The sequence below is a fragment of the Abrus precatorius genome, unplaced genomic scaffold, assembly GCF_003935025.1.
Source record: "Abrus precatorius isolate BTA unplaced genomic scaffold, Abrus_2018 Scaffold11, whole genome shotgun sequence".
NCBI classification, from domain to species: Eukaryota; Viridiplantae; Streptophyta; class Magnoliopsida; order Fabales; family Fabaceae; genus Abrus; species Abrus precatorius.
In genome coordinates, this window is record NW_020874303.1 from 11,811,411 (window position 1) to 11,872,172 (window position 60,762).

General features: G+C 33.1%; 3 protein-coding genes, 2 non-coding genes and 1 pseudogene across 5 annotated transcripts; 5 read left to right on the plus strand and 1 right to left on the minus strand.

The window, feature by feature from the left end:
* Positions 1-269: 269 nt before the first annotated feature.
* Positions 270-376, plus strand: LOC113856694. Its single transcript, XR_003502924.1, has one exon. It is a non-coding gene; the product is annotated as a small nucleolar RNA R71 (small nucleolar RNA).
* Positions 377-13,347: 12,971 nt separating this feature from the next.
* LOC113854541 lies at positions 13,348-22,141 on the plus strand. Its single transcript, XM_027485573.1, has 5 exons — positions 13,348-13,772; positions 15,129-15,206; positions 15,627-15,726; positions 16,138-16,280; positions 21,799-22,141. Exons 1-5 carry the CDS (start codon positions 13,470-13,472, stop codon positions 22,006-22,008), a joined length of 834 nt encoding a protein of 277 aa, XP_027341374.1. The 5' UTR covers positions 13,348-13,469; the 3' UTR covers positions 22,009-22,141.
* A 3,669-nt stretch (positions 22,142-25,810) lies between these two features.
* Positions 25,811-26,661, minus strand: LOC113855628. Its single transcript, XM_027487260.1, has 2 exons — positions 26,360-26,661; positions 25,811-26,096 (listed from the first exon to the last, which is right to left on the minus strand). Exons 1-2 carry the CDS (start codon positions 26,659-26,661, stop codon positions 25,811-25,813), a joined length of 588 nt encoding a protein of 195 aa, XP_027343061.1.
* Positions 26,662-33,532: 6,871 nt separating this feature from the next.
* Positions 33,533-37,864, plus strand: LOC113855629 (annotated as a pseudogene).
* A 7,525-nt stretch (positions 37,865-45,389) lies between these two features.
* Positions 45,390-45,495, plus strand: LOC113856709. Its single transcript, XR_003502942.1, has one exon. It is a non-coding gene; the product is annotated as a small nucleolar RNA R71 (small nucleolar RNA).
* Positions 45,496-50,811: 5,316 nt separating this feature from the next.
* On the plus strand, positions 50,812-60,424 carry LOC113856222 (MICOS complex subunit Mic10). The gene is made up of 3 exons (XM_027487954.1): positions 50,812-51,015; positions 55,255-55,394; positions 59,977-60,424. The coding sequence occupies exons 1-3, from the start codon at positions 50,883-50,885 to the stop codon at positions 59,995-59,997; spliced, it is 294 nt and encodes a 97-aa protein (XP_027343755.1). The 5' UTR covers positions 50,812-50,882; the 3' UTR covers positions 59,998-60,424.
* The last annotated feature ends 338 nt before the right edge of the window (positions 60,425-60,762 follow it).

Sequence of the window (60,762 nt, forward strand, 5' to 3'; positions counted from 1 at the left end):
CCTTGTTCTTAGTTTTATAATTGGTTTTATAAATTCTTGTTTTAATTAATCTCATATGTTTGAAGCTCAAACAATCAAAGTAGGAAATTCTTAGTAATTAGAAAACAATTCTCGTGGGACAATAGTTTAAAAACTTAATTTAAGAACCCTTTATTACTTCTCGACAAGTACATTTTCCCCCGAACACTCCTCCAGCTGCTGCATCAACTGTAGCCCTATTAGAGACTTATAGGTCATTGTAAAATATTTATATTTGTCTATACATAGGAAAATTATGGTGAGGACACTTCCTTGGATGTCCTCCAAATTTTTTCCATGCTTTAAATAGGGATTCTGACTTATACTACTAAAAACTAAAAATTTCTGTCATAAGCTTAGTAGATTTGGATAGGGGAAATATTTTTCCAGAAATAACTGAATCAAATCTTTCCATGTTGTGATAGACCTTTTGGTAGCATGTCAAACCATGCATTCACCTTTTTCGTGACAAAGAATGAGAAAAGGCGAAGCCTAATAACATCAGTAGTGACCTTGTTGTACTTTATAGTGCTTGTGAGCCAGTTAAATATTGTCAGATGGAGGTTGGGTTGTGGTCTTCGTTAGGCATTTCTCTAAATTGTGTAGTATTTTGTACCATAGTAATTAATGCCAACTTCAACTCAAAATTGTTGGCCTCCATATTAGGGGTCATGATGCTTCCAAAAGCACCTTTAGTAGCGGGTGTGATGTAATCTTGAATTGATCTCCTTCCCTTAGCCATATTTTTCTTTCTTAACTCTTTTCTTTGTCTTCACATAGTTCTTTCAAGTTTTAGATCAAATGAGTGGGTAGTAAAAGACTTAGAACAAGTGAGCATACACTAAAGAAAATTTATAAAATAAAAAATAAAATAGAATAAATAAAATAGACAATAATGAAAATAAACAAAACAAAATTAAATTAAAAATGAGATTTTTTTAATATTGGAAAAATAATCCCTGGCAATGAAACCTGACGATATCCTCCATCGAGAACATCATACTCCTCCCTTAAATCTCTAGGAAAGCTCGGTTTAAGAAACTCATTTCCAGGTAAGGGGAGCTGATCCTAATGTGTAATTTAACTTAAAAAACTTAAGTACTTGATTCTAAATAACAAAACTATAAGGTATTTCCTTAAAATCATGATGTATAAAACATATTTTTGGGGTAGAAAACCCCATTTTGAACCCAGCCTCCAATATTCTCATTTTGGGTAATAGACCCTAATGATTTTTAAGATTTTAGCATTAAAAATGGAATTCTGAGTATAAGAAACCGATAATTTATTTTAGATATTATTTTGACAAAATTATATGTTAAAAACTATTAGTAATTAAGTTTTTGAGGAATTTTTAAGATTTTACTATTATTTAGGTATGTACAAGTAATATTGAATTATTATTTTATATGATACATGTATTAGAAGATACTGAACTTTAGGATAGGCAACTTAATTAATACCGAGAAAGTGTGTATATTGAATTGTATGATTGGTCTGAGTCTGGAAGTGTCTGACCTTTAGCATATTGTATTGATCTATGTGGTGGGAAATTGATTGATGATCTTTCTATATTAGATAATATACTAAATATGGATGTTGTATGATAGCTGAGGTATGTTGAAATTGGTAGATTTATATTATTGATGAAAAATGTTTGACTGTTCTTGAATGAAGAAAGAGTATTATATATAAAAGTGAATAATGTAACATGATCGTGGAATTAAGAGATTTGTGATTATAATACATGAGTCATAACCAATTGATAGGTGTAATTATGATATAGGTCAATCAATACATTGAAAGGTGTACTTATGATACATGTATTATAATATATTGATTTACATAATCATAACTCATGTATTATGACATGCTAATCTATGAAAAGGATGTGAAAATGAAATAAGAAATGTTGCGAAAGAGAATGATATGAGAAATGCTGAGAATAACTATAAATAGTCACAGAGATACACTGAGAGTGTGGAAGATGAGAGCGCGTTTGAAAATTTGAGATAAATGAGGGTGGTGGATGTTTTTCTTTAAATGCTCATAATTGATGAAAATAGAGGGAAAAGACACCACAAACGTCACACTCATTTCCTGACCTAAACCTCTAACCACACATTTCCTAAAAGAGGTCAAGTTGGCACAAGTTAGCACACGTTGTATCCATGTACAGCAGCTAACCAGCAACTATCTATACTATGAAGATCTTAAGAGATCTCAAGAGCAATGATTATAGAAGTGTGACGAATGTGAAGTAGTATAGAAATTGTGTGATTATAATATATGCATTGTAACATATTGATTGGTATTGTTATGATATATGTGTTGTAATACATCAACGGGTGTGATTAAGACATATGTATTGTGACATATTGATATAATATATGTACTATGACATAAAATCAGTGTAGAAATATGATTGACTTAATATATGTGCTCTGCTATGATAATTGTTGATATAATATGTGTGTTATTTATAATTAGTATATATTAAAATGTGTTAGATAATACTTTCAGTTTCATTTAAATTATTATATCAAATAAAAGATTTAGTGGGGCAGAGAATACTAACTCTTACTAATTATTTTTGGGAGATGAAATTGAAGAGAATAAAAGGAAGATTAGTTCGCTCTAGGATCATAGCCCAGTGACATTGAGAGAAAAGGATGCTCTGTAGAATTGAAATTATTTGAAATTGTAATATTTTAATAAGCTTCTAGTTTAATTTGACAAAGTTATGTAATCGTTCTAGGATCATAGTCCAGTGACATTGAGAGGAAAGACTGCTCTGTAAAATTTAAATTATTTGAAATTTTAATATTTTAATAAGCTTCTAGTTTAAGTTAATAAAGTTATGAATCATTCTATGATCATAGCCCAGTGACATTGAGTGGAAAGACTGCTCTGTAAAATTTAAATTATTTGAAATTATAATATTTTAATAACCTTCTAGTTTAAGTTGACAAAGTTATGTAATCGTTCTAAATATCAACTTTTGAATTTATAGTAATTTGATAAGTTTAGTTGTTAAAATTAATTTGAAGTATATTTGTAATATTTGTTACTTTCCAGAATGCAACTCAAAAAAAGTCAACTAGCAAGTATACTAGTGAGGTTGTAGCAAGTTATAAAATATAGATTCATTTTTGAGTCCCAAATATGTCCTAAAGAATTGGTTTTTTCAAGTATCAATTCATAAATTAACATTTAATTGAGTCATACGAATGTTGAAAGGATTTGCATTATCTGAAAATTAGGAATAACAAGTGCAAAAAAGTATGAACTTGCAATATGACAAAGCTACAAATTTTGTATTGGAATGAAATCAATAGAGTGTAGTTAGGGAATTACTTCACCAAATTCTCAATGACAATTTAATCAAGTTCTAAACTCTTAAGTGTTCTGGTCAGTTGATAATCAATTTCACTTAGTTTTAACCGAAGGTCAATCCATTGACAATGATTTTAATGTTCAACTTAATCACCCTAATTCCTTAGGTGTAATTCAATTAAGTATTGCATTAAGAGTTAGAAATCATAGGATTACAAGATTATCAGCACTTATCCCTAAGATACCATTAATCTTGGCAATTAACTCAAATATGAGAAATTAATTCAATTTCCATTGATAAAAGTTATCTAAGTTCAATTAATTGAATGGTTCATCCAATAAATGCATTAACACCAAAATTAATTGCTCAATTCAACCAGAAACTCAAGGTTCAGATCCAAATCAAATCAACATCTCAAATTCAGATCTATAGATCCCTAACAAAAGAGTTTAGAATAACATCACAAGTGGAGAAAAGAAAGAAAGGGAAAAAAGATGAACAACATAAATTCATCTTCAAATCCAATCCCCAATCTGACTCCTCAGAAATTTAAGCTTGTAAGTTGCCCCTGATCTTTCTCCCTAACTCTCCTAAGAAGTAAAAATAAAATGAAAATAAAAAAATGACCAAAAGATCCCAAATCTTTGAGCTTAATTCATATTTATAGTTTTCCCACCTTTTTAGCATGGTTACTGTATATGGATAAAGTAACCACGCAGAATGCTTCATGTGAGTTTTCAAGGCTAGAGTAGTCATTATTATTGAAGAAAGTAGTCACGTAGAGGTGTTTTTCCAAAGTTGGCTTGCACGTGTTCACTATATATGCATAAAAGTGTAACATGCAAGCTCTATCCCTATTACTCTTCTCTATAGTGTTCACTATTTTCAACAATAGTGATAATGCCAGGTATGTTTGGATCCGCGTGTTTACTCTTGGCGCAGATAGGAGTCACGTGCAGCTTCAGTCCTTCAATCAGGCTTGCGCATAGTTACTCTACGTGTAGAAAGCATTTACACGCAAACTTGTTCCTAGATAAAGGCTCTGTAGTGTTCACTTTATACAAAAATATTGAACACTTTTATTCTTGCTTCTAGACAAAGGCTCTGTAGTGTTCACTTTATATGAAAATAATGAACACGCCCATCATTCTCTTGCTAGATTAACCTCAAAGTAGTCACTTTATGCACCAATAGTGATTACACCCAACATTCAACTTTGGATTCTTCATTCTTTATGTCCAGATTTCCCACTTTTTTCTATTTTCTCTTCTTGAATCCTTAGCTTCATGACTCTCAGCTCAGAATTTCCTACAAAATTTTATTCTAATGAGCAATTTATACCAGAAATGCATAAAATCTAAAATAACTGGACTATTTAAAATAATTGAATATTTTAACATTTTTATGAGATTTTAAGTTTTCTCATTCAACTTTTCTATAAAAAACTGCTAGAACTAAAATATTAGTAAAATATAGATTTATCAAATAGAAAAATTTAGTATTTTTCAAACCAAAATACCAAAAGGAGTTAGGGTTTGTGATCAACTCTCCTTACTTGGAAATGAGTTTCTTGAATTGAGTTTTTCTAAAGATCAAAGGGAGAGGTACAACGGTCCCTAAATATTTCAAAGTAGACTTCCTTTGAGAAAGAGAAAATCGAAGAAAAGGAATGAAACTAGAGATCTGAGCTCTGAGCAACTTACTTGAGTACAAATTGAATAGATGTTCGAGCTCGGATTTGGAAGAGGTTCAGGATTCGGGAGAGTTTTCTCTAAGAAGAGAATGTGAGAGAAGAAAGAGAAACGAGGAAGGAAAGTTATTTGATGAGAAAAATAAAAATTTCAACATTGAGGTCCGTTAAATACCCCTCTAAATCCGCGTGTTCTTGCTTGAGCAAACCCTACTCTCGCTTAGGCGAGACCTACCTCGCTTGGGTGAGAAAACCATATAGCAGAGCTACTTAATTTTTTGCTATTCTTGCTTGAGCGAGAGACATTCTTACTTAAGCGAGCAGCATCTAGCCTGGGTGAAAGGCATTATCACTTGAGCTAGAATGGGTCCAGAGAGCTCCTGTTTTTCCTACGACTCCTTGTCTGGACAAGTTCCGTCTCGCCTAGGCGATAGGACAGTTGGGCAATCTTATCCTTTTTCACTAAAGTGAGATTCATCTTGTTTGATCGAGAAAGCTCCAAAACACTTTCTTTTAAAAAATACTATCTCGCTTGAGCGAGAAACCCTACACCAAAATTCTCATTTTTCCCATTTAAAGACAACAAAATTGAGGGTGTTACAAATGGTGTGTGTGTGTGAATATATATATATATTGTTCTTCATTAAAAATAATGATGTCGTATTATCTATGTAAGTAATCTCACCTAATAAGATAAGACTTATTTATTTTTATATTTTGTTACTAGTTATTTTTATTAAAAGTTGGGAATAAGTAAAAAAAGTATATCATTGGTGATTAATGAATATAAGTTAGTTAAGTTGAATAATTTTATTTTTTAGTGATGTTTTGATATATTACTATTTGTATTTAAAAATAGTATTGATTGCAAGATGTTGGCTTTGAAGAGAATGTTTAACATTTTTGTTATCCTATTTGATTTAGTTAAGCTTTAAATTATATTTTTTTTTATTTTTACAATTATTTTATTCAAATTTTTTATTAATATTTTGTAGATTTTTTTATATATATAGTATTTGAAAGTAATATATATCAAAATATAATTTTTTTAAAAAAATATAAAAATGATTTAAAAATTGTCAATAGCACATGTACCGATATTCAAAGATGAAACATAAATAATTATAAAGTTTCAAAAATCCTTAATGAGAATTTTTAAAAAAATATCAATAATAATTTTTAATTTTTTTTCAAATTTTTAAATTTGTCTAAAATACTATATTTTGATTTTTTTTCATATAAAAAAAGTCATCATCTATCGCATTTTTTTTATTTATTTTTATAACTTTATTCCTAACCCTTTTGCTCACTGCCCACAACTATCAAAATTTTTGCAAAAAAATTATTAAAAAAAAAATACTACCCAAATAGACTCAAACACTATAGCAATAATTTGACCACACAGAATTCGGTTGTTAGGAATCGAATTTTGATTTGACTTTTTTTTTATATTTTGTTTTATGTTTTTATATAATAAAATAAATTATATTATTTAAATTATATTTATATTTTTTTAAAATAAATATTTATAATATGTTATTCTAATAAATATTTATAAATATTTTGTTATTTATATATAATAAAATAAATTTTATTATTTGAATTATGTTTATATTTTTTATTATTTGAAAATGAATAAAAATAATAATATTAGTAATTTTAAATGTTTATTAAAATTTATTTTACATATTTAAGATAATAAATAATATTTTTATTTTTCTTATTATATTATTTAATATAATTTTGATTTTTTTAAAATATTAATATTATATTCTAAAATTATATTTTTGGTTATTTAATATTATATTTTTTAAAAATAAAAATTACAATAATAATTTATTTAATTTTAAATTTGTATAAAATAAAAATTATAATAATAATTTATGTAATTTTATATATTTATAAAATAAATAAAAGTATTAAATAATAACCAATTTATTTATTTATTTTGAGATATTCATTAAAATTTATACATAATTATTTATTTAAAAAATATGTTATTAATATTAATAAACATAATTAAATAATATTATGTAGATATATTATATATATATATATATAATTATATATTTAATATAAATTACAAATACTAAAAATCTAAAAGTTGTAATGACATTTATAAAATTAAAAATGACATTAAGAAAATTTTAAAATAATAATAACAACATAAATCAATGGTGGGAATTAGAAGCTCGAGCGATGTTTGGACATGTCTTCTTGCTGTGATCAAGAGTGTGACAATAAGAATAATTTTTTACTCGACTTTGTTGTTCTTTAATGTCCATCTTTGTTTTTATCCTACTGGACTTGAGTCGACCTTTGAAGTTCTTTTCAATTCTAAATTTGGACACAAAGTTGGGTCATGTAAATTGGTCAATAGTCTTCGTGTCTGAGTTCTCCAAACTGACCTTCGTATACCTTAGAAACTTGTTGTAAGGTATACACAGGAGATTTGTAGATGCCAAAGTTGTGGTGTGTGTGTGTAAGCATGAAACAAGTACATGCGAGCATGAGATGTGAACTTTTTGGAACTTGTCATAATCACACCATATTTCATCTAACCGTACTGTAAATCTTCTTACGGGTCAAATTCTATCAAATGTTGCGTTTCTTCGACTAAAAATCCAGTGCTTGTTCTGTCAAAGGTAATCACTCAATGAGTGTTCGCTTTTGCCTGTGCAATTTGAATTACTTTAGTTGCAACCTCCAAGTACATATATCTAGCATTAATCATTGTATCTATTTCCCTGCCTCTGTCAATGAAGAACTTATTGCAACGGATGTATGTTGCAATGACCATGGAGCAAATTAGTAGGTTTCTGGTTTTCTTCAAGACCAAATTGATTAACTCTGCTAGGTTTGTTTTCATGTGTCCCCAGCGTCGTCTGTTGTCCCATGCTAGTGTCCATTTTTTCCTTGGGATGTTGTCCAATCATTGTGCAGTTTCAGGATTATTATCTTTTACTATGTTGTAATAGTAAAAGAATCTCAGTTCAGTCATTCCATATGCTGAAAACAAGATTACAAATTAAATTAATATAATTACTTAAGCAATTGTATAAAATATTAATGATAATATAAAGTACGTAAAAAATTAAAATTACCCATATTGACGACATCTTTCTTCAGTGCAGCATTTTTGAATTGTCGCATGAAGTTTTGTGCAAGTGTCTAATGCAATAGACATGGATATAATTGTTTTATGTCCAACTACTTCCATTTTTGGAGTATGCACTTCTTATGGCCTCGTGACGATTTGAAATGAAGCACAACTCCTCTTGCGGGGTTACGTACCTCCTTAAGTTTTTCAAAAAAAAGAATCATGAATCGCTAGTTTCACCTTCAACCACAACAAAGGCAATGAGAATTATGTTGTTGCGATTGTCTTGCGCAACTGCCACTAATAAAGTCCCTTTGTATTTGCCATACAAAAATGCTCCATCCACTTGAACAATTGGTTTGCATAAGGCAAAATCATCAATGCATGGCTTAAAGGTCCAAAACAACCTCTTGAAGAACACATTCCCCTCGTCAAATAAGCCACCCTTGTATGCCAGTTATGTACTCAATTTTCAGATGAAGCTAGGAACATATAGTTGCATTGCAAACAACTGTCTAAATAACTTATGGTATGACCCCTACCAATTTCTGAAGATATTTTCAATGGCATGTTGTTTCTCCAACCATCCCTTTCTATAGCTGATTGTGTAACCCATTGTGGACTTTATGTGGGCTAAGATGGTTGCGATGGGTGTGGATGAATCAGTCTCAATAATTTCACGAATGGTTTGAGAAATCATTCGTGATCCCAACTTGTTATAATCTTGTGAAATGAGTGGAAAAACACGTGTGGCACCCTTCAAGCTTCATTATTTTCTAGTGTTGCTCTTTGGTGCGCAATATAGTGCGACATATCCAGGCACAATCGTTGTGAATGCACTCCACGACAAGCCTAGTTGTGCTTGATATCTTCACCTTGTAAGTGCAATGATTGACAATGTGAAATCTATTTATGACGTCTTGCACTTGTTCTTTTGTTAGGAAGCGTTGGCCAACAAATAGTGTTTCAGGCGGATACACCACCATTTCACGATCAAGGACATGGCCAAACTCAAAGTCATGTTCTTGTATTTGACTGGGAAAGTCTAGAAAATGTGGAGGTGAGTTGTATAATGGTAATGATTGTGATGGTGAAATATTTGGAAGTGAGAATGAGTCTTCTTTATTATCTTGCTGTTGAGATAGGATTTCATCTTCGTCCTCGCTAAAACGATCAAATACTTCGACTGGAAGACCCACAACAACATGTTCTTCAATGGCAGGTTTCTTCAAGAGGTTGAGAGAGTAGGGTTTGCTCAAATGGTTAGGAGGGTATTTCATTGAGGTCCATGAATGGACCAGTTAAAAGTTATGTGTAGGACTGAAGGTCAGAATTCATATCATATGTTGGAAAAGATGGATTTATAGTTTCATAAGTTTGGTATGGTGAAGGTGAAGGTAAACATTGTGGTGGCTGGGTTACTTTTGTAGCAAATGTAACATATAACTCTATACCTGATTGAAGTTAATTTGAATCGTGGACGACGTCTTCATCATCGTTCAATTCAACACATGTGTAGTTGCTAACTCCCTGGCCAAGTCTAATTGGGCAGCAAAAATGTATGGTTGTCACCCTTTCATTTTCGTCTTAGTTGAGTTTTGTGTGGATGACTTTCTTGAGCCTTTGTAGAGTCACTCCTCTCTTTAGATGTACCAATTTGGCTAATGATGAGGTGAACGTGACTCCTTCATTCGGACATTAGTTAATGGCACCATTAGAGTGACCAATGACATAGATTAAAGACATTTTTAGGTTAAAGAAAATGAATAATGCACAAGTTTAGAAGGAGAAGGTTCACAAGAACAAGGAACAAGCTTAGAAGGTTGAATGAAGAAAATGAACATGAATATGACTATTTATAATAGTAACATTGGATTCTCAGTCATTCAATGTTTCTCTTCTCATTCAAGTCATCCCATATACTTCCAAACAAAGATGCCTTTTGACATTCACGTAAACCAAGAGACAGTGACTTCTTAGTCATGCCTAGCATTGGATTCTCTTCTCATTCAAGTCATCCCATATACTTCCAAACAAAGATGCCTTTTGACATTCACGTAAACCAAGAGACAGTGACTTCTTAGTCATGCCTAGCATTGGATTCTCTTCTCATTCAAGTCATCTCATATACTTCCAAACAAGCTTTCTCTCCTCCCAAACAAAGATGCTTTCTGACATTCACGTAGACCAAGAGATAGTGACTTCTCAAGATTCCAAAGTTACTCTCTCGTACCAAAGTTTATCTATAAATATGTTCATCCAATGCCACATGTTTTTATTCAAATTTGCATCCATCTTTATTCTTTGTTTCTCTCTGTCTTTGCTCTCATTACTAAAAATATTGTTCTGGAAGCAAAACAAACACAGGTCCGCTTTCATTGGAAGAACAATTGTTCTGGAAGCAAAACAAACACAGGTCCGCTTTCATTGGAAGAACAGTAAGTTTTACACATTACTAATATTAACTGAATATGTAAATTAATATTTTACATATAATATTACTAATTTATTAATAACTGCAGGTAACTGAAAATATGATTTTATCTTTCTGTCATTCAATGTCAGAACCCAGTCCTCTAATTGTTTCTATACTTGAACATCTTAATTTTGCTGAGGTAGCAAAACTAAGGCATCTTAAGGTGGATCACACATTGATAACAGCTTTGGTCAAGAGGTGGAGACCTGAAACTCACACATTCCATTTTCCAACAGGGCAGTGCACCATAACCCTGGAGGATGTTGTACTTCAACTCGGGCTAATAGTTGATGATTTACCATTCATTGCTCCAACAATGTTTGACTGGGAGAAAATGTGTGACACATATATCGGTATCATGTCAATCAAAGGAGAGTCACTTATTGGCTCTATGCAAAAACTGAAGTGGCTGAGAGACAACATGTTGCCATTACTAAAAGAACCATCTGAAGAAGTTCATGCTCATTGTAGGGCTTATATACTAGGTTTAATTAAAGGAGTTTTGATGCTTGACAAAACAGGCAACAAAGTACATCTTATGTATTTAGCTTTATTAACTAATCTTAGAAGAACAAGATGATATAGTTAGGGTTCTGCTTGTTTAGCTATGTTATACAGGGAAATGTGCAAAGTCACGGAAGTTGGTAGTAAAATAATGGGTGGTTGCTTATCATTGTTAATGTCTTGGGTATGGTATCGCATGTCATATATTGCGCCAATTTCTAGTAATCCACCAACATACCCTCTCGTGTGCATATGGAGTGGGGGTAGAGTACTAAACTTTCGAAATAAACCTCACAATGATGTTGTGGAGTACAGATCAATGTTGATCAAATTCAAGCTAATCAAGTAACTCTTCATATTTATTTTCTTATCTTTTACACATCATCTTAAGTAACAAAGTTAAATTTGTTTGTAGTTTTTATGGGCACCATATCAAGACTTGCATACATCAATATCCATGGAAGCATATAGAGATGTCCAACTGTGGACTTCATGTACCGCCATATTTTGTTTTGCAATTGTTGAATGACACAAAATAGATAGAGTCAAATTACAGTTTTGTCTCTTCCAAGAAGTCCCTTCTCCACCAAATAGTTTGAATGACCTCCACAAAATTGACATGAGAGGAAGACAGGATAAAAATTGGGTTACAAGACATGCTCAATAGATCAAGATATGGAACAACAGACATGAGCTGACAATAATGGGTCATCCAAAGCAAGGCCTATTGTGTCACACACAAGAATACATAGAATGGTACATTGTCAATTCCATTTATTTCCTATCTGTGCCACCACTAGTACAAGATCAAAGGAGGAGTGACTAACAACTAAGGACTACAAACACATTTGAAATTGGTACGAGTTCCATACCATCGTACCACGAGACTGCATCAATTCCTCCGACCATTACGCTAGAAGCAAACATAAGTAACACAAGACATTCGTTTACAACAACATCAGAGGATTTTTTTTACAAACTTATTTGAAATTGATTTTACAACTCCATCTTCAGCATAAACTTACATGCAGTCTCTTTACCAACTGAATTTTGCTAATAAACCTGGTAATTCATCAAATGCATTACAACAACTATACCTTCATAATGATTCAAATCCTCCGCAAGTTCATCCTGAAATCTCAAAGCAACAACCACAACGACGAAACTCACTACGTTACAGACGTCGCCTTCATTGTAAAACTGACCACCATTACGAAGATAGTTAATTATTAACATTGTTATCAATTTATTATTATCTTTATTAATGCACTTTGTCTTCATCAATGTTACTTTAGTAATATGAAAATGTTAATTTTAAAATATTTGTCTCAAGTATAAATAATTAACTTATGATTTAATATTTTATTTACTTTTTAAAAATAATTTTTTTATTCTAAAATAAAATTTATTAAAAATTATAATAGTAAAGTTTTAGGATTTAGGATATTAAAAATTATAATATTAAATAATATCATTTTAAAAAAAATTAATTTAATTAAAATAAAAATTTTATTCAAAATATCATTTTATCATACTAATATTTAAAAATGTTAAATCAAAATTATATATTTAAATAAATAAATAAACAGAATAATATTTAATATATTTATTTAATTTTTAAAATATAATTATTATTCTTTATGTATAAATAATTTAAGCATTAACATTATTATCTAAAATAATATACTTATTATTTAAATATTTTAATTAATTTTTAAAAATTATCTAAAATAATTTACTTATTATTTAATTATTTTAATTAGTTTTTAAAATATAATAATTATTTTTATTCATTTCAAGTAATATAAAAATATAAACATAATTCAAATAATAAAACTTATTTTACTATATATAATTAAAAAATATTTATAAATATTGATTAGAATACCATATTTTAAATATTTATTTTAATAAAATATGAATATATAAATATAATTTAAATAATAATATTTATTTTATTAAATAAAAACATAAAAGAAAATTTAAAATTGAAAAAAAAAAAAGCCAAATCAGAATTCAGTTTTCTGAGTAGCAAAATTATTGTTACAGTATTTAAATTTATTTGGATAAATAAATAGACCTGGATCTATTTCTATATTTTTTTCTAATAATTTTTCTGGAAAATTTCACAACTATCATTTCCGTTTTAACTATTTGGAAAAAAGGAAAAATAGTGATGAAATCACAACACGTTTAAAAAGATATTTTGATGGCGCAGCAGGAGACGAAAATGGTTGTTTCCCACGTGTGGATATCATCATCCTCTCCTCACTGAGATATAACAGGCAAAGTTGACAAGTACAATTGAATTATAGTCCAATCCTGCGCTCCTTCGTCGTATTCAATGGCTCTCTGCTGCACTTACTCCTTCATCTCTCCCTCACTTTTCCACCCTCCCTTACATTTTCCTCGTCGAATGTCCCATCCCAATGCTTTTGCTTCCTTAAGCTCTTCGTCCTCGTCCTCTGCTGAATCTAAATCATCACAAAGTGTTCCATCTACTGCTGCTGCTACTTCTAACACATCTTCATCCACTCCTTTCGTTGAGTCTAGGCCTCCTGATCCTGGCTTCAACTATGCACTCACCAACCCCAACGGCAACCCTATTGTTAGGATCGTTCGAGCTACTGAGTCTTCCATTGAAAGGGTATTTTGGTCACTCCATTCGTTTATCTCCAATTTATGTCTGAAATATTTCCATCGATGACAACGTTTTCCTTATATCTTTTTTTCTTAAGTAACTTGTGGTCTTAATCTTATTTTTACGTCACGAGGGTTCGGCTATCATATATATATATATATATATATATATATATATATATATATATATTATTATTATTATTCTGTTGACATGTAGAGCTGAGACATAGCTGAGGATAGTTTCCTTAACGGATCAAAATATACAAATTTCAAAATAAAAAATAAATCAGAGAGGAATAACTGTGGTTACAAGGCCTTAAATAATTGGAAACTGTGTACTTCATCTTCATTACTTCTTACGCTGTCAATCTTTGGTCAAGGGATGCTTTCTCTGTGAAAATAGTTTAATCAAATCGTATGCACTGCTACTGTGACCTAATAATGGATCTATTAAACTTTCCTGTCTATGTGTGTATAATATATTATAGCTACCAATACATTCATTTCAGTAGCTCCAGTTTATCTGAATTTTGATCAGAAACCTGTGGTAGTCTGATAAAAAAAAATAATTGTGTTTAATAAATAACAGATGTTATATGGCGCTGAGATTCTTTATGTGTTGATATTGAGATCATATATAACTTAATTATCAGAAACTTGTAGCTTGACTTGAATAAATCATTTATGATTAAATATATCAAATGAAATAATAATAATAATAATACTTCTTCCGTCTTTTTTATAAGAAACAAAAGACTAAATCACTAAGACTAAGAAAAGTAATTAATTTTGTTATTTTTTTTATAAATATAAATTTTATTCTCAAAATACCTATGATATTAAATGGTGTAGTTATTAATTTGTATATTTAATGACACTAATAAAAGAAGGGTATAAAAAATATTTAACAATTAATACATCTTGAATCTAAGGATTAAGAAAATGTTCCATTTTGTTTCTTATAGAAAGGATCGAAGGGAGTAATAATTAGGATTATTTAAAGAATATTATCATTAGACTTTAACTAGTGAAATACACTGAAGGACATAACTTTTATTAAATGGAAGATAAAGGTAAACATTCGATCAAAGTGTTTCGTTGAAGGTTACATTGGAGGTGCAAGCATGGGGAAGGGAATAGATGATCTGGTAGAGGATCCTTTAACATTTTCATCACATTGAAGTGACGATGCCAATTGAGCTACAAGCTGGCATTGATAAAAGTAGTTTGGAGCATGAAAAACTCCCATGCTTTTGTAATAATAACTATTTTTTTTATCCTTTGTTATTCTGTAGATAATAAAGGATATATTTTAACATGTATTCTCTTTTCTAATTGAAAGCTTTCACGTTCTGTTGAGCAGGTCATTTTTGACTTCCGCTTCTTGGCACTACTTGCTATTGGAGGTTCCTTGGCAGGGTCACTCTTGTGCTTTCTAAATGTATGGTCTCCCAACTTCCAATATCTTTTATAAAAAGAGCAGGCTAGTGCTATAAGGCTATTGAGTTGTTGAACCTACTGTGTCTATAGTGTGGAGCCTTAACTTGCATTTGCAAGTGGCTGATTCCACAACTTGAAACTCACCATTGTGTCATGTGACAACTCCAATGGTCTGACTGTTGCTACTAGGGTCACATTCTTTCAACACCTATAGAGTAGTCAATTTGTAGTTGTATGAGCTGTAAAATCATTTGTCTTATTTTTTTATTGATTCCGCTGATTATTTACAATCCTGTTTTCCTTCAGATGGTTTTCTTATCTGTATGGGTGGAAGTGTGAAACAGTAGCTGGGTTCATGTTAATATACTTCATCATGTCATGAATAAGCCTACATATATCTGACTATGCTGGATCATTTTAGGGTTGTATTTATATTATTGATGCATACAAAGTCTATTGGACAAGCTGTGTCAAAGGAGTCCACACTGGACAGATGGTTCTACGGCTAGTTGAAGCAATTGGTAATTTATCACTAATCAGGCATACTCTAGCTACAGTTTTCTTTTGTCAAGATTTTCTTTTTATTTAGTCTAACTTGGAATATGAAAGCACTGAAGTAAAATGAAAGTAACATTGCAAATCCTTAGTATTATATATATATATTGCTTTAAATTTTCAAACTTATATTGAAGACCATTCTCCATCAGTATAAGAAAGAACATTAAATCATCATTAACTGACATATTTCCAAACCCATAAAGGTGGTATCCATCATGCAAGTAGTATATTGATATTTACAGTTTCATTGGGAAGTACTTCTTTCTCTAGTTACATCCATTGTTGGTCTCAGTTTCTGATGAGATTATGTTTACTACTTGCATTTATCCTTTTTTTCTTTTCCACCCAATAAAATGTATGAATCTCCTGTGCAGATGTTTATCTTGCGGGTACGGTTATGTTGATTTTTGGTATGGGCTTATATGGATTGTTCATAAGCAATGTAACCCCTGATGTGCCACCTGCTGTAGACCGTGCCCTTAAAGGATCCTCACTGTTTGGAATGTTTGCTTTGAAGGTAATCATGAACACTCGGATCTAGAACAGTGATAATTACCTTGTTTTTCTTATATTTATTATGAGCAGTATAATGATATCTGATGAAACATTCAGAATTCAGTATTTAGAAAGTATAAAGGAAAAAAGGAATCTCAAGTGAAAATACCTCAGCTCCCAAACCTCAGGCTGCTACTCAATTGTTTTAACGCCCCTCCCTAGGACCATCAATTCCTTTTTCAATCCTCATTACAGCTGCAACAGAATCTTCCTTTTGCATAACTGCCTCCTCTGCCTGTTGGCTGCCTCATGTCCCTTTTTTGTTTCTAGTATTAACTTTCCTAATCCTTGGGCCCTTATTGAGCTTACCCAAAAGTTCATGTGGGAAATTGGCTTCTCATGGCAAAATCATCTTCCCAAGTAGCTCTTCAACTGATTTTCCTTTCTACTGTTTTAACCATTGAATGGTCTTTCCTGTGCCTACACTCTTTCCTTACTCCTAGTACCTGGTCTGGTTCAACCATCTCTCCCATTTCAGCATTCATGCCTTCAGGCAAGGTGGAAATGACAAGACTATTTCCCACTGCCTTTTTATTTGCGATACATGAATATTGGATGAATTTTAGAGGAATCTGGCACTTGTAATTTTTAAGAGACTACTCCTACCTTAGCTGTAATTTGTAATGGTATTGGTCCGTCAAACCGAGGTGCTAATTTCAGATCAATCATTCTTGCTAGTGTTTCTCCAACTTCAAAATTCACATCCCTCCAATGCTTATCAATTTCTCTCTTCATCTGGTACTGGGCTTTTATTTAAATGAAATTTAGCCTGTCTAAATGCCTCATCCCTGTTGTTTAACTCTCGAGATACTTCTTCCACTCTTGTTTCCCCTGGTATAAATTTATGAACTGTGGGTGGACTGCTGGTGGTTTCGTCCTACATACCATGTTATGTAAGCCCCATTAGTAGTTAGTTTAAATAGATTACTTAGTTATCCATAGTTGTATTAGTGGTTTACTTAGTTTGTTAGGTGAGGTAGTTTGAATATGGTATGTTGCCTATAAATACAAAAAGGGGTTGAGAGGAAGATTTTATCTGATGATTTGAGAGGAAATACAATTTGTTGTGGAGAGTCCAGGCCTCTAGAAAGTCTTGGGGAATCGTTTGCATTCTTTTTTCTATTAATAGAAACTTTTCTTTCTATAATTTAATCCAGTTCTATCTTACAACTTCAAATGTTGTTGTATTAATGAATGTGTAAAATGTGGCATTGTACCACAATTCAGCCCAAGTATGGTGATCTACGGCCATATGCAGATCAAAATAATAAAAATCTAATTACTATAGCATGAGGCAAGTAACTAGAGTCATCTCTCAAGGATCACCAAAACAATTTATTAAATTAGAGCGTAAGATGAGCCGGGGGAGAGGTACTAATCAATTAATGACAATACCTAATTCAAGAATCAAAAGAAAAACAACAACACTCAATCATTGAATCCAAAATTAATAATATTCTAATTTGGAGGTTAAAAACTTGAATTCGAATGAAACCTTAATCCAAACCTAAAAATCATATGAAAACTTTCACGCATTTGACTAACACAATATCATTCATAATTCAGAAACTTCTAAAATTCTATCAAAACATGTTAATTTTGTCATACCACCTAATTAACTTTAATTTCTTAAAATTGACTCATACACTTCAACTGAAAAATAATGAATCAACCACTTCTCAAATAAAGTTAGAACAAAAACTTTCACTTAATAAAATTAAATAGATTAGAGAAGAAAATAGAAAATCTGAATTGAAATAAACATTCCAAACCATTCTCAAGAATGTTGTGCTTGATCATTGAATTAGATAATGAAACTACTCCACCATAAGTGGAAGAGCACAAAAATCTTGAGTTGAGGGAATAAAGAAGAAGATGCAAAAGAAAAATGAAAATTCAAATTGAAATTAAATCTGTCAATGTGTCTCTCTATGTTCTCCCTATCTTCTTTTAATTGGTTCAAAATTTAAAATAGAAGATAATAAAAACCATAATCCTAATAATAAGTAATCTTATAAAAAATTCAAAAACAAGATTGCACTAAATTTAAAATTTGAAAGGTACCATAATCTAAAAAAAGAGATGTGCTAAATGGTAACTACCTAATCTTCTAGAACAAATTTGTAACTTGCTTCGTTATTTTGGTCCAAAGTTTGCGTTCGTTTGGCTTTGTGCTCTAAAGATGAATTAAAGCCTTGAATATTAGCTTTCAAATACCATTGGAACGAGTCCAATTGGATATTTGTAGACCAAGATATGCTCCAAACACTGCATGCTGGTCAGAATCTGCTTTTTCCTCCTTTTCTTCTTCTGGTTCAGGCCCAATTCTGACTCTGGACGTTAGGATTCAGCCTGCCTCTGACTTCTTCATGAGAGTTGTAGGCAATCTCTTAGCTTTCTTACGAAACAAGAATCACATTTAAACGAGGTCTAAAGCCCAAGTTATAACCCAAATACTATAATGTAAGAATATGCACTATGCTAAAATAATTGAATTTAGGCCTAACTAAGACTCATAAAGCAAAAGTGGTCCAATTCAATTCAATTAAACACAAAAGAAGGTTGATGTACCAACTGTGAATGAGATTATATATATATATATATCCTATGTCATATGGTCTAACTATGAGGTTACTTTGCTGTGAAACATCTCAAGTAAGCCTCCAAGCATATATTGATAACCTTGGTATGCCCATCAGTTTCAGGGTGATAAGCCGAACTCATCTTTAATTTTGTCCCACATAACCTGATAATTCCTTGCCAAAATCTACTCATAAAAATAAGATCTCCATCACTCGGTACTGATTTTGAAACTCCATGCAACCTCACTATCTTCCTTACAAAAATTTCTGCAATGTTCTTGGGTGTCTAAGGGTGTTTGAGTAAAGATAAAATGTGAGTACTTGGACTGCCTGTCAACCTCACTAAAATTGATTTTGGTAATCCTATGATGAAGTCCATTGAAATATCCTCCCATACAGTCTCAAGAATTTCCAATGGTTGCAAAAAGCTCTGGGTGATAAAGCTGAGTAATGTTGTTTCTGACATACATTGCAATTCTTCACAAATTCCTGCACCTGCCTTTTCATGCCGAGATAAGACAGATTCATAGGCAACCTTTTGCAAGTTTGGATGTATCCCAAATGCCCCCTTTTTGGTGTGGTATGAAATTCTGGCATTAAAGTTGGAATCAATGGAGATTTAGCAGGTATTACGAACCTATTTTTGTGGTACTACACTCCTTGATACAGTGAAAACCCAGGTCTGTATGGCAGCAACGATCTTTCGCAGTTGTGGATCATGAGATACCCCATGGTTCAATTCCTGCCCTTCAATTTAGATGGGAAAAGAGAATAAAGAAGCAAATTTGGCCTCCCCATGAGATCTAGAGAGGGCATAAGCTGCCCCATTATCACAACCAGGTTTGTGAAAAATGTCAAACTGGTACCCCATTAATTTCACCATCCAGTTCTGTTGATCTAGAGTAGAAATCCTCTGCTGTTGTAAGAACTTTTGGCTTCTTTGATCTGTAAATACTCTAAATTGTCTTCCTAGCAAATAAGTTCTGTAATGGTGAATTGCTAGTGCTAACATCATGATCTCACTCTCATAAGCTGATTTAGGTAATGCTCCGTCTGATAGCAACTTACTAAAATAAGCATTTGGTTCACCCTCTTGCATCAACACTGCACTGATTCCCCTTCCTGAAGCATCACAGTCAAATATCTTTAGAGAACATGGATAATGACAACACAGGGGTTAATGTTATCTTTTTTAAAGTCTCAAAAACTCGCTGTGCATCTTCCCCCAATTTGAACCCTTCTTTCTTGGGCAATTCTGTTAATGGTTTTGCCACTTTTTTGCATATTCATTCACAAACTTGCGAAAATATCCAGTGTGCCTGAGAAAACCTCTGACCCCCCTTCACTCAGGAATAGCCCACTTTCTCAGGGTCCATAGCAACATCTTTACCTGATATTAAATGACCCAAGTATGCTATAGTTTGCTTGCCAAATTGATATCTTTTTTGGTTAGCCTGAAGTGATTCTGCTGTGACACCATTAAAGCAATTTCCAGATGATGCAAATGTTGCTGCCACCTCTGACTTGATAAAAAGTAAAAAAAGAAAAATAAAAAATTACCAGCAATATCTTTATGAGGGATGGCCTAAACAAATCTCATTCATAGCAGTCTAGAAGGTTAATGGAGCATTGGTGAGGCCATAAGGCTTCTAAATAATCGTAATGCCCATCATGGGTTTGAAAGCTTGTCTTCTCAGCATCCCCCAGCTTCATTCTAATCTAGTTGTAACAGGATTTTAAATCTAGTTTGGAAAAATAATGGGGCCTTTGCAGTTCATCCAGAAATTCGTCTATCACTGGGATTGGAAATTTATTAGGAATAGTTGCCTTATTTAAGGCCTTGTAATCTACACACATTTTTCATGTTGAGTCTTCTCCACCTAAATGATATTGACCCAATTTGGGTGTTTACTAGAGAAGTCCTTATAGGAGAAAAAATTAGTACTAAAAATTAATAAAATTTCTTTAATAAGCTATAATCAACTTATACTTCTCTATATTTTGAGTAGTTTTAAGAAGCTCGCTCATTTAATTTTTCTAAAATTTGAGGAGATATGTTGTTTTTAACTTATGAGAGAAAAAATTAGTATAAAAAATGAATAAATTTTTTTTAATAAGCTATAATCAACTTATACTTCTCCACTTTTAGAGAAGTTTTAAGAAGTTCTCTCGTTTAATTTCTCTAAAATTTGAAGAAATATGTTGTTTTTATTTTGTGCGAGGAGTTTTATTTATTTTTTATACTGAATTTTTTCTTGTATAAGGTCTTCTCTGTAAGTTTACCCAAACTGAGTTATTGTTTCATAAAGATCTCATAATCCAATTATTTCAAATATAAAATTTGTTAAGACATAATAATGAAATAATAGTTTCAAACTAGTCTTGTACATTTTAACATGAGTAGGCATAAAGCAATAAGTACCTATATAATATGTAGTTGATATATTACATAGTTTAATATAAATTAAAACAAATTGTCATACATCTATTTACCCTATATATATCCATTAAACATACGTATATATAGAAATTAGTTTTCTATATTTTCTAACTTGTGTTCATAGGTAGAACTCCAACTATTGTCTAATAAAGTTCTCAGAATCCACCATCTTTCATTTCATGATTATTCTTTCCCAAGTTATCTCCTAGGGTGTCTATTGCCACTCCCACTCCTATTTAAGTGACTTTTGTTTAAAATAATCATTTTCCCCCTCTTATAACTATATTAATCATAAGGATACATTAGACAAAAAAATCACTTAGATAGGAGTTGTAATATATACTCTATCTCCTAACATCATTCAATGTAAACTGTTAACCACTTTCCGTTTTATTAATTGACCGATTCTAACATATTGGAAAAGAAAGTGAACATGTATAAATTCTTTTTTTTCTTAGGAGAGACCTAAATGGATGAAAATTAGCTCACTTGATGAATTGAAGACAAAGGTGGGACATGTTATTGTCATGATTCTTCTCGTAAAGATGTTTGAGAGGAGCAAAATGGTTACCATTGCCACAGGATTAGATTTACTAAGTTATTCAGTTTGTATTTTCTTATCATCTGCTTCTTTGTATATACTCCATAACCTGCATAAGTCAGACTAGAATGTAGTTGACATTGTAATATGCTCAATTCATGGCTGTAAGCACTCATGATACGAAATTTTATTTAATGAAATATTCAGCTCATCCTACAATAGTAACAAAAGATGCAAATGGTTAATATTTTTCTCGTCATTATATCCTAAATGCCTAATTAACCTACAGTATATTTTTAAACTTCTTTGTTGTGTGTTTTATATGGTGTCACAATGAGCCTAGAGGTGTCCCAACGAGAGCAAATCAAGTTTCATTAACAATATTGGAAAAATAGTCTCACTAATTTTATTCAAGATGGGAACAATTTAGAAAATCTATTTTGTTTTGAAAATTGGTCTTCGAAAACTAAGATCAGATTTAAGAGTCTAATTATATACTGGGAAGGACAGATAATTCTACTAGACCGTGATACAATAGTTTAAAAAGGTTACCTATCGTTAAAAATATTTCTTTTGCAAAGTTGAAATAAATTTGAATTGAAACATGCAAATGACTTGTAACGAAAAATAAAATTGCTAAAATTTAATTTTAGCTTGATAAAAATTAAAAAAACTCTTGCTCTGACATATTTTGTAATGCTCAAATTTACAAATTTGATCTATTAATTTATTTTATTATATTTATGAATATTTAAAATTAACTAAGATGAAATTATTATGAAAATAACATGAGTATAAATTTAGAAAACTACTTATGAGGATCATACATCAATTGACTATTATACAAAATACATAGTGTAACTTAGGTGTTACACAATTTTGGATTCAAATTATCTCCAATATATCTAAAAATTGAATGTCTAGACTATTTTTTGCTTAAGCAAAAATGGTCCGCTTAAGCGAATATATATATGATTTTTGCTTAAGTACGTAACAAAATGATTTGAGTGAATTTTAAATCAAGGAAGAGAAAATATTTAAAATATTCACTTAAAGTAAAATAATTGGCTTAAGCAAACAATAGCTTAAGCGAAAATAATAGGCTGAAGCGAAAAATAGACATAATTTTCAAAAATGCATCACACTTAAGTAACTAAAAATAACTTAAGCGAATCCAAGCAAAAAGTGGACAAAGAGCACCCATTTTCAGAGTTTAGATTCGCTTAAGCGACTACAGATAGCTTAAGCTAATCTTACATAGCTTAAGATAAAGTTTTATTCGCTTAAGCGATTATAAAAAGCTTAAGCGAAAATTGAATAGAAAGCATCAATTTTTAGAGTTCATATTCGCTTAAGCATAATAAAAATAGCTTAAGCAAATAACGTTAGCTTAAGCGAAAGTTGGAAAGCTTTAGCGAATATTGCAGAAATTGAAAAAGAAAAAAAACGTATCAAAAAGTGAGCATCAAAGCAAAACATGATAGAAATAAATGCAATATATTATATTCATCATATAATGTTAGAAATTGCATTTATAAGGGAAATTACACATGATTACTGTAACACCTTAATTTAATTTAAAAAATAATAATAATTTCGCAAAATGGGAACAATTAAAATTCTTAATTTAAATAGACTTTCTCAAGCATAGTTTCAAAAAGTATTTCAGAATGATAAGTGTTTACAAATTTTGATCAAGTAACTGTTACAAGACTAATCCAAATACATCATATTTCTGAAATAAAATCTAAGCCGTATAGCAGTTTCATCCATCCCTCACTGATTCCAGTGTTGATCGTCTTGGTCACTTGAAAAATAAATGTAAGGGTGAATATTTTACATTATCCAACACATACAAACAAACATAGAGTCTCACCTCATACATCTCACATGATTTCTAACACATTCTACACAAGCATAATCAATCACAAATAATACTTTCCATTCCAGTTCACAACCGATGCACTCACTGCACCAACAACGTTTAACACACACACGTGCGCTCACTGCATGTAGCCATGCTCACTGTGGCACTGTGATAACAGATTCACACCATAGATGGTCGCCGGTTATCCCCATCTCACGGATACCATGTGGGTGGTCACGAGTCTCTCGGCAAAAGTGTTGGTCAGAGGTCTAGTCAGGAGGAGAATGTGTGGTCTGTGGTGCACCCACGCTCACTGTTGATGTCACTACCACTCTCTCTTCCCCGAGGTATTTCTACCGTCTCCATCTTCCACACCTCTAATGTATCGTTGAACTATTTATAGCATAATTACAACGGCATTTAACATGCCCTATTCACACACATTTCCATTTTATACAATATTCATATTCGCACACGGCATATAGGCCCACATTCATTCGCAATACACGGCACACAGCCCATTTTCATTCACATTACACTTACACACGGCATGGAGGCTCACATTCACCACATAAGGTTCAATCATACAATTTTTATCATAATTTTCCTTCAATCATTTTGTTTATCATACATAACATTTCTCAATGTCAATATTACTAGGTTCAACACAAGATTTCCACTTTACCCTATTACAATCAGTCATTTTCTTCCAAACGCACAAGCTATTTCAATCACAACTCCACAAGTAACAATATAAACAAATTTTCAAGCATAATGAGATACGGTAGATTCATTTTACCTCGGATTGAAGACCCAACACGATCAATGGTAGAAAACATTTCCCACCTGAATTTTGTTCCAAAAACACATGGGAAACTCCATGAGAAATCGAAGAGAATCCAAAAAATAGATAAGAGGGACGAAAATTGAAATTCTAACCATTAAAACTCATCTTCAAGCGTTTCCAACATAAATCCAACCTTCAATCTAGGTCACGAACGGTTTTGGAGGCAATTTAATCGGTGAAATAAGATTTTAGGTCGAGAGAATCGAAGAGATTGTGAAGAGAGGAAAGGGGAAATGAATTTTCCCAACCCTAACCCCTTCAAATACTCCTTTGATCGCGACATTCTCGCTACAATGAAATATTCTCGCTGCAACGACGCTCTTTGTCGTTACAGCGAAAATCTCAGAGAAAATTGTATCCTAGTTTCTACAGAATCTCCCTACAGCAAGACATTCTCGCTACAGCGAGACTGCATCTAGAAATGCAACCCAAACTGTCGTTTTATCGCTACAACGAGGGACCTCTCGCTACAATGAGGGACCTCTCGCTACAATGAGAAGGCAACAGTTTCACGCCTTCCTCCTAGGGCCCTCTCGCTACAGCGAGATATCTCTCACTGCAGCGAGAACATCTTGCACCAGACACTTAGCCAATTTTTCATCAATAAACCAGCCACAGTCCAACATTCTCAACACACACACACACACACACACATATATACTCTTATAATCGCATATTTATCCATACGCATTCATACACATTATCATTCAATATTCATCACGCACTCAAGTGTAAATTCCAACATTCATTCATATTTACATATATACATACATAACAATAATCAATATTACAAAAATTCAGGACGTTACACTCTCCCCTCCTTTAGCGAATTTTGTCCCCAAAATTCAACAAAACACACAGATTACACAAACAATCTCGGATACAATTCTTTCATTCTACTCTCCATTTCCCATGTGGCATCTCCCTCATCACTTGAGCTCCATATCATTTTCACCAATGAGATCTCTTTGCCTCTCAGCTGTTTAACACGATGATCCGCTATCCTCACCGGATACATGTCATAAGACAAGTCTTCTCTCACTTAAACTGGGTCAAAATTGATCACATGAGAAGGGTCCGACACATACTGCCTAACTTATGACACATGAACACTAGATGTAGATTCGAGAAATTCGGAGGCAACGCTATCTGGTATGATGTAGGACCAATTCTACTCAGCACTTCGAATGGTCCAATAAACTTAGGAGATAACTTTCAAGATTTCAGAGCTCTCCCAACTTCGATCAAAGGTGAGACCTTAAAAAACACATGGTCACCCACCTGGAACTCTAACGACTTCCTCCTCTTATTATAGTAGCTCTTTTGTCTATCCTGTGCAACCTTTATTTTCACTTTGATCATCTTGATCTGTTCATTCTGTTTCTGGATCATGTCCAGTGCACACAAAGTAGCCTCTCCATTCTCATACCAGCACAAAGGAGTCCTACATCTCCGCCCATACAAAACCTCAAATGGCGTCATTCCAATGCTGGCGTGATAACTGTTATTATACGTGAACTTCACCAATGACAAACATTCCTCTCAAGTCCCCTGTTGCTCAAGCACACAGGCTCTCAACAAGTCCTCCAGGGACTTGATGGTTCTCTCTGTCTGACCGTCGATTTGCGAATGATACGCCTAACTAAGCTTCAACTTAGTGCCCAACGCCCTCTACAGGCTCTCCCAGAACCTCGAGGTAAACCTTGGATCTCTATCAGATACTACACTGGTCGACACTCCATGCAGCCTGACTATCTTTCTTACAAGTCCACAAGCCTTTCTGACTTATACTTCATATTAATCGGGAGAAAGTGTGTAGCCTTAGTCAATCGATCCATTATCACCCAAATGGCATCATGGTTGTTCCTGGTCCTCAGTAACCTAGAAACAAAGTCCATGGAAATATTATCCCATTTCCACTCAGAGATCTCCAATGGTTGTAGCAACCTAGGTGGACATTGGTGTTCTACCTTTGCCTTCTGACAAGTTAAGCATCTAGCCACATATTCGGCCACATCTCTCTTCATCTCATTCCACCAAAAACTTTTCCAGAGATTTTGATACATTTTGGTCGCGCCGGATTGAAAACTCATCCTGCTCTTATGCGTTTCCTCAAGTATCATTTGCTTTAACTTATTCACTTAGGGAATGCACACTCAGTTTCAGAACTTAATCACCCCATTCTTATCAGAGTGGAACTCCAAATTCTTTCCCTCATTCTTCTGCCTCATCATATCCTGCAGAAAAGCATCTCCTTGCTGCGCATCTTGAACATACATCAAGAAGTCGTTATGAATCGTCGTCGTTCGAAGATACAAGCTCCCCGGCCTCACCTCCATGGCCAAGTTCATGTTATGAAATTCCTCAATTAACTCCATCTCCTTCACCATCACTGCCGCCAAGTGCAATGATTTATGGCTCAACGCATTGGCTACCACATTTGCCTTGCCAGAATGGTAAAACAATGTGAAATCGTAATCCTTGAGAAATTCCATCTATCTTCTTTGCTGCATGTTCAGCTCCCTCTGATCAAACAGGTACTTGAAACTCTTATGGTAACTGAATACCTCAAACCTCGCTCCATATAGGTAGTGCCTCCACACCTTAAGAGCAAAGACCACCGCGGCTAACTCCAAGTCGTGAGCTGGATAGTTGACTTCATGAGGACGCAACTGCCTTGAGACATAGGCAACTACTCGCTCATCTTGCATCAGAACACACCCAAGTCCCTGTCCAAACGCATCACAGTACGCGTCAAACTTCCGCTTCGGGTCGGACATAACTAACACAGGCGCTGACGTCAACTTTATTTTTAGTTCTAGGAAACTTGCTTCACACCCCTTGGTCCACTTAAACTCCCTGCCCTTGCGAGTCAGCTTCGTTAAAGGAAACGCTATCTTTGACAATCCTTCATGAACTTCCTGTAATAGCCTGATAGTCCTAGAAAACTGCGGACCTCAGTCACATTTGTCGGCCTCGGCCACCTAGCTACTGCTTCTTCTTTTGTTGGGTCTACCATGATTGCTTCTTTCGACACTACATGCCTCAGAAACTGGATCTCTAACAGCCAGAACTCACACTTAGAGAATTTCGCATACAATTGCCTCTCCCTTAGAATTTGCAGAACAATCCTCAAGTGCTCGGTGTGCTCTTTCAGAATCTTCGAATAAATCAGGATATCGTCAATGAACACCACCACAAACTTATCCAAAAATTCATGGAAGATGTTGTTCATGTAATTCATGAACACCGCAAGCGCATTGGTCGCTCCAAACGGCATTAGTAGATACTCATAGTGACTATACCGCGTCTTGAACGCTGTCGTGGGCACATCCTCATCCTTCACCCTGATCTAATGGTACCCTGACCTCAAGTCAATCTTTGAGAACACTACAACTCTCCTCAACTTGTCCATCAAATCATTGATCCTTAGAAGTGGATACTTGTTCTTTATCGTTACTTTGTTCAGCTGCTGGTAATCCACACACATCCTCATGCTCCCATCCATCTTCTTCACCAAGAGCACTGGTGCTCCCATGGTGACATACTCGGTCTCACAAACTGCTTCTGCAACAATTCCTCTACTTGTTTCTTCACCTCTGCCAATTCCATCAATGACATCCTATAAGGTGCCACAGAAATCGGGCTTGCCCCCGGGATGAGGTCAATAACGAACTTTATCTCTCTCTCAGGCGGTAACTCAGAAACTTCCTTAGGGAAAACTTCCAAGAAATCCCTTGCCACCGGGATATACTCCGGCTCCACCACGCTTTCAGCCTCTATTGAGAACATGACCATAAAGGCCTTGGTGTTTACCATGTTCTCCCATGCTTCCTGGCTCATAAGCCTTGGAACCTCCACCATTGTCACGTCGAAGATCAAGGTCTTCTCTCTACAATCCAACAGTACATGGTTGGCAGCCAACCAATCCATCCCCAAAATCACGTCTAGTTGGGATATAGGCAAACAGATCAAGTCCACCTCAAACTCCCTACCATGTACCATTATTGAACATCGCAAGCACACCCACAATGTCACAACTAGCTTACCCATAGGGGTAGTCCCCACAACATTACATAACAATTTAGTCACATATAGACCTAGACTCTTCACAGAGTCCACAAATACAAAAGAGAACGTAGCGCCCGAATCAAACAACACATCCAATAATCAACTCTTAATAATGCATTTACCTTTAATCAGATCCTCATACTGTGAAGTCTTTGCCCCACTTATAGCAAAGAATCTCTCAGGGATACTCGACTTCGGCCCTGTACTCAGCCCCGTGCTTCCTCTAGATTCAGGCCTCTGGGCTGTACTCGAGCTGCCACTCCTTTTTACGGCCAGCACACATTAGCAGTGTGCCCCAACTTCCCATAGTTGCTACAAGTTATCTATGGCTGTGGGCAGTCCCTAACTATGTGTGGTCCTCCACACCTGAAGCATTTGATCGGCCCCTCTGAAAGAGCTTGATCCCAAGCCACTCTCATTGCTCTTTTCTTGAGATGAACTCCCTCTGGACTGAGAATTAATCAAACCTGAATACGGTCCTTTTGGGAACCTAGGGGGTCTTCTATCATGTCTCATTGGACCACTCCCCATAGTGTCCACGGTCTTGCCCCTTGAGTTGGCTTCAAAGATTCTACTCTTGCTTACTAGGGTGGGCAAGTATGTCAGCTAGAACACACTGACTGCAACTTAGATGTCTGGTCTCAGTCCATGCTCAAACTGAGCACATAAATCTTCCTCTCTATCCCCATGCTAGTAGTGAGGCCAGTATTTCATCAACTCTTGAAACTTTGCAGCATATTCCCCTACTGTTATGTTTTCTTGCTTCAGTTCAAGGAATTCACAGGCCTTCTGCTTCTTCAGATCCCAGGGAAAGTAATTCCCTAGGAAGATTACCTTGAATGATTCCCATTGTATATAGCCACCTTCTTGTGGCAGGGTGATGAATCCACATTTTATCATGTTTTTACTTGTCTTTTTAGTTTTCCTTAATAGAAAAATTAGACTTATATAGTGTAAATAGTACAAAAATTACATTTTGAGTAAAAATCATAGGTTTATTAATTTTTAGTTAATTTGCATTTAATTACATAGATATAGATTGCAATTTTAATTTTCTTAATAATTTTGCAGAGTCCCCAAGTTAATTTTTGAGAAATCTTGGCCCTTGGATGAAGGTTGGTTTCAAAGTAGCCACTTTCAAGAGCAAAAGTGGCAACTACAGCAAGTTTAGAAATTGAAGGATTCAAACGAGCTACTATTGCCTCTCATAGTGACCACTCCAGGAATCTCCAGGACGCCGTTTGGGAAGCATTTCTGCGCGTGGACACTATTGGCTCTAATAGTGGCCACGCGCACCAGAGTAGCCACTTTCAGCACAAAAAGTGGCAACTCTAGAGAAGTAGCAAACCTTTCATCCTGCGCGTGGACACTCTTTTGGCCCAAAGTGAACACTTTCAAAGCAAAAAGTGGACACTTTGCTGACATGGCATCCAATATAAATAGGTTTTAGGAATTAGGGTACGGGACTTTTTACACTTTACACATTTTTCCTTTGCCAAATTGAGACAATTTCCCAGAACATTGGAGTCTTGGGTGAGAGCCAAGGGTCCTCTATAGGTTTTAATTTCCAATTTTCCTTTTGATTTTTGTTGAATTTACATTAATGCTACTTACGTTCTTGCATTTCTTTCTTTCATTTGTGAAGCCCATCCACATGGAGGGCTAAACTTCCTTGTAATTCCTAGTCAATGCAAATGAATCTTGAATTCTTGGGATTAATTGCAATATAAATCTTTCCTTGAATTTATTGACCCCAATCTTTGAATGAAATGGAATTTGCATGAAGGGAACATTGCTTAATGAACCCTAAATTACCCAACAAAATTCTAATTCAAAATTGCTTAATTTTGATTAATCTTTGAGGTTGCTTAATCTTAGGAATAGAGATTGGAGCCCATTAAGATGCTTAATTTTAATTGGGATGTTAAAGTTAATTTTCGCTTGTTAGATTAACTTAATTCAAGGGAAAGAAAGGGGATTATTGAATCATTTGAAAGAATAATGATGGAACTCATTGATTGACTAGGAATTACTCATTTTAATTGATTGAATTTCATTAATTCACATTTCGTTCTTGATTTAAATCTGGAAATTAACAAAAATTCCCCCCCCATTTTACTTGCTTTAAAATTCATGTTTACACTTGTTCGATGTATGTTCCCAACCAAAAATTTCCTGGAGACAACCTACGATAACACCCTAGTATTGCATTCATTTCTTGCATATTTGATGAGGATTAACGACAATCTTTTGCATGACAAGTAGCTAAATTCGTTTCATCACAGGGTTTGATTGGCAAATCTCCACCAGTCTTCCACTTCTCCACATAGCAAGTATGTGGCATAAGCAACTTTGTGCTCTTCACGGCACCCCACTGCATTGAAGACCTTTTCTACATCCGCCAACCACCTTTGAGCTCCCTCGGAGTTGAATCCTCCCTCAAAATTTGGAGAATCCTGCCTAGTGAAGGCAGATAACCCTCGATATTCAGTCGGCGCTCTGTCTTGGTTATGCACCAAGGTTTCCAGAATTTGAGCCATGTGCTCCATGAGGTCATTAGTATGTCTTGCTCCTTTACTTATACCAGCCATTCTAAGCTAAGCTAACTACAATGCAACAAACCACATTCTAACATGTTAGATCCATATCAACATTTATAATTCAGGTAAACAAAACAAATCAACACTCAGCTTGGACGCTTTAGCTCGATGCCCCACTCCGGTTTGGATGAACTGCTCTGGTACCAAAATTGTAACACCTAAATTTAATGTAAAAAATAACAATAATTTTGCAAAATGGGAACAATTAAAATTCTCAATTTAAATAGACTTTCTCAAGCATAGTTTCAACAAGTATTTTAGAATGGTAAGAGTTTATAAATTTGATCAAGTAACTGCTACAAGATTAATCCAAATACATCACATTTTTGAAATAAAATCTGAGCCCTATAGCAGTTTCATCCTTCTCTCACTGAGTCCGGTGCTGATCATCTTGGTCACTTGAAAAATAAATGTAAGGGTAAGTACTCTACACTATCCAACATACACAGACAAACATAGAGTCTCACTTCACACATCTCACATGATTTCTAACACATTCTACACAAGCATAATCAATCACAAATAATACTTTCCATTTTAGTTCACAACCGATGCACTCACTGCACCAACAACGTTCAACACACACACATATGTGCGCTCACTGCATGCAGCCACGCTCACTGTGGCACTGTGATCATAGATTCACACCATGGATGGTCGCTAGTTACTCCCACCTCATGAATACCACGTAAGCGGTCATGAGTCGCTTGGCAAAAGTGTTGGTCAGAGGTCTAGTCAGGAGGAGAGTGTGTGGCCCGTGGTGCACCCACGATCACTGTTAGTGTCACCTCCACTTTCTCTTCCCCAAGGTATTTCTATCGTCCCCATCTTCAACATCTCTAGTGTATCGCTGAACCGTTCATAGCATAATTACAACGGTAGTTAACATGCTTCATTCACACACATTTCCATTTCATACAATATTCATATTCACACACGACACAAAGGCCCACATTCATTCGCAGTACACAACACACGACCTATTTTCATTCACATTACACTTACACACGGCATGGAGGCCCACATTCACCACACAAGGTTCAATCATACAATTTTTATCATAATTTTCCTTCAATCATTTTGTTCATCATACACAACATTTTTCAATGTCAATAATACTAGGTTCCACATAAAATTTCCACTATACCCTATTACAATCAATCATTTTCATCCAAACGCACACCTTTCTACGTGCTATTTCAATCACAACTCCACAAGTAACAATATAAATGAATTTCAAGCATAATGAGATAGGGTAGATTCGCTTTACCTCAGATTGAAGACCCAACACGATTTAGCGGTAGAAAACGTTCCCCACCTGAATTTCGTCCCTAAAACGCATGGGAAACTCGATGAGAAATCAAAGAGAATCCAGAAAACAGAGAAGAAGGATGAAAATCGAAACCCTAACCATTAAAACTCACCTCCAAGAGTTCACAACACAAATCCAACCTTCAATCTAGCTCACGAATGGTTTTGGAGGCAATTTAATCGGTAAAATAGGGTTTTGAGTGGAGAGAATCGAAGATATTTTGAAAAGAGGAAAGGGGAAATGAATTTTTTCAACCCTAACCCCTTCAAATACCCCTTTGGTCGCGACACTCTCAGTGCAACGAAGATCTCAGAGAAAATTGCATCCTAGTTTCTGCAGAAACTTGCTACAACAAGACTGCACCTAGAAATGCACCACAAACTGTCGTTTTATCACTACAGCGAGAGACCTCTTGCTACAGCGAGAAGGCGACAGTTTCACGCCTTCCTCCCAGGGCCTTCTCGCTACTACGAGATATCGCTCGCTGCAACGAGAACACCCTGCACCAGACACTTAGCCAATTTTTCATCAATAAACTTGCTACAGTCCAACATTCTCAACATACACACACACACATATATGTCTATATATATACTCTTATAATCTAATATTTATCCATACGCATTCATACACATTATCATTCAATATTCATCACGCACTTAAGTGCAAATTTTAACATTTATTCACATTTACATATATACATACATAGCAATAATCAATATTACAAAAATTCAGGGCTTTACAATTACAATGAACATTGTACAAAATACAAAAAAGATAAAAAATTTCTTAAAGTTGATCAAATATTGAATAAGTTATGTCATCCAAAGGTTCCTATAAAAAGAAACAAAATTGAATAAAATATCAATCAAATAAGAAAAATAAGTTTGTAATTTTATATGTTTTTTAATATACTGTTAATAATGTAGTAAAACTGAATTGATTGTTGAAAGTATGAAGAAAAATGATAAGATGAAGGTGCCAAACAATGGACATTACAAGGTTCAGAAGGGGGTGAGTTGATATTCCTAAAAATATTAACAAATTATTACATACAAGACAAATAATAATGGAGAAATTTTATTTTTTATTGATAAATGCATTAATATATGTACCTTAAAATTTTGCCTTTGGGATTGAGCTCTTAATAGACTAATTTTTTTCCTTTTTCATTGTAACTCAACCCAACTTTTGAATTATTTATACCTATTCCCCTTCATGTTTGGATGGTGCTTGAAACTCTTTGGTTGTGTACCATCATTGATAACTGATGTAGGGAGCTCATTATTGTGACTGTCATTATGTTGTTCATTTAATTGAAGTTATGTGATTTGATGAGACACCTCAGATGCAAGTATAATCATTTTAGAAGCTAATTGTCGATATCGTCTTGTGATAGTAAGTTTAGTATCTCCTGATCCTCTATTCCTTTGACATTGTGTATGATTCTAAAACGACCTTCTCTTGTCCATCTCTTAATGATGTATTTTTCAGGCACAATCTTGACATCATTTGCTTCAAAAACCTTCAATGCATGGGAATAAAGAGTGCCAAATGTTTCAAATTTTCTACAAGTGCAACATATAAAATTTGAGGTATGATCAAATGATACTGTCTATGATCCATTTTTGTTGACTGTAGTAATGACATATTCAAACAAATGAGGGCATAGGTACTCAACAGCAAACAACAAGCAGTCCCACTTCTAGTGCTGGGTTAAACAACAAACAACAAATAGTCCCACTTTTTCCCAAGTTATCACTATGTCTGTTATCTATTCTTGGAGTTTGTTCCCTTGCATTTCTTCCACATGGTTTAGGGCTCTTTTTTTGTTATTCTTGACACATATTAGAAGATTTCTCAAATGTTAATTTTCAGCTTATGCCCAATTCTTTACTAGCGACATGAAGATAAACTTGGGATTTTGCATAATGATTATTGTTGGTAGGCAAGTGTACCTATCAAAAAGTAATAAAGGATTTTTGAATTAAGAGTTCCCAAGTTATCGTCCCACAGAGATTATTTCAAGTACCAAGAATAACTTAATTTTATTATTTAAATGTAATGAGATTGTAACGAATCAAAAACAGAGCTTAATGTTAATAATAAATTAAAAGAACAATAACACAACATATGAGAGAGATTGGATGAGATGAGCCTAGGACTTATGATTCACCTACTACACTTCTTTATGTTCTAATTAATTTAATCCAAGTATTGGCATTCAAATATTTGCCAACCACTCATAATTAGTTCTATTAATATCTAATAATTATGCAATATCAATATTCTTTTTCCTGAGCAAACATCCTCAATGATCATGCAAGGTAATTGGTTGAGAAAGCATTAAGATTTTATGAGTTTGTTAATTCAATAACTGCTGAAAAGAAGTAATTAAGTGTGATTAACCTAACTCATTTATCTCATTTTATTCTATAGTTCGTTAATTACATGTGGTACGATCGCTTACAATGCAACTAACTATGAGATGCTAAGGGTGATCAAATCTTAACATATACAATATAATCCAATAGAATAAAAACCAAACATTAAAGGAAAATAAATACCAACATTAAAAGTAAAAACCATACAAAGTTTGCAGTAGGATCTGCCATAACCCTAGTTATAGGTTTAATTACTCATAACAAAATAAACTACGAAGAACGTGATAAATAAACTCATAACCATAAAGAAAAACTCAAACAAAAGAAACGTAAAAAGGTAAAAGACAAAGATAGTTCTTGTTCTCTGAAGGTCACTCAATCACTTGCTTAGACTCTAAGAAGAAGCCCTTCGTCCTTGCCAATGGTCTCCAATGACTCTCAAAGATGAGTTTGGTTAGAACTAAGAAGGGGAAGAAGGTGCATAAAGAAGTGGAAGTGTCAAATGTGGAGCATAAGGCCTCTTTATATAGGTTGTGTCTTGAGTTTCCAGTAGGTTGAGCTCTATCTTTTCAAATTAGTTTTATCCATAATCAGAATCACTCCAAATCTTCATATCTAAGTTTAAATTTTAAATTCAAATTCAGCTTCATATATCATAACCAAGTACTAAAAATATCTAATTTTTTATATAGAATATCTCCATAATGTACTAATAACAACTTTCGGCTAAACTACAACAATTAATAACATAATTAGTGTAAATATATATAAAAGACTAAACCCTCATTTTAGTCCCTGAAAGAGTTTAAGTCTAGCATTTTAGTCCCTGATACATTTAAAATATCACGTTAGTCTCCAACTTCCTTCTCCGTCATGCATTTTAGTTCCTGATGTCAAACCCTGTTAAGAAACCGTCATAAAAGGTTAAGTTGTCACGTTAAGTGCTACGTTAGAATTCCACTTGGCAACAACGACGTCATTTTTGGAAGCTGGCGTGACACAAATTATTGCGAAACTTGTCATTATCATTGAAACCCTTTTTGCCCAAATTGAATCACATTTTTCCTCATTATTATCGAAGAACCCTATCCTAAGTCCACGCAAAATCTCGCCCAAATTTTGTACATAGTTGTGTTTAGGGGTGAAATATTTAAAGATTGAAGTTTGTTATAGTGGAAGAATGGCCAACATATGGAGAATTCGGTAAAAAAAATTTCTTAATTCATTGAGTCATGTTTTTGGTTTGGGGACGAAGAACCCTAACTGTTCAATGTTTTGGGGACGACGAACCCTAGCTATTTTCTTTCTCCTTAATTAATGTGAATGTGGTTATTGAAAAATGCTTTTTGTTTGTTATCGAGAAAACAACAAGGGATGGTAGGAAGTGGTCCCTAGTAGGCAATGGTCCTCTTATGTTTCTTACGACTTTTTGGTTTTTAAAATTCAAGGAGATAATGTTAATGAAAGTTGTCCCTTTCTACATGGTTTAACCCATATTTCCATGTGCATGCATGACTTTCATTGTTTATTCAATAAATTATTTTAAAATTGCAAAATATTTTTGAAATGCGGACAATTAAATTTTACATTCGATTTTAAGCTTTTCTCGTGTCTTCCATTTTCAGATTGATGAGAATGTGGCTTGCGAGATTATCAACCACAGGTCTCTTCATCACCCCAATATAATTCGTTTCAAGGAGGCAAGGACTTTATTTGCTTACCTATTGGATCACTTTGTATTAAATACTCTATATAACTAATTATTTGATCTCATTTCAATGGGGCTTTGATTTTGCAGGTGGTTTTTACCGCTACTCATTTAGCAATAGTGATGGAATATGTAGCTAGAAGAGAGCTATTTGAGAGGATATGCAATGCTAGAAGGTTCAGTGAAGATAAGGTTGATCTTTGAATTTTCTGGTTTATCTCACTCTTTCGGTTTTAGTGCCATTAATATTGTAGCCATATCTCACTTATTTACCCCTTTGATTGTTCCAGCTAGATATTTATTTCAGCAGCTGATTTCTAGTGTCCATTACTATTATGCCATGGTATAATCATGCTCAAGTTCTTGAAAAATTATTGGACTTCCTGTAGTCAAAATTGTACAAAGTGAGAACCTATGCTTTTACTCTTCTTTTGCAGTAAATATGCCACAGAGATTTGAAGCTAGAAAATACCCTCTTAGATGGAAGCCCTGCACCCTACTTGAAAATTTGTGACTTTGGCTATTCCAAGGTATTAGATTGAATAACATCTAGTTTCTATGTTCTAATAATATGTTCTTTAGCCTTTATATTTCTGAATGTTTGTTATTTGTGGTTTAGTCGTCTTTGCTTCATTCACGACCCAAATCAACTGTTGAAACTCCAGCTTATATAGCACCAAAGGTTCTTTCCAGGAAAGTAAACATCTACGTAGGATGAAGTTACTCATTACTTAGAATTGACAGGGACTTAATTGCATGAATAATAAATCAGTTAGGGATTAAATTGCATGATTTTTATTCTATTAAGGACTAAAATGAACTTCATATTTTACAGCAGGGTTTGATTCTAGCTTTGCAAGAAGTGATGTCAAGTGCACACCATAGGTTTTGTGTGTGGCATGGATACATCTATAACAATAATTGCAAGGTCTTCAACTCAAAGATTATAAATGCAAGGTGTAAACCAATATTAACAATGCTGGAAGAAGTCCAATGCTACATCATGACAACAATTAGTACCAATAAATTGAAGTTGACAGCCAATGCATGTCAGTACCAACAAGGTCATCTGTTGCAAATGTTCCCACATCACCTCAGCAAAGTCCACCACCATCTTCACCAAATGAAAAGGGAGATGACTTTGCAAAAGCTGCACAATTTATGCCAACACCTGGAATTAGAATTGCAAAATGAGTTGTTGTGATTATGTTACTTGTTTTCATTAATTTTTTATGTAACAAGTTTGTATTATGTAAGACTTGTGTCATTTGGACATGGTTTATTTGGAATAGTTATTTTGATTAGATAAGTTGTCATGTTTTAGGTTCCACCAATTTAAGGCATTGAATGGTTTTATTTCCATTCAGTTTTTTATGTTGTTAGTTATTATTTAGTATTTTTATAATTTTTAAGCCAAAATTGGGTGCTAAGTATTTTCAAATAAAGTATAAAGATAAAATCAGAGTTTAGAAATAACACATGTTAAAATTATAAGAGATGAGGAGTTTTTATATTGAAAAGTACAATTCATTATTTCATATTAATAAGAAATTCAAAATCATTACATATTTTGTAGATTCATTTTGGCTGGGTTTAGCTTGGAATTTCTTTTACAAAGCCCATCCCAAATTTTGTTCCTAGCTAAAAACTGGTTGGTCAATCTCCAATTCTATGTTTCTTTTTTTTTTGGCAGAACTTTTCAATGATTTATTTCCACTGAAGTGTTATGACTTAGAATGGCTTTAAAAATCCATCTATGTCAATATGCCATCTATCAAATGATAAAAGAGTTCAATAGAAAAAAGAATATTTTTTTCTTCAATGCTCTCCTCTTTCCTTTCAAATCCACATATTTGATTCACTTACAATGCATTCTAAATTGCAAATTCATATAGCCTCCAAGTTACTACTACTTGTTCAATTGCAAATAGATATTTTCCAGCAAACAAAAACTATTGTTGTCACACATCCTAAGATGGCATATTTATTATTTGTTATGTACAGAGTTATCACTTATCAGTACCTGACAGAATAGGCTAGAAAATGCTTTGTTTCATTCTTCTTTTCATTAATTTTTTCACTAAAATATAAACAAAATGAGGGTCAACAATGATTACAAAAGCATTCTTTATTAATATTAAAACAAAATTTTATCATTATCTTACAACAAAGTACATGACAATACATATTAAAATACAAATAATCTGTACAAACAACTTTAATTTCTTAATTTCAGCCTCTAAATATGTTATTTTGGCAGCCAAATTCTTCATCTATTCTTCATTCACAGCTGCTGCACTTGTAAGAGGAGACGTTACTTTAGAGGTTGAATAATTAGCAACATTATAACTCCTCCATGCTATTTTTGTTATCAGCCCATGCAAAATAATTGCAATGTTTACCAACCTACACCATTTGTAAGAAGTAATTTAATTTATTAGAAATGGCAATTGAACACAACACTAAATTAACTTTGTTTACCATATATTTGGGACATCAAAAGGATAATCTTCCAGGATTAGCTTCTGTTTGTGAAATTCTAACAACTGCTTTCAACCCACAATGACAAATATGGCCATTTCATCTCTTATTTTGTTTTGATGATGACCTTGAAGCAGAACTCATCAGAGGGCTTATATTGCTATTACTAGTCATATAAAGTGTTGGAAACCTAAATCGTGCAAGGAAGAAAGGAACCAAATAATAGAAGTAAGATACCCTAAAAATAGAAGAACTGAAGAAACCCAAAAAACTCAAGTAACCCAATTGCAACCATGAACCCTAACCTTAATGGTGGAAGAAGACCAAAGGCGCAACATATATGCTGATATGTTTGATTAAATTTGGACAAAAGGAGTTTCAATAACAACGACACCGTTTCACAATTATTTGTTTCACACCAGCTTCCAAAAATGACATCGTTGCTGCCAAGTGGGATTCTGACATATCACTTAATGTGACAGCTTTGCCTTCTGTGACGGTTTCTTACCAGAGTCTGACGTCAGGGACTAAAATGCATGACGGAGAAAGAAGTTACTTACTAACGTGATATTTTAAATGTCTCAGGGACTAAAATACTAGACTCAAACTCTGTCAAGGACTAAAGTGAGGGTTTAGTCATATATAAAATAAAGTTTAAGTGTATAAATATAAGTCATAAAATATATCAAAATATGAACTTATCAACCTTCTTATACTTGATATTTGCTTGCCTTCAAGCAAAAGTCTTGGCTAAAGAATAAAGGAATAATTTGAAACATATCATCAAAACAAGAAACCCAAAATAAAAGAGATACAAAGAACACAATAGTAATATCATTGAGTTCAAGTAATCAAAAGGCATTTAAAATATTATATTCTCTATCTTGTTAGATCATCAAACAGTGATACTTTACTCTCTCCTCTCTCTCTCTTTTAGTGTATAAGGAAAAAAAATAGAGAACGCTTAGTCCCTCTAGGAAGAAATATACTACCATAGGCTTGATAATAAACTAACTCTCCACTAAGTCACTTGAATGCAACTAAAAATCAGGAGGTCTTTTACAGGTTATAATGTAGCCAAAGGGTTATAATAATTAAGGTGAGATAAATAAAGGAAAATGATACACAAAGCGTTATCTTAATTAAAACAATCACAAATATCCCCTAAGTTTATAAATAAAGCTCTTGGATTAATGATTTTTATATTTTCACTTTCTTTATTCCTCTTTTCTTTCATTCAAATGTAAACCTTTTTTTCTTTTCTTTTTACTATTTTTTCTTTCACAACTTACACACACACTTTTTTTAAAGGATATAGAGAAGAATTTTTCTAACAATCCAACAACTTAATTGCTCCATTTACAAACCCAATGTCAACAAAATATTTCATAATTTTAATATAAAGGACCAAGAAAAATCAATAAAACTCAAAGTGATCAACTAGTTGTATATCTTTCTCAAACATGTTGAAGGCCAAGAAAAATAATCCTAGTATGCCTCAATCATATTTAAAACATACAATCAAAAGGAGTAGCCTCAAATCGGTTACAAGTCAAGTTCTAGAGCATAAATCTCAAGAGGACAATCACACAAAGTAATGAGGAAAAAGATACAATTAAATTAGAATAAAAATCCCCTTTAAGGCTCAAAACTTACATATGGGTTAAAGTTTAATGTAGAGTAAAAAGCTAGATATCTTATTTATTTATTTATTTATTTTTAATGACTCCAAAACTCAATAGAAATTACTCAATCATGTTCTTATTATTTTATAAAAAATTAGGTTTCTTGAGATAAAATTTTCAAAATTTCCTCAAAATAAGGGCACAAAAAATTACTTGAGAGCAAGTAATGAGACAAGTAATAATGAAACCTCCCTCATACTTAAAGCACAACATTGTCCTCAATATTTAGAAAAAAAAAAGTAGGGATAAAGAGGACAAGAGAAATGAAGAGAAATAGACTTCTTGAATGTGAGACAAATTGCGCATAAAAGGCACCTCGTTCTGAAAAACAAGAACACAAAATAAATAAAAGTGAAAAATAAAACATAGGTTACCTCTTGTGAGCGCTTGTTTTACGTTACAAGCCTGACGTCTTGTTAGGCTATTGTAAGAACATAGCTTGTTGGGTGGAGGTCACTCTATCTGTGTATAGCTTGGCCCTCTGGCCATTGACTTGAAACATCTCTCCCCTAACTTTAGAAACTTCTAGGATCCCGTAAGGGAGGACCTTGAGTACCGTATAAGGCCCAGTCTACCTGGACTTCAGTTTTCCCAGAAATAGTCACAGTCTTGAGTTGTAGATCAACACTTTTTCTCTTTCATGGAACTCACGATGTGGAATATGCTTGTCGTGCCATTTTTTGGTGCGCTCCTTGTACAACTTGGCATTCTTATATGCCATAAGACACATCTCATCGAGTTTATTCAGCTCCAAAGATCTTTTCTCACTTGTAGGCTGCAAATCAAAATTAAAGAACTTCAAAGCCCAATAGGCCTTGTGTTCTAATTCAACAGGTAAGTGACAAGCTTTTCCACTAACCAAACAAAAAGGGGACATGCCAATAGAAGTTTTAAAAGCAGTACAATAAGCCCAAAGTGCATCATCTAATTTTAAAGATCAATCTTTTCTAAAACTATTAACTGTGCGCTCCAAAATCTTTTTTAATTCCCTATTAGATACCTTAACTTGTCCACTAGTTTGGGGTGGTAGGGAGTAGTAACCTTGTGGGTAACACCATATTTTTCCAAGAAATTATCAAAAAGTTTATTATAAAAATGAGTACCCCATCACTAATAATTGTCCTAGGGGTTCCAAACTGAGAAAAAATATTTTTCTTAAGAAATTTAGTAACCACCCTAGCATCATTAGTTAGTAAAGTAGCCACTTCCACCCACTTGGAGACATAATCCATAGCAACCAATATTATTCATTATTAAAAGACTTAGAAAAAGGTCCCATAAAATCAATATCTCAAACATCAAATATTTCAAAAATGTTGAGGTGCATATCATGCCTTCTAGAAATATTACCACTCCTCTGACGTTTATCACATGATTTAACAAAACCATAAGCATCTTTAAAAAGTGTAGGCCAATAAAAACCACTTTGTAAAACCTTATGAGCAGTTTTAGTGGGGCCAAAGTGGCCTCCCACCTCTCTAGAGTGACAATGCTCTAGAACCGTGATAAATTCACTTTCAGGAACACATCGCCTAATCAAATTATCCCTCACAAACTTTAAACAAATAAGGCTCTTCCCACAAATAGTATTTAACATCAGATAAAAATGTTCCCTTTTGTGAGGTTGACAGTCCATGAGGTAAGATTTTACCAACCAAGAAATTTACCAAATTCGCATACTAAGGTGCCCCAAAAATAGCAAAAATCCTCTCATCAGGGAACATCTCTTTAATTTCTACCTTGGTGCTCTCCTTCACCGAGAGGTCTAATCTGGATAAGTGACCAGCAATAGAGTTCTCATTCCCCTTTTTATCTTGGATCTCTACATCAAACTCTTGTAGCAAGAGAGTTCATCGAATAATTCTTAGCTTAGTATCCTGTTGATCCATCAAATATCTAAGAGCAGAATGGTCAGTATAAACAATGACTTTAGACATAATCAAATAAGGGCAAAATTTATCAAATGCAAATATCACAGCTAGCATCTCCTTCTCAATGGTGGTATAATTCCGCTGTGCTCAATCCAAAGTTCTACTGGCATAATAAATGGCTTGAAAAATCTTGCCCTTCCATTGGCCAAAAAGTGCTTGAACAGTTGTATCACTAGCATCATACATAAGTTCAATGGGTAAAGACCAATCAGGAGAGGTAACAACAGTGGCATGAATTAACTTACTTTTAAGGGTATTAAAAGTAGATAAGAAAACGTCATCAAACTTAAACTCTATACCCTTAGCCAATAAATCAGAAAGAGGTTTTGCTATTTTTGAAAAATCTTTAATAAACCTCATATAAAACTCTGCATGCCCTAAGAAACTCCTAACAGATTTAACACATGTGAAAGGAAGAAGTTTAGCAATAACCTCTACCTTAGCAAGGTCTACCTCTATACCCCTACTAAAAACTTTATGCCCCAAAAAAATACACTCATCAACCATAAGTTGACATTTTTTTCAATTTAAAACTAAATTAACCTTTTTACATCTTTGTAAAACCAAATCAAGGTTATGCAAACAATTATCAAAAGTGTTGTTGTAAAGAGAAAATTCATCCATAAAAATCTCAATACAATTTTCTAATAAATCAGAAAATAAGGCTATCATGCATCTCTGAAATGTAGCAGGGGTGTTACACAATCCAAACGGCATCCGTTTATACGCAAAAGTACCATAAGGACATGTAAAAGTAGTCTTCTCTTGGTCTTTTAATGCGACAGGTATTTGCATGTAACCTAAATAACCATCCAAATAACAATAAAATTCACGCCCCGCTAATTTTTCTAACATTTGATCAATATTGGGAAGGGGGAAGTGGTCTTTCCAGGTGGCCTCATTGAGCTTCCTATAGTTTATGCACATTCGCCACCTAGTTACTTTCCTTATGGCAATAAGTTCTTGTTGCTCATCCCTCCTTTCTTTGGTACAACCTGCACAGGGCTCACCCAAGGACTATCAGAAATAGAAAAAATAATACCAGCATCTAATAACTTGATTACTTCTTTTTTTTTATTACTTCCTTTAGATTGGGGTTAAGTCTCCTTTTAGGTTGAACCTTGGGTTTGAATTCCTCTTCCAAGTAAATTTGGTGGGTGCAAATGGAAAGGCTAAAACCCTTGATGTCATGAATGCTCCACCCAAAGGCTTCCTTGTTCTCCCTCAAAACTCTCATCAATTTCTCCTCTATATTATATGTCAATTTAGAAGAAATTATTACAGGAAGAGAAGAGGGAGGAGATAGAAAAGCATATTTAAGATTAAAGGAAAGGGGTTTGAGCTCTAATTCAGGGGGTTCTTCAATGGATGGTTTAGGAATTTGAAAATCTTGTGCTCCCAAGCTTTTAAAATACCTTGGTGCCAACCATTGACTTTGATTCCCACTCTCTAAAGCCAAAATTTCATCTATTACTTACTCTATTTTTATGGAGCATCTTTTTCAAGTGTGAGAATTTTTTCTAGAATATCATCCTTCAACTTATCAATTAATTGTACAGAGTCTAAAGAGGAAAAAAGATCATTTACAAAAATAAAATTACAAGAATCAAAACTAGAAGGGTGTTTAAGAGAATCAAAAACTTTAAAAACAACTTCTTCATCGTTTAGCCTTAATGTGAGCTTCCCTTGCTGGATGTCTATAATGGTCTTCCCTATGGCTAAGAATGGTCTTTCCAGAATAATGAGAACATCATTATCTTCCTCCATGTCTAGTACAATGAAATCTGCAGGAAAGATAAATTTGTTGACCTTTACCAAGACGTCTTCTACTATACTCCTTGAGTAAGTGATAGATCTATCTGCTAACTGCAAAGAAACAGAAGTAGTTTTCAGTTCTTGCATACCTAACCTTCTAAAAATAGAGAGAGACGTTAGATTTATGTTAGCCCCTAAATCACATAGGGCTTTATCAAAATGAGAGCTACCTATAGTACAAGAAATAGTAAAACTCTCTAGCTCTTTAAGTTTTGGGGATAGCTTTTTCAAAAGGATTGTGAAGCATTCCTTATTAAGCCTTAAAGTTTCGAATTCCTTTAACCTCTTCTTATTACTTAATATTTCCTTAAGGAACTTAGCATATTTGGGCATTTGAGAGATGACCTCTACAAAGGGTATGTTGATGTGCAACTTCTTCAAAACTTCAAGGAATTTGTTAAGTTATAGGTCCCTCTGATTGCTCCTCAACCTCTGCTGAAAAAGGATTCAAAGTTCTTAAGGTTTGCACATTGTCGATGGTGCTTCTTTCTTTTCTCGTTTTGTTCCTGCGATGTCATCGCTTCCTCAGTCTCTAGAGGTTTTGTCGATGGATCTTATGCCCTCAGTAAGAATTTCATTTACTTTGACAAAGTTTCTAGCTTATTTGTTATTGAGTCGCTACTTTCTGCCTGGTAAATTGGAGCGACTTTCTTCTTTTTGCTTCTGTGATGGTCTGTATGCCATTGGAATGTATGAATCGTGGTTGGCCCCTTATATAGGAAGGATCCTCCAACAACTACATCAACTGTAACTCTATTAGAAGATGAGAGTCTAGCATAGAAAATCTGCATTTGCTTCCACACAAGAAAACCACGATGTCGACATCTCCTTAGAAGTTCTCCAAAGCGCTCCTACGCTCAAATAGAGATTCAGACTCATATTGTTGAAAATTAGATATCTCTGTCATCAGCTTCACAGAGAGTGATGGTGGAAAATATTTGGCTAAGAATTGCTGGATTAGGTCATCCCACGTTGTAATTGAATTAGATGTAAGTGTGGAGAACCATGCGTTCACCCTTTCCGTGACAGAGAATGGAAAAAGGCGAAGCCTTATAGCATCTTTGGTGACACCATTGTATTTGATGGTATCAATGAGTCGAAGAAACTTTTTTGGATGAAGGTGAGGGTCTTCGTCAGGTCACCCCAAAAACAGTGTGGAGTTCTGGACTAGATTGATCAAGGTCGGCTTTAATTCAAAATTACTGGCCTCTGTGTCAAGTGCTACAATGCTCCCGGCATCACCCTCAATAGTGGGTGTCTTGTACTCCAAGATTGACCTTTTGCTGCCATATTTTTCTTTTCTCTATACTTCTTCCGTAGCCTACGTGCGGTCTTCTAAATTTCTAGATTAAAAGCGAGTTTTGCAATAGATTTAGAATGAGCGAGCATAAAACAAAATAAAAAAATGTTTATATCAACCAAATACTCGATTTTCTTTGATATTGAAAACTAATCCCCGACAACGGTGTCAAAGATAAGTTTAGTTAGAACTAAGAAGGGAAAGAAGGTGTGTAGAGAAGTGGAAGTGTCAAATGTGGAGTATAAGGCCTCTTTATATAGGCTGTGTCTTGAGTTTCCAGTTGATTAAACTCTATCTTTTCAAATTGGTTTTATCCACAATTAGAATTGTTCCAAATCTTCATATCTAAATTTAAATTTTAAATTCAAAATTCAAACTCAGCTTCACATAGCACAACCAAGGACTAAAAATATCTAATTTTTATCCAGAATATCTCTATAATGCACTAATAACAACTTCTGGCTAAATTGTAATAATTAATAATATAATTAGTGTAAATATATATATAAAATATAGTTTAAGTGTATAAATATAAGTTATAAAATATATCAAAATATGAACTTATCAAACTGTAACAATTAATAATATAATTAGTGTAAATATATATAAAATAGAGTTTAATTGTATAAATATAAGTCATAAAATATATCAAAATATTAACTTATCAATTATGCTTAAACATAATTATACTCAACCTTTTTCATAGTCTTGTTCTTTTTCATTTTTTTTTAACTTTTTAGGGTATAACAAGTCTGATTAGATTTTAGAAGTTCTTGCTCAAATTGAGTATTCTTCGCAATCATTTTTGCTAATCTTTGCATTAAATCTTTAACCTCTACAATCTCCAAAGATCCTAAACCCTCTCTTTAACCCATTAATGCTTTGTAGTGCAACTCCTAACTCCTAATACTTTCCCTTTTCAAACACATTTCCTCTATGCATTTCTTGCCTTTCAAAGTATTTTAGCACAATCTTCTTGCTTGAAAAGGCAAATAAGAGTTTGCAGTAGTCTTAATTCAAGTGGTCCTAGAATAAGGTAAGCTAACTATAGTTTAGCCAAAATTGGGTTGTAATTAATTCATCTTGAGTCCCAATGAGGGGAACATTCAAGTATTCCCTATAGTAATAGACCAATTCAAATCATTGTTGCCATGAAAAATTTGAGATGTCCTTGTTAATATCATTAATAGTTCCATTCTAATTACTTTACAAACCTTAGGTAAATTCCTAAGTCCAAAATTCCTACGATGCATATCAAAATTAATTTTGTTTGAAATCATCAAACTATCCCATTTAAATAAAAGTATTAATAATGGCCTAATAACAAGAGTACTAAAAGGTTATCGACCTTTCTAGTTTAATAACAAAATGTGTAAGAATATGTAAAAAAAATAAAAATAAATCAAATAATGACTGAGTGGAATGAAATACAGATAAACAACACAAGAGAATGCACAATTATTAAGACACAAACCTAACTCTCAAATATTTCTAGTAAAGTCGTCATCTGTCGCAATCAGGGTCGTGATAGAGAAAAATGAAAATAATGAATAGAAATTAAGAAAAAGGAAAGCAAAGATCCAAGGAGTAGCACCAAGATTTTTAATGAACATGAGAAAACATTGAAAATAGTTTACTTAACCATATCCGAATTTAAGAGTTTAATTACACATGTAGAAGACATTAGCACTCTACGAAGTTTGTAAAAATGAATTTGGTAAATATTAAGATTTTATTTCATTCCTAAATTTGATATTTTATCTATTTTTAAAATAATAGAAAAATAGGTTTTAAAATAATTGGCTCAACAAATTTTGACCCATGCTCCCTAGTGCAATGAAAAAATTAGAAAATTCTTTTTTGAATGATATGAGAATAAAAACCTTATTAAAATATGTATAAAAATAAAAATAATCCTTTGAAGATCTTGAATGATTAAGATAAAAAATATATTTTATTTTTAATTTTGTCTAAAAACATAATGAAAAAAATTATATTGTATAATTTGTAAATGACAAAGTAATCTATATATCGCTATCTTTAATTGTTAAGTATTTTAAAAAATCATAATTTTATTTCTTTTAATATAAAATTTAAGATAATTCATATATATCAAGTATTAGATAAAGCAGACTCTTATGGTTTTACAACATATGAACAATAGAGTAATTTATTCATTACTATTATAAATTGTTTTGTGAATTAAATAATACTTTTTTATACAACAAAGGTAAGAAAATATATAGTATTTTGTGAATAAAATTTAGGATAATTCATATGTACATAATACTATATAGCATAACTAAAATGGTGCCTTTTATATTTTATAAATACAAACGATAGAGTAATATATACATTACTATTATAAATTAATGTGTGGTTAATATTTTATTTTTTTATTTATTAAAAATAAAATATTAAAGAATTTATAACTAAAAATATTCATTTGAATTTTACTTTTAAAATAAAATTTATTTATTTGTTTTATCATAAAATTGTGATAAATCCTTAAGCGTTTTAATTTTTATAAACGAATGACAAATAATTTATACATTTCTATTATTAAATATTGCATAAATTAAAATTAAAACAAATTATTTTAAATTGAAAAATAATTTTAAAAATAACATAAGCAGTTTATAATTTCAATTCTTAAAAGAAAACATGAAAATACTTTCCTAATTCCCAATAACTATAATGGAGCCTAATATTTTTACTTATTCTCATCACCAAATTTATTCTTAGTTAATGTATATGAACTAGAATTTTGTAATAAAATATGGTAATATTGATGTAACATATTTTAGGTTTATATTTATTATAGTTTTATTTTGATTTATAAATACTTTTCATATGCTTTATTTTTTTATTTTTTTATTATTATTTTAGTTATTTGAATAAATTGGGCTTATTACAAATAAATATTTTAATTTCGTATTTTTTGTTATTCTGACATTTGTCTACTCTTTTGACCATAACTTTTTTTGCATATATTGTTTTTGGTGGATTCTACATTTAGGGCTTTAAAATGTATGTATGGATCGTTATATTTGGAGTTATTTTCAATTTTTTATGATTTTTTAAAGTTGAAGCAGATTTGCTAAATATTGTTGCGAGATTGCATTTAGGCCCTTTGTTATTAGATAATTATATTTACGCTTATAGTTATAATTAATGCCTAATTTTTGGCCATTTAGTTACCCTAATTAGAACTTATAAATAAACTACTAAGGTTCTGAATTAGGGGAGATTAGACACTTTGAACTTTTGAGATTTGACCGAAATAAGAATCCTTATTTTTACTTTCTCTCGAATTCTCTCATTCTCTTCTCTTTCGTGTGGGTTTAGTGCTTCGATGGAAGGATAAATCTCTTGTTCAATTCACAAAATTCAAATGCTATAATTCTGATTTAAGTTTTGGGTTAAATTACTTCGAGTTTATTCTCTCTTTCTTTAACTTCATATTTATGTATTGCGATTATGATTAACTTTTCTGTTATTAGAATTTAAATTAGGATTCAATTGATATTTTAATTTGATAATTAATTCAGGTTAGGTTAAATGATAATTTAATTTAATCTGTGGTTTAGTTTATTTAAATTATTTGATTAAATTAATAATTGAATTGGGTAAACATTCAAACTCGAATTAAAATTTTTAGATACTGTGATAATCGGAGTTACACGCATTTAGTCTTTTATTTGTTTTTACTCAATTTTATTTTGTTCATGATTTAATTTAATTAATTTGTAGTTTTAAAACTCCAAAAGTTTACTCGTATTTTTAAAAGAAAACTTAAAATTAAATTTAATTAAAAATGTGTCTATGTGAATCGACTTAGATTTAACTTTATATTAAAAATTCTTAGTGAACTTAGTTGTTTTGATAGCAACTTAGTATCGTCTATCAAATATCAAGCTAGCTTAGATTTCTAAAATGAAACAATTAGTTATTAATAATTTGGGCTTAGACATATTTTAAACTTATTCCTTTTATTTCATTAATTTTTAATTCTTCACATTATGCAACTTTTGTGTGTAAGACATGTGTTAGCTCAAAAATGTGAATTTCATGAAACTCAAAAATAAAAAGAAAGTTTATCCACTAAAATAAAAATTTGAATAAACAATTATGATTCACAAAAGACGAGAAGGAACCGTATAATAATGGGACAAATAAAACCATTAAAGCATTATTTCAATCTCACTTTTTTAACAAAATCAAAGATTTGACAAAACTAGAAAACGTGAACATCTAAAAACTTGCTTTGAGTTTACTTTATTAACATTGAAGGCTAATAAAGTAAGATAAAGGCAAAAAATATAATAATAATAATAATAATAAATAAAATTAAAGGCTCATCACATTGAAGTTTGTTACAAGATGAGTGAAAGAGAGAAAAAATAAAAATTTATTAACTACTAAAAATCTGTTACTTAATCATTTTAATTTAAGCATATTTTATTTTATATTTAAAATAATACTATTGTTCATAATATTTATTAAAGAAATCATATTATCTATATTTTTCATGACATTATAATTTTTATTATTTTGATAATATTTAAAAACAATTAATTTTAGAACTGATTTACATATGATTTTGGAATTTAATTTTTAAAAATTAAATTCAAAAAATAATTTTATATCTTCTGAGAGAAATATTTTAAAAATCATTAAGGTAAAATAAATTCTAAAAATTATATTTAAATTTTAAAAATATAAAATATAATTTCTAAAATTTTCAATGAAAACAATTAAAGAAAGTAATTTCCTTTTGGTTTTCTGGGTTAAAAGAAGTAATTTCCGTAAATAGAGCTATAAATGGAACCGGGCCAGGCCTCTTAACAAAAGCCCAGAACAGGAAATGCAATGGGTGCTGACGAATCCAACTGGAACAAAAAAAAAAAACTGAAGGAACAGGGAAAGAAAACCCACAAGCCATAATCAAATCGAAAGAGGAGAGAAAAAGAGAAGGAAGAGACTGGTGGTTCCCTAAAATGGCTGACAACAAAGAAATCATTTCCCCAAAGTATGACCTCGATGCCAAATGGGACGCTTGCCTTGATCTCACCGTCCGCCGCTTCGTCTACTCCTCATTTGCCGGTGCATTTGGCGGTCTCCTGTTTTTCAGTAAGTATCTTCTTTGATTTCTTTTTCTTTTCTGAATCTTCTGAGTATGCTTTTGTTGTGGGCAATAATTTGTGCTTCAAATCTGATTTCGTTTTTTCTCATACACACTTTGTTTTGCTCTTTTTTAATAATTTTAAACAAAGTGCTTCAAAGCTGCTGTGAGTGTCATTGCTTTTGTCTCTGAGGAAAATCGTATTGTTATATATTTGACCGTCTGAGAAGGTGGATGTGATTCTAGACTAAAACACCACATTTATCTCTCCCATCGTTTTCTGTCTTAGGAATAAATGTCCTTGTTAGATATTTGGTCTTGCGGCTCTTGCCTATTGTTATATATTCCTCTCATTTCTGTCTATTATCCCGATAGATTCAGATGAAAAGGTATGTAATTAGGACTTAGGAAGAGTGCCAGATGAGGCAGCTATTTTCTGTGTGTGTGCTTTCAAGTGAGATTACATTCGTTGCTGAAGGTTGAAATTTGTGCTATATTATGCCTGAATCCTGTATGCGAAGAATCTAATTAAGAACAAGATTGTTGTTACCCTGAAGTATGAGTAGGAAATATGTTAAGTGATCTTAACAGATAATGAGGAAATAAGGAAACTAATCCTAGAGAATAATCTAAGATATGATAAGATATTTTTGGATATTAGCATATATTCTAACAGAAATTTGAATAAATCCATAAGCTTGAAGAACTTGAAAATCCCACATCCCTTCTGTGACATCCTTCACAGTTATTTGGTAAAATAACATATTTTGCACAATCCCCAATTCCATTGATTGTATCTGATTGAGTCATAATACTGTACCTATCACCATTGAATTTGTTATTATCGTACTGACATCAAACCAGAATAAGGGCTGACTCCATTCTTGTTAACTTCAAAGAGATGAGCACAAACCTCAATGGCCACATGTTCTATGGATCAAGAACCAAATCAAATCTTGCATTGAACCATACAAGTTCTCCACTTCTAACAGGAAAGCAAGCTCGTAGAATTCTATTTTTGAAAAGCCCATATCTTTTCCCCAATGATTTGGGCTTTGTCTAGAAAGTTAAAAATTGACCCAATTTCTATGTTGCGCACCCAACCATTGCTTCCTTTTGGATCCCATGAACAGTGTGCCTAGTCTCAAGTGTCAACCACAAGTGTCCCATCCACCATTGTACAAGAGTCAAGGTTCATCAATGTAGGCTTGGTCCACGCGAGTGATATCCTAATCTCTATTGTTGCAAACAACAATCTTTGTCCCTCGACCTATATCAAAGAGACATGTTAGAACTTTAAATTAAAGTACTGACTCCTCCTGGTGTTAGAGACATGGGCTTTCCCTCTCAATTCCACACTTTCAAAACCAGAAGTCCCCCTATTTTCTATTCTTTACCTGGTTATACCCTCTTCCCCATTCTGTTACATCTTTAGCTTACTAACTAACAGCGCAGTTGTTAGACTATCTATAGCTGTATAATCATGCTAACACACGCCAAACTAGGCCTCAAGCATTGAAATGAAGATTTTTTTCATGGAAAATATTTCTCCAATGCAAATAAAATAATGTTTGTTTAAATCTAAATATACTATTTTTTTCCTATGATAGTAGTGCATTAGTTTGACCTTTGCATTATTCTTTAGGAAGATTAGTAAGTATTGTTTCTCACACAACAATTGAAATTTTAAATCTAATTAGCAAATTGCCTAACATTTAGTTTGGGATTGGCTTGCTGCTGCTGCTCGTGCTTAGAACAACAAAGGATATGACGTGTGTTAGAATAACTGGTTTCCTTATGATCTTGGTAGTATTGTGTACTTTAGATCTTAGGTTCAAGTCTTGGTAGTATCCTTTCATGCTTCTCAATTATTGTAATATGCTCTATCTGTTTACTTTTCACAATCCACTTGCTTTTTGGATCTCAAATAATTGGAAAGTGCCAATTTAGACGGAGTTTGTTGTGTGTGGAGATGTTGCTCCCTCATCAGTTCTTTCTTTTTCATTCTTTCATTGTATTTCTAATATATATTGCTTCTTTAGGGGATGTATGGCATGCACTCTTACATGCTTAAGATAAATGAGGTATGACTTGTGGAGTAGCCATTTTAAGAGGTCTGATATCCATGTTTAGTTACTCATGGCTGAGCATTGTGTATATACTCCGTTTTGGACTTCTATGTTTTAGATTTTGTTGGAGATCCGATAGAGTCAATGGGCCCAAGTGCTAATTTGGTGCAGCAACAATCGAATAAGCCAACTGTTTGGAGAGTATAGAGAAGGAATAAGTAGAATAGGGATTGATGATGTGGAAGGGGTTGTAGTGTGTGGTGTGGGCCCAGGGTGGTTTTGAGTGATCTTCTGTTATATTGGGATGGAGTGAGGAGAGAGAGTATCTTGGAAAAGATTATGGAATTCGTTAGAGATAGAGAGTTATAGCTCTTTGTTAGAAGCCTTGCTCTGGGGACAGGAAGATCATTCCTATATTTTCCTTTAGATCATTCAATAATAGAAGTAGCATTTCTCTTTCAAATATTTTTTGCAATTGTTCCTTTATCCCTAAACAATTTTGCATCAGATTTGAATACCATTAGATGCAGATTATGGGGAACTCATTGGTTGGTGTAGGCTATGTTGCCTTTTTTGTTGGCTTGATAATAATCTTAATTTTTTATCCCATATTTTAGGTTTAGGATTAATGGTTAGTTGAGTTAGTATTCAATGATGATCACCTATTTTTGCAAAGTTTGTCAAGCATACATCCATGATGGATAAGCCAATTTGTTGGTTGAGTAATGAGTGTCATGATTAGCCTTATCATTAATAGTTCCATCTTAATAAGAAAACTTGGTATTTATAATCAATTTAAGCTGCTGCTTTTTATTATTATTATTATTATTATTATTATTATAAAACACATTGTTTAGTTATATATTTGTTGGTGATTTAGATTGATGTTTATGATATCTTTTATACAACCACCAACAAAACTTATCTCATTAGGTGACATCAACTACATAGATCACACAATACCATTAAGTTCGATAAAAAACTTAATCCTCAAAAATATTATTCATCATTATTATTTATCATTAGATCTCTTTTAATATTTTTTTCTAAAGTTTTTCTAGGTTTTACTTTATCTCTTTTACCATACTAAAAGTCATATCATCTACTGTCCTCACTGGTGCTTACTGTGACATGCTCTCTGCATATGATCAAATCTCCTTAAATAATTTTCTATCATATATTTTACTGTGGGTGGTACTCTAATTCTTGCATATATGTCATTTTTTATCATGTTCTTTCTTGTTTTGACTACTTATCTATCTTAACATTTTCATTCCCTCTACTACTTGTATTGTTCTGTTATGGTCCAACGTTTATTACTATATAAGATAGTTAGTCGTATCGTAGTACAATAAAATTTTTCTTTCAACTTAGTAACAAATGACCTTTGATGCTTTTCTCTACTTTAATCACCCAACATGTATTTCTAAATAATATCTTCATTAATTTTTTTTATCATTTTGTAAAATTGATCCTAATTACCTGAACTTGGAGACTTGTCATATTTTACCCCAATTTTAACTTCAAATGCATGACCCTCATCTTATTTTTTGCTAAAGTTGCAATGCATATACTTTGTTTTTCTTATGCTCAAACAAAAATTCTTAGATTTTAAAGTCTTCTATCGTGACTCAAGTTTAGTGTTAACCTCTTTTTTGGATTTTTCAATCAGTACTATGTTATATGTAAGAGCATGCACTTGGAAATAATTTTTTGTATGTCACTCGTAAGCACATTTAAAACTAGGTTAAGTAAGGGCTTAAGATGGAGTCTTGATATAAATCTATTCCTAGGGAAGTCCTTAGATACGACACTTGGAGTTCTCACACATATAGCTACTCTTTCATACATGTTTTGTATAACCCAAATACATACATGAGTTTTTTATAGTCTTCCACAACATTTCTCTTGACACATGGTCAAAAAACACTTATGCAATAAGCCTTATTACATGAGGGCCTATGAAAAAAGTTTAATCATGAAACTTTTCAGAATGAACTAAAACGAACTAATTTTGACAAGCTATATTTGAAATCTTATTGAAATAATATGAAAAGATCTTATGAGAGTCATAAGCTCTTGATATGCACTTCCAAAAGCCCCCTGAATCTTCTTGTTTTATAGACCTCACCAAATAATTAATATTGAGTTATCCACTTATCCTGAATGTTGTAACAGGGAGTCCTTTGACTCGATGGGCATCCATTGCTTTTGGTGCTGGAGTTGGAATTGGCTCTGCATATGCCGAATGCTCTCATCTGTTTGATGGACCTCCAACGAAGTTAGCCCTACCTAAGGTTTCAGAGACTACCACCCCGGTAGGATTTGTCTTTTATTTTCTTGTTTATATGTAATCTTTTTAGAATGATTATCCAAAGCATGTGTGACATGTCAAAAGCTCCAGTAGGTAGAGTTATAGTGTTAAGCAATGTCTACTACCTGGAAATGTAGAAAAAGTTCTGAATTGCAGGGATAGCAGCAGTATTGTGCAATCACTTTGTGTTGGGGAGTTGATCGTTTTAGGTTCTCATTGGTATTGTGTTTAAAGTTGCAGTTGATGTGCTCAAAATTATGGTCAATAGCTGAAAAATGCAGCCTTGCCTATTATGGTGAACAAGGGCTAAAAGCCCACATTTGCCCTTGACCTATAAGATTTCAATTTTTTTTGGATAGTCTCATGATTTCTAGTGTGCTTTTTGCTTAAGAAACATTATAGGATTCAAATCTCTTTGTTGTCTGACCACAACGACCTACTGCTTCCTGGCTTCATTTTCTGGCCAACCTAGATGCTTCTGGCCATTTACTCACTACTCATAGGTCTCTGTTTTTCCTTTGATCTCTGCTCACGCATTAGAGCTCAGTCTTTGATTACCATTCATAGCTTATAAATGTTTGCTCTTTTGATTTATTTATTTACTTTTGCATTCTGTTCTTTCTTCTTCCTATATACATGATTCACATTCTTCTTGTTTTTCTTATCTAATGTGCTCTGTTTTTCTTTTAACTTGCAAATTTTACCATTGTTTTTTGTTTTTCTTACTACATTCCCGGCCTTACCAAATCTTTGCCTTTGGTGAAATGTTGCAATAGAGAAATAAGACCCGTTCTTGAATAGATCTAGGTTGTAATTTTTCTACCTTTTGGAATTGTCTCTTCATGCATCTGTATCTTCTTCTCAAAGTCCTCCAACATCAAATCAATGCAATGTGCTGCACAAGGGGTCCAATACAAGTGTTTCCTTTTTTGCATCAACATCTCCCCTGCAGCTTTATAATTTGCTGCATTATCAGTCACAACTTGGACTATATTTTTCTCACCAATTTCTTCAACAACATCGTCAATCATTTTAAATATTTTATCAGCTGTTTTTTCTATATGAGATGCATCAATAGACTTCAAAAAAATAGTTCCTTTAGGACTATTCACCAAGAAGTTCAATATTGTTCCCCTCCTCTTATCAGTCCACCCATCAGTCATTAATGTGCATCCAACAGTATTCCATTCAGTTCTATGTTCTTCTAATATCTCCTTTGTTAACTCTATTTCCTTCTTCAAATACTTTACTTTAATTTCATGATAGCTTGGTGGTTTAAATCCAGGACCATGGCTAGCAATTAAATCACACATAACAGAAAATTCATCACTTCTTGCCACATTGAATGATATGGCATTATTATAAAAAAAACCTTCCAATAGCTTGACAAGCCTCCTCTCTTCTAGTTTTGTTGAATATGTTGTTGATTGTTGCTTGGGTGCTCCTTATCCGAAAAATATTTCCTCCTCCAGTCACTTCATTCTCACTTGGTTTTCTTTTGCTTCCACTACTTGTATCTAAAGTCTCTTTCTCAGCAGAACAGTCAGCAAAGGAATTTGATTTTTTATTCAAATTTTCTTGCATGCTTACAAGTAAATTCCACATTTGCTTTTTGACCGCATCCAGAACAGATTTGCATGCTCCAACATCTTTGGCTGTTTGAGTCAAGTGATGCTTCAATCTATAAGCACCTCCACTTACAACTTTTTGACAATATTTGCATTGAATTTTTTTTGTACCTTCAATTGCAATCCCATGTTGCCATGCTACATCACTTTTGTTTCCCGGTGCATTTTTTGGTAATGACTTGGAGGGAGGAGCTTGACTACTGGTTGAAGCCATTTTATCTAATGGTAGCAGACAACCGTAGCACAGAAAACAGAGAGCATAAAAACAAAAACAAAAACAGAAATCCCAGTCACACACAATAGCCCAGAAATGATGAAGATGAAGAAGAAAAAAACAGAGCACAAAAATCACAAAATCTCAGACCCAATCGCAGAAAAATTCCAGTCGCCGGAGCCAAATCCCAGTCACCTGAGCGAAGTCGCAGTACTGGAAAGAAGCAGAGAAGTCGAACAGCAGAGTCGGAGGAAGAAGTATCGAAGAACAAAGGGAAGAAGAAAGGTAGAAACCACAGCGTAGAAGGTTTCTGATTTTAGGGTTCCAACCCCTTTAATGTGGTCGGGTCGGGTCGCAGGTCAAGGGGCCTAAAAGGTCATCTTCTTCGCGTCGTCTGGATCTTGCGTTTCAACGATTTTACGCTCCGACAAGCACGATCCCACCGATCCTACCAAATCGTGTTTCCGTCACCGATTCGACCCAGAAGCTTGCCTGGAGATCGTAGAATCATACGATTCTACGATCTGAAACGCGATTTTGACTACCTTGATGACAATAATCACTTAATGTTTACTATTCTGATAATTACTTTATGTTCTTGGTTTATTGCATATAGAACAATTTCATATGTAGAGTGCTGTTTAAAAGAATAAAATCAAGCTTCAGAATTGGTAGGTGTCTACAAGTTGTGAGATTCATATATGAGAATAGGACTGCTTAATTTGAATGGCTAATTCTAATTTGAATGGATTGAAAAATGACAGTGCTAGTAGAATTGTAAGCCACACTGCAATGCATGGATTTTAATTAAAAAAAAAATTACCACCTTACAAGTCAAGTGGTTTGAGAATTATAGTAAGGGGAACCCACACTGCAATGCATGCATTTGGATTGTAGTAGATATGTATAGATAGAATATTTTGGAGGGACAGTGAGGAAAATGCTTCAAATGAAAAAATTCTACTCCCCTTAGTGCTTCTCTCTCCCTTTGTTCTTGGGGATGCTTCCTTTCTATCTCCTCTCTCCCTAAAATAATGGTTTTGGCTAGCTTTCCTAGTCTGACTGAGTGTCTGTTCGGTGTTGAAATCCTGATTGTGGCAACAGAAATAGATTTTGGCAATGTTTCAAAAATACCTAGTCTTCCTAAGATATTGTTTTTGGCTAATTTTTTTGTTTCAAAAATCAATTCTGTGATTAGTAGGATTCATTTTGAGAGAGGTGAAGATTTTAGCAATAGCTATTTTGTTGACAAGAATTGATACTAGATGTGTGACTTGTACTTAATTGTTAACATATTAGCTAGCACTTTAACTCCATTTCACCAAATTTCAAGGCTTTGTCTTGTGAGAGAAAAATTTCTCAATTCTGTCTCAATACAAACATGCCCTTAATCCTTATAGAATCAATTCTTTTCAACTAAATTTAAAATGTCTCTCCCCGAAGAAATCTATTCTTTTTACCTCAATTCTACCAAAATCAATGCTTTCAACATTAATTCTTTCAAAATTGAAAAATTTTGGAGCTTTAAATTAAGATAGAAATTCCAATGAAATTTAGGGCTATGTTTTGTTTTGCTTTTAAAATTAAATAAAAAAAAATTGAAATGATTTTGTTTTAAATTTTCTTCCAGATAAATCAATGGAAATAGTTGACACCATGAATAGGTAGAGAATCAATTTTTTGTGTATACACTCCAACTTAGTGGGCAGGATAGCAGGGAAAGAAATTTGATACTTTGAGTCGTACATTGGTACACCGGCAATGTTAAATTAGAAATGGAGTGGGTGTAAATTGTAGATAAGTATTGGAAGAGCGATCTTGTGGATGTAAAAAGGTACAATATGGAATCATAGTTCTAAAGTTTGTAGTTTTAGAATAGCACTATAAGGTAAAACTTCTGACGATTTAGAAGGTTTAGTTTGGAAATACCATTAGGAAAAAGGATTTTCGAAGGAGGGGGTCTGTATGGTCGGTCACATAGGGAGGGTGTCTAGAGGATACAAGGGTATGTGGTGGGGTTTATGGCCGAAGGGAAGCTTGTGGAGAAGGTAAACATATTGCAGATTTTTCATTAGCTTTTAAGTTTACAATAGAAAACATTGTTTTATGAAGCCGGAGGAGCATCTTATTACGTTAAAGGTGGGGTGGCATGCTCCTAAATCAATTTCTTTTTTATAAGAAATTCAGATAAAAAACTTTGCATGGTTTGTAAAGTCATATCTAGAGAGCTTGGCTTCTCAACATAGAGTTTTGTTAGATACATGGGTTAAGAGGAGATTAAGAGCGAAAGGCCAAAATAGGAATTTGAGAATTGAGTGGTGTGACAATTTAAAGGTGAAGAACAAAGGAATTTTCAATGAAGGGTGTTGTAGCAAAGGTTTTGGGGGGCACAAGAAAGAATTAATATATGTGGGGCAAGAACAAGATGGCTAAAGGGATCAGAAAGGTAGCAAAAGAAACTAGGTGAGTTGGCAGGCTGTGAGCCTTAGGGTAAATAATCCTGGTGGGGGAATGTGAGTGTCCAAGATATTGTTAAGGTGAAAAGGGCGTAGGATAATGAGATTATGTGGGTCAAGTGGAGGAGAAGCACTTTTCTATTTATAAGAACAATGGACATAACAATATTGTGCAAATTATAAAAAGGACTAAGTTCATGAGTTGTACTCATTATTAATCATGCAGGCAACATATGTATTTAATGAACTAGATGGGGAACATAACTAACGTATTTCTTGTCTTTCCAGGATGTGCAGGGCTCTGAGTAGATGCTATAAGTATACCGCTTCCTGATTACTGGATGTGAAGCAGAATTTTCTTGTGATTGTTGATGGTTCCTTACTGTTATTGCTCTTGAAAGTGTTGCACTACCATGATTTCATAAATGAACATCACGTATGCGTATGTCATTCCCAAGCTATTAGGTTTTTGTTCTCCAGTAGTCTTGCGCAATGTTTACGTGGTGATGGATAAAAAAAATTCTTCTTCAGATTTAGTTTCTGTTGCTTGACTATAAATCTGATCTAGTGTATTTTTGCGCACCAAATTTTTAAAAAAATTGGATTGGCGATGGATGTGACAATATTCAGGCGAAGATTCAATCAGTTCAATTGGCTAAGTCAATGAAGTGGATAAATTGATAAATAATGTAATATTGATAAATATATTGACAAATTATAAAATACAAGTTTAATTCAAATTCTTTAGGCTCAAAGTCAGCATATTTCACTCATCTAGTCATCTTCCCTGCATCTTTTTACTCCATCGCAAAGGCATTTTAATGTTTCTGCTTATGGGTTGTACTGCAAGTGGGTTAATATTTACTTTAATATTATTAGTTGTAAATTTTGCGTTTTGTTTAAAAATTGTATATACGATTACAGGTTTATTTTAGATTTAAATAAATTTTTGGTCCAGGAAAAATTTGTAATTTTTTAATTTAATTTCTAATTTTCTGATATACTTCATAATATATATATATATATATATATATATATATATATATATATATATATCCTTTTTTTTTACCAAAT

Bases quoted from the DNA above. Each gene is read 5' to 3' on its own strand.
- LOC113854541 (XM_027485573.1), top strand. From the start codon at position 13,470: ATGGCTCTCTGCTGCACTTACTCCTTCATCTCTCCCTCACTTTTCCAC. The intron at 13,773-15,128 runs GTATTTTGGTCA...TCTGTTGAGCAG, and splicing joins CTGAGTCTTCCATTGAAAGG to GTCATTTTTGACTTCCGCTT. The intron at 16,281-21,798 runs GTAATCATGAAC...TTTTTTTCTTAG, and splicing joins TTGGAATGTTTGCTTTGAAG to GAGAGACCTAAATGGATGAA.
- LOC113855628 (XM_027487260.1), bottom strand. From the start codon at position 26,661: ATGTATCAAAATCTCTGGAAAAGTTTTTGGTGGAATGAGATGAAGAGA. The intron at 26,097-26,359 runs GTAAGAAAGATA...GTATAATAACAG, and splicing joins TCAGAAAGGCTTGTGGACTT to TTATCACGCCAGCATTGGAA.
- LOC113856222 (XM_027487954.1), top strand. From the start codon at position 50,883: ATGGCTGACAACAAAGAAATCATTTCCCCAAAGTATGACCTCGATGCC. The intron at 51,016-55,254 runs GTAAGTATCTTC...ATGTTGTAACAG, and splicing joins TGGCGGTCTCCTGTTTTTCA to GGAGTCCTTTGACTCGATGG. The intron at 55,395-59,976 runs GTAGGATTTGTC...TTGTCTTTCCAG, and splicing joins TTTCAGAGACTACCACCCCG to GATGTGCAGGGCTCTGAGTA.